At 41.6% G+C, this 72,089-nt stretch overlaps 1 protein-coding gene and 2 pseudogenes across 1 annotated transcript in view; all 3 read right to left on the bottom strand.

Annotated features, from left to right (window-relative positions):
* Positions 1–3,283, bottom strand: part of LOC127127884 (metacaspase-1) — a 6,814-nt gene extending 3,531 nt beyond the window's left edge. The window contains exons 1-2 of the mRNA XM_051057158.1: positions 2,756–3,283; positions 1,393–1,726 (exon numbers count right to left, since the gene is read on the bottom strand). Coding sequence (XP_050913115.1) covers positions 1,393–1,726; positions 2,756–3,113 — 692 coding nt within the window. The 5' untranslated portion in view covers positions 3,114–3,283. The remainder of the gene's footprint in view (positions 1–1,392; positions 1,727–2,755) is intronic.
* Positions 3,284–32,774: 29,491 nt separating this feature from the next.
* Positions 32,775–34,004, bottom strand: LOC127131395 (delta-1-pyrroline-5-carboxylate synthase-like; annotated as a pseudogene).
* A 19,771-nt stretch (positions 34,005–53,775) lies between these two features.
* LOC127127883 (delta-1-pyrroline-5-carboxylate synthase-like) lies at positions 53,776–55,058 on the bottom strand (annotated as a pseudogene).
* Between the last annotated feature and the right edge of the window lie 17,031 nt (positions 55,059–72,089).

Here is a 72,089-nt window from a genome sequence, read left to right as displayed (position 1 = left end):
GCGTTAAAAATGTATGTTAGAGAGTGTGTTGCTAGCATTCATCTTCCTAATAATTGTTGTACTTCACAAGTTACGTTAATTTGTTGGCCAACAGTATCTCGACCCTGAACTATCAGTGCGTCGTAAGTATAGGCAAAGGTGTATTGATAAATAAAAATGTTATCATGAGATAACAGTTTGGTTCTAGGTTGTCGATAGCGCGCTATAGCATAGCGGAACCAGACCTCACCGCGACGCTTTTGGGTTGCTAAGCACTATCCGCGATAGCGGGAATAGCGGCCGCTGTTTGTGTAGTCATGGCGGTGCAATAGCAGCTTGTAGACCGCTATTGTGAAGATGAGTAAATTTGTAAATTCGAATTTTTTTAGGGAAAATTGGTATTTTGACCCTTTTATTTTACCTAATATAAAAGCATACGTGTTTGCTTTAGGTCATTTCACATGTTTTTTTCCTTTTCCATCTACACTCGCGTGTTTGCGTTTAAGAAAGCTATCTTCTTCGCATAACTTCTTCGCACAACTTCGACATTCTTCACAAATCAGCAAGCCATCCATCGTTCTTCAAAAATCATCACCGTTCTTCACCTATTCATCTATTTCTTCACCTTTCTCATCCATTCATATTTGATTTCTCCTATGTTTTGCTCTGTGCCTTCTCCTCTATTTTGCTCTATTTGGCTGTGTTGCTCTATTTCTCTTTTATTAGCAAACATGACAACATCTTCTGCAAGTGTGACACACTTCCAACAACAAAGATTTTTTAAAAAACCTATTGGTGACAATATTGACATAGGTTGGTAGTGGAACTCCTATAAAGAGTTTGAATCAAGAGATGAGCAAGATGATATTAATGTGGTGGAACTTAGAAGTGAAGATGAGGCAAACGGGGGTGTGATTTAGTCATTTTGTTTACGTTTAGAATTCTGTTTAGTCATTTTGAGTACATTTATAATTTGATTTTGGTGGGAACTTATATTGATGTTGGTGTTGGAATTTATGTATGTTGTTGCAACTTTTGTTTTTAAGGCATTATGCATGTTGTTGGAACTTATTTTAAATATTTACGTATTCATGTTAAGTATTTTCCTTGATTTTTAAAGCTCGCAATAGCGGTCATCCCGCTATCCGCCATGCCGCTATAGCATTTTGGGGGTTGCCGCTATCCAGGATTAAGAACCTAGGTTTAGTTATTGATCAGTCATGGGCACAATTACAGAAAACATAACTCACTAAATTTTTCTGTAAAAGATTTTGTTTTCCTTTCGATAAACCATTAATTCATCATTAAGAATTGTTAATCAAACATCATGATGCTAACTAAAGTCAACAATAACAAAATCATAACAGATAAGCCATGTAATTAGAAACTCTAAACTATCGTTAAGAAGGTAACCTGTTCATTCTGCAAAGAAATGGCAAATCCATAACTGTGCCACTATGGCAGGCATCAATTAGTGCATGCAGCCTAACCCCGTGAGTAAGAGGCCTTACGAGCGTTGCATTGATCTCATCATCTACTATCATACCCTGTGTTTCAAAATCCAAAGGGCAAATAGTCTCATCAAAACCATCGGCTTCTTCACCATTATAGTTCCTTTGCTGCGATCCATGACCAGAATAATGAAAAACCAGGGAGTCTCCAGGTTGACATCCTTGTGTAAGCCAAAACATTGCCATCCTGATGTTGTTCTTGGATGGAAATTTGGGACCACGAGGATCTTCTTCTTCTGCATTGAGACATTCGAAAGAGAATAAACAAATTTCCACCAAATCCTCATGTTACAAAACTAAATGAGTAAATGTTCATTTTAGTCCCTTAAGAAAACGGGGAATCTAGTTTAAACCCGCATAATAAAGACCACAAATAATTTCTCAGAATTACAAATCAGGACTCATTAATCCTTCTACCATGAACTGCTTTGGGTGTTTAAATTTTTGTTGGAATTAATTGTCTTGAGTTGGTAATTTCGATGGGTGTTTGTGTACTTTTTTTAAGAAACTGCATTCAGTTCCAAAATTTTCTTACAAACTAAATTGGGTTTTACTCAAACAAAATGCTTCACTTTTGTTATACAACAAATAAATAAGAGAAAATACTCAATATGGTCTAGAAATTGTATATCCATATCAACCTTGTTCACCCATTATTAATATTTCAAAATGATCTTCGAAATTGCAATTTTTTTAATGGTGTTGATTCCTCTGTTGGTATTTACAGACGATAATGATATTACCTTAGTAATGTCGGGATGCAATTGAAACCTAAGGACACCAGAAACACGACGCCACGGACAAGTCGGTACCGGTAACAATTTGAAAAAGACGAATAAACTAAATGTAATCACAAGTGTCGGTGTCGGTTTTGGACACCGACACTAACATGGACACGCCTAAGGTGTCGGTGCTACTGAGATTGAAACTGAGTATATAATGTAAGGAAATTACATGGATCATTTCAGTATAATGATAATGTGGAGATTACTGATACAATCTTATAATTACAGCTACCAAATTGAATTGAGTATTTACTTGAATAAACAGTATCCACAATCACCTTAATGTTCAACCATGGAAACATTTAAGCATGAGTAACTTAATTCCAAACTCAATTTTAACCAATTCAATTAATTTTCCAGAATCTAGATCTTTCTCACCCAAACACACAATTAATTTAAACTAAACTAACCAGAAAAATAAGAAAATTTCTACGGTTACTTTCTCGATAAGGCATAGATGGAATTCGATCGGGAACATACCAGTGAGCATAATGATGGAAGATTCAGGAAAACTATACTTATTGATGAGAAGATAACGCATGCACTTAGCGTCATTGATGCATCCCTTAAGTTCATGGCGCGAGAATTTATACGAGATTCCGACGATCACGGCTTTCTTACGACCGTGAGGGTTTGGCAGAGGACCAGGCGGCGTTTGGCTGTAAGGGGAAGGCGGAGGAGGCGCGTGAGGAGACGAGAAGGGTTGAGAAGGGATGGCGCGTGGGTCGGCAACGAGAGTGACAGCTTGGCAGAGTGCGCAGCGGATTGATCCGGCGCCGGGTGGGACCTGGAGAGGCGTGTGGCAGTTGGAACAGTTGATAAGTACGTTGCTGTACATGGTTGTGGAGGTGGTTGTGTTGGGTGAGATGGTAAATTGGAGAAGATGGTAGGGGTAGAATTGGGATTTTGTTGACGGAGAAGAAGAGAAGGGTGTTCGAGGAGAAGCGATGGAGTTTGGTGAAGTTCAACAAAGAGAGGCACATAATATTGCTTTACGCGTTTTTATTTACTATTATTTGATACTATTAAATTGATGGTTTTTTTTGTGTGTGAATTCTTAGAAAATGTTTATTATTATGTTTGCTATTGAACAAAAAAAAGTTCATTTATAAGTAATATGTTTATATTGTTTAAAATTTAAAAATAATTTGTGAAAAGAAAAATAGTATTGGAGAATACTCAAATAACACAATTAAAATAAGAGAATTACTTAAAGTACCCTTATGAAAAATTTAAAAAGTTTTTGGAATTTAAAAATGTATTTTCAGATGCATTTTATTTCACACTCAATTCATTCATAAATGAGTTAAATTTTCATTTTTTACAAATATTAATAGGAAAATGTATCTTTATATAATTTACGAAAGTATATCTTTGGATAGAGTTTTAATCAAATACACATCAAACCCTCATTTTTTTTCTCATTTCCAAGCAAAAACACTCATACTCTCAAACTTTTTCAAGTCACTTTCAAGTTTTGCTTTAAAAAGTCTCTTCCAAGTTTCATTTCTACTTCATTCAATCCAAGTGGTTTGTCAATTTTTACTTTCAACATCCAATCAATCGAAGTGTTTAACATCAACTACACATTTGCTAGATTTTTTAATCCAAAATTTTCACATTTAATTTTTTATACATGCATTGAGAAATATGAATGTTAAGTAGTGTAATATACATTAATATATTGATAGTTATAATCATTGTTAGTATAATTGATAAATGCATTTTGAGCATTTTTTGTTTTCATACATTTCTACCATTTGTGTTTTTTCTGAGTTGCAGGTAAATGCGAAAATACACTTTAGTAATGTTTCAAATTTTGATTTTCAAATAATACGAAAGTGCATTTTCATATTTGGTTTGTTTGCATTGTTTGGTTTGACTTCGAATGTGTTTCATATGGGTTTGATTATTTCTACTTTGTCTATGTTATCTAGTTTAATTATAGGTAACATGGTTGATAACCAAGATTGATTAAGGTTCGACAGAGTGTCCTAACATGTATCTGTTAGTAGGGAAAGAGCCTGTCCCCCGCGGCCACCGGTTAATGTCAGTTTATTTGATGTGGATGTGATAACTTCTGGGGTTCAAGCATCTTCGACTTCGTCTTCATGGAGGTGGCAAGTGTCACCTGTTGCTACCTCAGAAGCCTCATTTGTCCAGGTGGATGCATTTGACGTCGATGCAGATGTTTTTGAGGAAGTTGGAGGATGTTCATATAATACATCTCTATTGACTTTGTATCCAGACCATACGTGTGGGACTGAGAGGTAAAATATATGTATTTATTATTTGAAACACATTTGCTATAATATTCTAACTTTTTGACGATGAAGTATTTTTTGCAGTACTGTAATGCTTTAAAATGCAGCAACCATGGTCGGAAGATTGTGAGGCAGCAGCAGCCTAAGGAGTAGTGGTTTCATGATACCATGCAACTATTTGGGTTTGAGATTTATGCATGGGCAGTTATACTACTATTAACCATGGTATATTTTCAACATTCATTGAGAGATGACACTCTAAGATGTCATATTTTCATCTTTCGCACAGTGAGATATACATCACAATAGATGATGTGTTAATGACTGCTACATCTTTCGGTCAAGGGAAGACTATTAGACCACTCCAGGATGACCATATCTAATACACTTAAGACGATGGTGAACTATATGGAAGCTAAGCCAGATGATGATATGAAAGAGTTGGAAGACACCAGAGGTTGTCATGCTAGATTTATATTCCTTGAAAGCCAGTATACACACCACGTGGTTGTGATAGTGCAGGGCGAGGGTGATGATAAACAGTTATGTGTAACATCCCGAATTCGATTAATTTATCTAATTGAATTTTTATTGTTTTTTATTTAATCATTTGGGTGATTCAAATGCTTTTTATGATTTGTAAGAATTGTGTGGTATTTTGTTGGGGGTTAGTAGATTTTATTTAATTAAAAATAATAAAATGAGAGAAATACTTAATTATTAGGCGGAATTAAAATTTTAGTGAAATTAGTGTGGTAAGGAGTAAAAGCCCACAAGTTGAGGGAAAGTTAACAATTATGAATAATATAATTAGGTGAGTTATATAGATAATGTGGGAGATTGGAACTTTTATCTTATACGTAGTATTTATGAAAAGTGGAAAAGTGACAAATGGCTAGGAATCCTAAGGAGAACTCTAGGAGGAAGAAGACATTATCAAAGTTGGAAGCTTTATCGCGTAATCGAGGTAAGGGGGAGGGGACTATTCATGATAAGGGTGCTTATTCTTGTTAGATGGAAGGGGATCATTACCCATATATTTTTCCCTTTCTCCCTTGTACTCCATTGATGAGGGTTTTATGAATTATGTGAGGTTTATGCAAAACCTCAATAATTGGTTGATTTATTGTTAATTTTAATTGTGTGAAATATGTTATGTGTTACTTAGATGTGAAATTGCATGATAAATTGTCATGAGAGCTTTTATGACGATGATGTTCATGTGTTGATAAAGAGCATGACAAATTGATGTGATAAATCGATGTTAATATGCCAAATTTGCATGGTAATTGATGTGTTGGTCGTTATATGAGTAGGTGTGGTTACTCATGTTCAAAATTGAAGTTGGGATAGGTCTAGGTTGAAAAAATGAGCTTATTAATGAAATTCACGTGAAAATTATGCAGAAAAGCAATTCATACTGATTTGATTCGAATCAGAGGTTTACACTGTGAGTTTTTATTTGAATCATAGTTGTATGGGTAGCTGTTGAAAGTATATTTCGTGTCGGGTTTTTGTTATCGTATCCACAGGGATTGTAAGATATCACCGCCGTTCGATGGTTGTATTAATCGTAGCTCAATGTAACAATAGGATTATGGTTTTAATCAAGTTATCTTGCATAAAAAGTAATAAATTGCGGTAAAAGTTATGGTTTGATTAAATGAGAAATATTGTCAAAGTTAGGTTTCAATGATCACTTTGCATGTATTTGCTCGGTCAACAATCTTATAAACTCCTTTAGATGATAAATGATTTCACAAAGTCCTCTCAATATGTTTCTCTCGAACACACATTGTGAGTTTTGCCATTTTGATCCATTGTTTCTCTCGAACACGATCTATCAAAATGACAACTTTTTGGTTCAACCTTATGGTGAACAAAATCATTCATTACTATCTTTAGCTAACAAACAAGTTTGGATGAAAACCTAGGTCAAGAGTCGGTAAACATCTCTCGATCATAAACCAACACAAAGAGTTTTAAATAGAAACAAAGTTTTCATCATATATTCACCATTAAAGAGTTTACATATGAGGATCCTTACATTTACACACAAAGCTAGTAATCACCTACATCTAACCTTGACAAATGGATGACTTAGCTACTCATTTTCATGGTAGCTTGGTCGGCAAGTAAGGAAAGAAGGTTGATCAACATCCAAGTCGGATAATCGAAGTTGGATGGGAATCCACCTTCTTTTTGTGGAAGATGGTTCTAAGATGAAGAGAAATGAAAACTAGGGCATAAAAGATCCCAAGAACAATGCTGCAAAAATATCTAGAAGAAAGTACAAAAGTGGAAAAAGTTGGTAAAAATAAGGTATGGTGCTCAAAAGTGGCACCTGCTACTTATAGACCACTGCTGGGCTGTCATGTTCGCTAGGCGAGCAGAATGGCTCGCCTAGCGAGGGTCTAAAATGGGCACCTAAGGCCCCTGTGCCCAGAGAAAACAGGGCCTGCTGAACTGTCATGTTCGCCTAGCGAACCTTCCTTCGCCTAGCGAAGGACACGCTTCAACCTTCGCCCCAGCGAGGTTGAGAGGTTTTGCTACTGGAATGCTCGCTGGGGACTCGCTAGAGCTTCGCCTAGCGAGTGAGTGCTAGCTGCGTTTTTCACCAAAACAGAATGAACTCGCTACCACCTTCGCCTTCAGCTCGCCTGGCGAATTAATTTGTCAATTTACTGGGGCTTTTCGCTTAGAGCTCGCCTAGCGAAGCAGTGATTCGCCACAGCCTCGCCTAGCGAGCAGGCTGATGAAATGCTTGTATTCTTTGGTTCCTTTGCCAATTTTCTTGTGTCTTCATTTTCAATTAGTTCATGTCTTTCCTGCACAATAACACACAAATCAAAGGCACCAAGCTTGTTTATCAATGTAATGCATTCCATGTAAAACAAATGTGGTTTTGACAATTTTAGCAAGGAAAAAGAGTGAAAGATGCCCACATATGATAGCTCAAATAAGCACTTTTGGGCATCTAACAACTCTCCCCAACTAGATTCTTGCTTGTCCTCAAGCAAAGTATGCCTCTTGAAGGACAAGAGGATTTGCTTTAAGAAACTGGTTTCTCCGAAGTTGGATAAACGGCTCAAACACAAGCGAAATCAGCAAATACAAGTTCCCAACGGTTCGAATAAAATAATACATAAGAACTAAAACTTAAATAGCAATGCAAAATATTTATCTATCTACAACAATACTATTCTGAATGAATCATCCTATCTCTCCTCTTCGAATAAGGAATGAAGATTTTGCGCGTTTGCAACCGCGGGACTAATCTCACTCTCTAACAAATAATGAAGAAATCAAATAGATTCATACAATGTCTAACAATTAAAAATGGTACTGTGGAAGCATAAAGATCACTAAGGGCTTTTCGGTTGAAGCTTGGTTAGGTTAACAAACAAGGGTCATTTCTAAGGCCATTGAAACGAAAGTGCCGATGCAAAAGAGACATTCACAGTATTATTCACACTACTCGACTTTGTTTCATTTGTTTCTTATTTGAAACCTTCACAACACATATTCCACAACTCAATTTTTATTTTTCACTATTTTTCTTCCAAGCAAGCATTCATTTTCATTTTTTCTATTTTTGTTCTTTTCTTTCACATCAAATATACAAAACAGATGTTTCTTTTCTATATTTTCTGTACATATATTTTTTTCTGCTTGCTCGGTTTTTCTTTTCTTTTTCAAGAGTTGTGGTACTTACCAATTCTTTTTCGTTCTCCCCAACTTATTTCTTCCACACCCTAAGTGAATGCTCTTAACTTTTTACGGCAAAAGAACAATAATCAAGATTTTCCGGGTTGTAAAAAAAAGATTTTTGAGATCTCGCTTTATTTCAAGCCGAGATTCAACTGTTTAGGCTCAAAGGGGTTAACAAATACTCTCTCTGCTCACAGGTAAGTTGTTTTTGGATGTAGTTGTGCTCGAAAGAAAACAAGTGCCTTGATCATTTCTAATTGCTTCCACAATTTCACAATAATAAAAGACAAAGAATGAATCACATGAATCAACAAAACTTATTAGAATCCAGCATTTAAGTGTACAATTGAGGTTTCCTCACAATTTGTGGTTTTAAGTTCTAGATGAAACATTCATTCAATTATGTTGCAAAAAGACAATATTCAATTTACCAAAAAGAGTAAAGTTCCTAATGCATTCTAAAATTCTAGCCGAAGGTAACCATGTACCTTAGCTTCATTCACTTGTTTATTCTTATCATTGCCATCCAAGCTCGGATGCACCTTCATTGGGTACTTCTTGAGGAGCAACCAATCTAGAAGGGTTTGCCACTCAATCAACCAAAATTTATTAAACACACAAAATTAAAACATAAATAAATAACATTAACTGAAAATATAAATTTGTTCATGGGGGACAAAACACCCCAATAGTACAACACCAAAATCAAGATACAAAATCCGAAAATACAACTAGAAATAACATAAAAACTGAAAACACACAAAAACTTAACCCACTAAGGGCTCAGGACTCCTCCTCGCTACCGGCCTCAGAACCGGTAGCCTCATCATCAACATCATCATCATCAACATCAGCGCCCACCCCCTCACCATAGACAGGCCTGTCCACAGGCCAGTTAGCGTTAAGCATAAACTGCTCACGTGCCAACACTGCTCGAGCACCGGAGGGGTCATTACCTTGCAGTTCCAACCTCTGCATACAGTTGTGCATATCAATCATAGCTCTCTGGGATGCCGCCATCCACTCAAAACTGTAGTCACACACCGCTCGGAGGTAGGGATCAAGTCCGGGAGTAGAAGCACTAGGACCATCAGAAGCCCGAGTACTTCCTGAGGCTGCACTGCCACCGGTAGTCTTTGGTCTACAATATTTAGCCACATACCGATCATCGATAGGTGCCGGGATCCTAACCTGCCCACGAGACGGAAGTCTCACCCTTGCCTGAACGCATAAACTCATGATCAAACACGGGAAAGCTAGGGGACAATTAACACGAGCCCCCGACTTAAGCCCGCTCTCGACCACGGTCTTCAGCTCATTTGCGATGATCCTCGCCACATCTATCTCGACATTGGTGAGGATGGAATGGACCAAATGTGCCACTGGGATCGGCACAGTAGAGGTGTGTGATTTAGGCTGGATGTTGGTCAATACCAAGAGCAGTAACAGTTGAGCCATGGGAGTCATGTCCTCCCGGTGATACCTCACTGGAACCCCAGATGGGTTCGGCTCAACAGATTTCCCAGGTAAAAGTAGGGCGACAGTAATGGCAGGAACATCTCGGTGAAGTCTTAGGTCGGTGTGGTATTGGTCTCTCTGGTCAGCTCCCAGCTGGAGCGGTTCCCCAAGGATTCGGTTGATAGCATCCCGGTCAAAAGGAATTGGACGCCCGGCCACTTTAGAAACCCAAGTAAAGGGCTCGTCGTCGTCGGGCAGTGCGTTAGCATAAAACTCCCGCACTGTCGCAATGTCGTAATGCTCTAAGGGACTAATCAACCTATCCCACTTCTTTGCGTCTATCAACCCGGCGAAATTTCTGTAAGTGCCCTGTGGGTTGATCAGAAAGCGCTTCTCTGGAAGTATCTTCCGCTTCTCCAGAGCGATGTATCTGGCGGCCTGCTTCGGGCCGACAAACTTGTCTTGGTCAAACTGGATAGGAACTGTCCGAGATGTAGTTGCTCCCTTCTTTTCTTACCCGCTCCAGATCTTGACTCCATCTGCAAAATATACAAAGAAACAACACACACCAACAAACAAATTAGCCATCAAAGCATAATTCAAAAGACTGCCTTGCTCGCTGCTGCTTCGCCTAGCGAAGTGGCAGCGAACGCTCTCGCCCCAGGTTCGCCTAGCGAGTGCTAGCGAACCTTACGGTTTTTGGGGTTTTCTGCATTTTCAAAGATTTTTCCCCCAATACCCATACTCTAATGGTTCCCACATCAGAACCTAATGATTTCTCATGGCAATTAATCGTTCTATGCTATTGGGGATTGCCTAATTGCATGCAAAACTAAAGTAAAACTAAATCCCCAATTTGAAAACCTAAATCTCCAAAAATTGCAAACTCCAAAATACCACATGCAACCTCAATGTTCCCATACCACACTCATCCTATTTGCCATTCACATTTGGAAATTAAGAGTTCAAACAAAAAGAAAATGTAGTAGGGCGAACCTTAGTTACACGGATTCGGAAATGTGAAGTGAGAAGAGTTTGCAATCGACCGAAAAGAAAGTGTTGGTGATAAAGATGCAAATGAGAGAGTTTGAGAAGCCTAGCACAAATTCCTCAGCAGAGCCGTTCAGAAATTTTTTTGAAGGTTTGGGGCAAAATGGCCCTGTTGAGATTTAAATAGTAAACAGTACTGCAGCGCTCGCTGCTGCCTCGCCTAGCGAGCAGCTAGCGAGCGTGCTCGCTACTGCTTCGCCTAGCGAAGTGCTAGCGAGCGTGACAGCAAGTGCATTGGCAAATGCAGCACTTGCAAGTCATCCAGCATGGGTTTAGCACAGTGTACTCAATACAACATAAAACATGAAACAGTAAATACTTACAATGTTGGGGTGCCTCCCAACTAGCGCTTGTTTAACGTCGGCTAAGCTCGACGGTGCGATGCTCACAGAGGAGCATCGAGCGGCTGAGCACAACTCTCGCGATCCATATGACCGCCGAGATACACTTTCAATCGTTGGCCATTCACGGTCCAACTATCTTTCTTGTCCATGTCTTCAATGACAATGGCCCCGTACTCCTTCACCTCTTTCACCCGAAATGGCCCGGACCATTTTGATTTTAACTTCCCGGGAAACAATTTCAACCGGGAGTTGAACAATAGGACCAATTGTCCGGGCACAAATTCTTTGTTACGGAGCTTCTTGTCGTGATACTTTTTTGCCTTTTCCTTGTACAACCAACTTGAGTGGTATGCGGCATTGCGCATCTCCTCCAACTCAAGTAGTTGCACTTTCCTTTTGTTACCGGCCAACTCATGTTCAAAATTTAAAAACTTTAGGGCCCACAAGGCCTTGTGCTCCAATTCAACCGGCAAATGGCAAGTTTTACCAAATACCAATTGAAAGGGAGTTAGGCCAATTGGAGCTTTAAAGGCCGTTCGGTAGGCCCATAATGCTTCGTCCAATTTTTGGGACCACTCTTTTTTAGAATTAGACACGGTTTTTTCTAGGATTCTCTTAATCTCTTGATTAGAGACCTCCGCTTGCCCGTTAGCCTGAGGGTGGTACGGAGTTGTCACCCTATGCGATACACCATAATGTTTTAGAATTGTTTCCAAAGGTGCATTGCAAAAGTGTGACCCTCCGTCACTTATCAACACTCGGGGGGTTCCAAAACGGGAAAATATGTTTTTCTTTAAAAATTTATCACCGTTTTGGCATCCGCCCGAGGTGAGGCAATCGCCTCAACCCACTTAGAGACATAATCGACAGCAACAAGCATGTACTCATTCCCATAAGAGGGTGGGAAAGGTCCTACGAAATCTATGCCCCAACAATCAAACACTTCCACTTCTTGGATATTTTGGAGAGGCATCTCATCTCTCTTACCTATCCCACCGCTTCTTTGGCAGCTGTCACAACTTTGCGCATGGGTATGTGCGTCTTTGAAAATAGTTGGCCAATAAAATCCCGATTGAAGAATTTTAGTGGCCGTTCTAACCCCATTATAATGTCCGCCATAAGGCGAGTTGTGACAATGCCAAAGGATGCTCTGGGCTTCATCACCAGTTACGCATCTCCTTAACAGGTTATCGCTACCCAACTTAAACAAGTATGGGTCATCCCAAACATAATACTTCGCATCCGAAAGGAACTTCCTCTTTTGGTTCGAAGTTAGGTCGGCAGGCACAAAACCACTAGCCTTGTGGTTTGCAAAGTCTGCAAACCACGGCCTAACTTGAACCTTAAACAATTTTTCATCAGGAAATTCTTCCCGAATTTCTTTTTCAGACGCGGTAACCTCCACGTTCACTAATCGGGATAAATGATCCGCTACCAAGTTTTCCGACCCCTTCTTGTCTTTGATTTCCACATCGAATTCTTGTAACAAGAGGATCCAACGGATGAGCCTTTGCTTCGAATCCGGTTTGGTTAGCAGATATTTAATCGCCGCGTGGTCGGTGTACACAACGACTTTAGACCCTATAAGATAAGACCTAAACTTTTCTAGCGCATACACTATTGCAAGTAGTTCTTTTTCCGTTGTGGCATAATTTATTTGAGCCTCGTTAAGAACCTTACTCGCATAATGTATCGCATGAAAAGTTTTGTCTTTTCTTTGGCCAAGTACCGCTCCAACAGCATAGTCACTCGCGTCACACATTAGTTCAAAATTTTCATTCCAATCGGGAGCGACTATTATTGGAGCGGTAACCAATTTTTCTTTTAAAACCTCAAAAGCTTGCAAACAATCTTCGGTGAAGAGAAATACCTGGTCCTTGGCGAGCAAATTGCTCAAAGGCTTAGCCACCTTTGAAAAGTCCTTGATGAAGCGCCGGTAGAACCCCGCGTGCCCCAAAAAGCTACGGATGCCCTTCACATTCACCGGAGGGGGTAATTTTTCAATTACTTCAACCTTAGCTCTATCCACTTCAAGCCCCCTTCTAGAGACTTTGTGGCCTAGCACGATCCCCTCGGTCACCATGAAGTGACACTTCTCCCAATTAAGCACCAAATTGGTCTTCACACATCTTTCCAACACCGTCTTCAAATTTGCCAAGCATAGACTAAACGTCCCACAAAATACCGAGAAGTCATCCATGAAGACTTCCATTGTTTTCTCTATCAGATCGGCAAAAATGGCTTGGACACATCGTTGGAAGGTCGCCGGTGCATTGCACAGCCCAAAGGGCATTTTTCTGTATGCGAACACTCCAAACGGACACGTGAAAGCCGTCTTCTCATGATCAACCGGGTCAACCGCAATTTGGTTGTACCCGGAGTAGCCGTCCAAAAAACAATAGTATTGTTGGCCCGATAGTCTTTCAAGCATTTGATCCATAAATGGGAGTGGGAAATGGTCCTTACGAGTCGCGGTATTCAACCGTCTATAATCTATACACATTCTCCACCCCGTTGCAACTTTGGTCGGGATCAATTCGTCTTTGTCATTTCGGATTACGGTCATTCCACCCTTCTTCGGAACCACGTGCACGGGACTAACCCACGGACTATCCGAGATCGGGTAAATCATTCCCGCATCCAATAGCTTCACAACTTCCTTTCGAACAACCTCTTTCATGGTAGGATTTAAGCGGCGTTGTGGTTGAGCTACCGGCTTGAAATCCTCCTCCATCAAAATCTTGTGCATACAATAGGATGGACTAATTCCTTTTAGATCGGAAAGAGTCCAACCCATAGCTTCTTGATTGGTTTTTAGCACAATGATTAGACGGGCTTCTTCTTCTTTTGTCAAAAGATTGCTTATGATGACCGGCTTTTCCTCGGTCTCATCTAGAAACACATACTTTAAAGTCGAAGGTAACACTTTTAATTCAATTGGCGCTTTTTCGTCAATGACCTCCTTCTTCAAGTTTTCTTCCTCTACTTCCCATGGTTGTAGGTCATCTAAACTATCGAGTTCCTTTAAGCATTCCTCAAGAGCCAGTTCTTCTTCAACAGTGAAAACCTCCAATGAGTCGTCAAGAGCTAACTCCATAGGAGATATCTCATGAATATGCTTTGAAACCTCCATAATAGCGTCTTCAATCACATCGATGCGAAAGCTATCATTTCTATCCTTGGAATGCTTCATCGCCTCGAATAGATCAAATGTGACTTCCTCATTTTGAACACGCACCTTCATTAAACCGTCATCAACATCTATCATCATTCTTGCGGTCTTCATGAATGGTCGGCCCAAGATGAGCGGAGCATCATCATCTTCCTCCATATCAATTACAATAAAATCCACCGGGAAAAAGAATTTGTCGACCTTCACCAAAACATCTTGGGCTACGCCATGAGGATGGGTCGTCGACTTATCCGCCAATTGCAACGTCATTCGGATGGACTTAATCTCGATGTTGCCAAGCCTCTTGATAATTGACAAAGGTATAAGATTAATGCTCGACCCCAAGTCAATAAGTCCTTTCCCGACATACACGTCACCAATTTTAACCGGCAATGTAACTCTTCCCGGATCAACCTCTTTCTTAGGAAGCGTCCTTTGAATAATGGCACTACAGCTCGCATCAAGGACGATGGTCTCCGGTTCCGTATACCTCCGTTTTTTGGTTAGTATGTCCTTCATGAATTTGGCATACTTTGGCATTTGTTCCAAGGCTTCAGCAAACGGAATGTTGATTTGCAACTGTTTAAAAATATCCATGAACCGGGCCTAATGTCGTTCATTTTCCCTTTTGGAAGGAGCATGAGGGTAAGGAAGGTTTTGGATAGGAGTAGCGCTCACTACCTCCTTTCCCTTTGCAATTCTAGCACTTTTCCATCTAGGCTTCTTCACTACCTCCCTTATTACCTCATCACTTTTATTTTCCTCAATCTCCATACCTTTTTCTTTTTCAACTTCACCATTATTTCTATTCTTTTCAACTTCTTCCTCATCACTCCACACTCCTATTTCACCATCAACATTTTCCTCCACTATTTCCTCCTCAATTTCTTTCTCTTTCTCTCTTCGTTCACTCTCAACTCTTTTTTCATTCTCACTACCTAACTCCCTCCCACTTCTCGTCATAATCGCCTTACAATGCTCCTTAGGATTTGTTTGCGTATTAGCCGAAAAAGAAGGACCGGTTTGTTGTTCAGCGAGTTGCTTGGCAAGTTGCCCAACCTGAGTCTCGAGATTTTTTATGGCCGCGTCATTACTCTTTTGATTGGCCATTGACATTTGCATGAATTGCGTCAATGTCTCTTCCAATTTAGAATTGACGACCGGCGGTTGTTGAGATTGATATGGATTTTGGGGAGGGTTTTGACGGCTAGAAGAACCACCTCCATAACCTTGGTTATGATAATAGTTGCTTCTGGGTTGGAACCCTTGGTTCCCTTGGAATTGTTGTTGTTGTTGTTGTTGTTGAGGGTGCGGTTGATAAGGTTGTTGTTGTCTTGGTTGATAGTCCCGTTGATTGGCCATGTAGTTTACTTCGTCAAGCCTGGGAGGTGGACAAAATCCGGTGTCATGTTCACCTTTACAAAGTTCACAACAAGCTATTTGTTTAGCTTTTGACGGTTCTCTTAACTCTTTGATTTGTTGCGTTAAGAGTTCCACTTGTTGTGAGATGAGCTTGTTTTGGGCAAGGATGGCATCATTCGTCCCTAACTCAAGCACTCCCGCTTCTTCAAAGAATTTCCACGACTTTGACTCTGAAGATCATTTAGAGCCATTCGATTGATAATGTTTGTGGCTTCTTCGGCACTTTTTGACATCAACGAGCCACCCGAGGTGGCATCCAACAACGTCTTGCAGTTTGGTTGAAGTCCATTTCTGAAGATATGGATTTGAGTCAATTCATCAAATCCATGCCCTTTACATTTCCTAAGCATGGACTTGAATCTCTCCCACGCTTCATTCAAAGATTCACTGGTTCCTTGAGAAAACACCGAGATGGCCGTCTTTGATTCCATGAATCGGTTATGGGAGAAAAATCTTTCAATGAATTTCTCTTCTAACACGTTCCAGTCTGTCATTACGGCTGGTGTTTGATCGAGATACCAATCCTTTGCTTTACCGAGCAAAGCGTGGGGAAATAATCGTCTGAACAACGGAAGCTCCTGAGCCTGATCCACTCCGGCAGCCAATGCTATCTCATAAAATTTTGTGAGAAAAGCAAATGGGTCTTCATGGTCCATTCCGGTGAATGGACTCCCATATAATAAATTCAGAGTTCCCGTCTTCATCTCAGCTTGCCTTCCCGTGTGGTTGGCAAACTGAGCGGTGTTCCTTGGACTATTGATACATGGAGTAGAAATAGGTGGTGGTGGTTGTGGCTCCATGTTTGGTATGAATGGTGGTGGATTTGTGGTTGAAGAACTTTCTCCTTGCTCTTGGCGTTGTCTAGCCTGTTGCCTCCTACGTCTCGTTTTGCTATTGAGCCTCCTTGCGGTTCTCTCGATCTCAGGATCAAAAAGAAGTTCGTCCACAGGGATTTGCCCTCGCATAAAACGTAAGCTGCACACTAAACCAAACAAATTACAAGCACAAGTCAAAAATTCACAAGCTAAAACTTAAACAACCATTGCGATGCTCGCAATATCAATTTACAATCCCCGGCAACGGCGCCATTTTGTTGAAAGTATATTTCGTGTCGGGTTTTTGTTATCGTATCCACAGGGATTGTAAGATATCACCGCCGTTCGATGGTTGTATTAATCGTAGCTCAATGTAACAATAGGGTTTTGGTTTTAATCAAGTTATCTTGCATAAAAAGTAATAAATTACGGTAAAAGTTATGGTTTGATTAAATGAGAAATATTGTCAAAGTTAGGTTTCAATGATCACTTTGCATGTATTTGCTCGGTCAACAATCTTATAAACTCCTTTAGATGATAAATGATTTCACAAAGTCCTCTCAATATGTTTCTCTCGAACACACATTGTGAGTTTTGCCATTTTGATCCATTGTTTCTCTCGAACACAATCTATCAAAATGACAACTTTTTGGTTCAACCTTATGGTGAACAAAATCATTCATTACTATCTCTAGCTAACAAACAAGTTTGGATGAAAACCTAGGTCAAGAGTCGGTAAACATCTCTCGATCATAAACCAACACAAAGAGTTTTAAATAGAAACAAAGTTTTCATCATATATTCACCATTAAAGAGTTTACATATGAGGATCCTTACATTTACACACAAAGCTAGTAATCACCTACATCTAACCTTGACAAATGGATGACTTAGCTACTCATTTTCATGGTAGCTTGGTCGGCAAGTAAGGAAAGAAGGTTGATCAACATCCAAGTCGGATAATCGAAGTTGGATGGGAATCCACCTTCTTTTTGTGGAAGATGGTTCTAAGATGAAGAGAAATGAAAACTAGGGCATAAAAGATCCCAAGAACAATGCTGCAAAAATATCTAGAAGAAAGTACAAAAGTGGAAAAAGTTGGTAAAAATAAGGTATGGTGCTCAAAAGTGGCACCTGCTACTTATAGACCACTGCTGGGCTGTCATGTTCGCTAGGCGGGCAGAATGGCTCGCCTAGCGAGGGTCTAAAATGGGCACCTAAGGCCCCTGCGCCCAGAGAAAACAGGGCCTGCTGAACTGTCATGTTCGCCTAGCGAACCTTCCTTCGCCTAGCGAAGGACACGCTTCAACCTTCGCCCCATTTTGTTGAAAGTATATTTCGTGTCGGGTTTTTGTTATCGTATCCACAGGGATTGTAAGATATCACCGCCGTTCGATGGTTGTATTAATCGTAGCTCAATGTAACAATAGGGTTTTGGTTTTAATCAAGTTATCTTGCATAAAAAGTAATAAATTGCGGTAAAAGTTATGGTTTGATTAAATGAGAAATATTGTCAAAGTTAGGTTTCAATGATCACTTTGCATGTATTTGCTCGGTCAACAATCTTATAAACTCCTTTAGATGATAAATGATTTCACAAAGTCCTCTCAATATGTTTCTCTCGAACACACATTGTGAGTTTTGCCATTTTGATCCATTGTTTCTCTCGAACACAATCTATCAAAATGACAACTTTTTGGTTCAACCTTATGGTGAACAAAATCATTCATTACTATCTCTAGCTAACAAACAAGTTTGGATGAAAACCTAGGTCAAGAGTCGGTAAACATCTCTCGATCATAAACCAACACAAAGAGTTTTAAATAGAAACAAAGTTTTCATCATATATTCACCATTAAAGAGTTTACATATGAGGATCCTTACATTTACACACAAAGCTAGTAATCACCTACATCTAACCTTGACAAATGGATGACTTAGCTACTCATTTTCATGGTAGCTTGGTCGGCAAGTAAGGAAAGAAGGTTGATCAACATCCAAGTCGGATAATCGAAGTTGGATGGGAATCCACCTTCTTTTTGTGGAAGATGGTTCTAAGATGAAGAGAAATGAAAACTAGGGCATAAAAGATCCCAAGAACAATGCTGCAAAAATATCTAGAAGAAAGTACAAAAGTGGAAAAAGTTGGTAAAAATAAGGTATGGTGCTCAAAAGTGGCACCTGCTACTTATAGACCACTGCTGGGCTGTCATGTTCGCTAGGCGAGCAGAATGGCTCGCCTAGCGAGGGTCTAAAATGGGCACCTAAGGCCCCTGCGCCCAGAGAAAACAGGGCCTGCTGAACTGTCATGTTCGCCTAGCGAACCTTCCTTCGCCTAGCGAAGGACACGCTTCAACCTTCGCCCCAGCGAGGTTGAGAGGTTTTGCTACTGGAATGCTCGCTGGGGACTCGCTAGAGCTTCGCCTAGCGAGTGAGTGCTAGCTGCGTTTTTCACCAAAACAGAATGAACTCGCTACCACCTTCGCCTTCAGCTCGCCTGGCGAATTAATCTGTCAATTTACTGGGGCTTTTCGCCTGGAGCTCGCCTAGCGAAGCAGTGATTCGCCACAGCCTCGCCTAGCGAGCAGGCTGATGAAATGCTTGTATTCTTTGGTTCCTTTGCCAATTTTCTTGTGTCTTCATTTTCAATTAGTTCATGTCTTTCCTGCACAATAACACACAAATCAAAGGCACCAAGCTTGTTTATCAATGTAATGCATTCCATGTAAAACAAATGTGGTTTTGACAATTTTAGCAAGGAAAAAGAGTGAAAGATGCCCACATATGATAGCTCAAATAAGCACTTTTGGGCATCTAACAGTAGCGCCTGCCTAATTTGATTTGAATCACAGTTTACACATGATTCGAATCATAAAGGAAAATTGGGTCAAATAATGTTTCCATCATAACTTGAGTTTCATGACTCCGTTTGAGATGTTGTTTGAAGAGTTGGGCAGCTGACGCACAATACTACCTTATAATAATTATTCAAAGGTTAAACACATGTACTTGAAAATATAAAGAGGTTACTTACTTGTGATAAGTTTTATGAGACAATTATTAAACCATCATGTAATCATGAATTGATGGTGGCTATATGTTGAGTTGTGATGTTGTGATGCTCTGAGTGGTTATATGAATATTATAATGATGAGTATTGTTGAGAAATTGTATGATTATAATGATGAGTGTTGTTGAGAAATTGTTTGATTATAATGATGAGTATTATTGAGAAACTATATGATTATGATGATTGTGTTGAGTTATATTGAGATTGATTTGGTTCGGTGGAACCATTTGTTGTGGCCTTACATTGGCGACTATTATGCTGAGTTTTAGGCTCAAGAGAAACCAGTGATGAGTAAATTTTGATGGAGGTAAATATGTATATTGTGTGTCTTATTTAGCATTCGTGCATCATATAAAATGGAGATAGGTAGGACTTCGGTTCAATGGCGAGTATGACTTCGATTCAGTGACGAGTAAGACTTCGGTCCAATGATGAGTAGGACTTCGGTCCAGTGACATGTAGGACTTCAGTCTAGTGACGAGTAGGACTTTGGTCCAGTGACAAGTGGATAGTTCTGTAACATACCTCTGACTTCCAAAAACTTTGGTACCGCATGTATGTTGAAGTAGAGGTGACGAGTAAATTGCATCCATTCTTGCATATGTGAATGTATATGGTTTTTTAGTGATGTTTGATTGTTTGTAATGTGTTGTGGATAAACATTATGTGTGGATATTCATGTTGGTTGTACTATCCTCAAAGTTTATGCGTCATTAACTTATATGAAAGAATTCTCACCCCTATTTTATGTGTTTTATGGTGTCTTGTACATTATGGTACAAATACGCATGAGAAACGATAGTTTGTGTGAGTTGGAAGATAGCATTGAGGTTGTTCTTCATTTATTTTACTGTTTTCTTGTTAATTAGTTTTTGAGTCGCTATATTATGTAACACTGGGGACAAGTTAATTTTGTTACATTTTATGTTTTTCGAGATGTTTGAGTTATTATCTTTGATTTTTCGATGTTGATGCAAATAAATGACTTATTTAAGTTTATTTTAATTCCTAATAAATGTTTTGATGAGGAAAATGATTGATGAGAATGTGTAGCGCCTTTTTGGATTAAAGTAATCGTGTAATTTTTTTTAATTAAAGAGTAGGGGAAATTAGGGTGTTACATAGTTGGTATTAGAGTCTGGTTGGTCCATTCACTTAGGTTGTGTAATTTTGTTTATTCCCTGGTATGTGACAAGTGTGTGAAATACTGTCGATGCTCATTTTCTTTTCTAACTGCTTTCCAACATGAGCGTGATTGAAACAGTTGGGGAAGAAGCTTCTGCTTCTCTAAGATGTTTTAGATGTGGAGGGTTGGTTCAACGTGTCGCTGATTGGAAGAGTACATGTGTTGTTGAGGTTGTATTGTTTCTTGGACCTGAAGAGAGTATGAATTTGAGACTCGTGTTCGTCGGTAAAGCTAAGATATCTTTGAGGGAGGACGATCAAGTGCTTGTGATGTTTGTTGCCTTTAGAGTAGAAGCCAATGTTATGGCTAGTGACCTGCTTGTGGCGCGTGAGCTTTCTGATGTATTTCCTGAGGACATTAGTGACTTGCCTCCGGAACATGAAGTTGAGTTCTCCATAGATTTAATACCTTGTATTAGACCTTTTTTTATGGATCCATGTAGAATGTCTCCATCAGAGTTGGGTGAGTTGAAGAAACAGTTAGAAGATCTGCTTGAGAAGAAGTTTGTTAGACCTAGTGTGTCACCATGGAGAGCACCAGTGTTGTTGGTGAAGAAGAAAGATGGTAGCATGAAGCTATGTGTTGACTATCAAAGATTGAATAAAGTCATAATTGAGAAAAAGTATCCTCTTATGAGAATTTATGACCTTATGGATCAGTTGGTAGGTGCTTGTGTTTTCACCATGATTAATCTAGGATCAGGTTATCATCAAATTCAAGTGAAGGTTGAAGATATTCTGAAGACTGCATTTAGGACCCGATATGGTCATTATGAGTACTCAATAATGTCATTTGGTGTGTCTGATGTGCCAGGTGTGTTGATGGAGTATATGAATAAGATCTTCCATTCTTATTGGGATCAATTTGTGGTTATGTTCATCGATGATATTTTGTTGTATTCCAAGTTAGACGAAGAACGCGTGGCACATCTATGAGTTGTGTTACAGGTTTTACGGGAGAAGCATTTGTATGCTAAGTTATCCAGGTGTGACTTCTGGTTGCGAGAAGTGAGTTTCCTTGGCCATGTAATTTCTAGTGGTGGTATAGCAGTTGATCTGTCTAAAGTAGATGCAATGTTGTAGTGGGAGGCTCCTAAATCTATTACAGAGATCAAAAGTTTTCTTGGTTTGACTGGTTATTGCAGGAGGTTTATGCAAGGCTTTTCGAGGTTAGTTTTACCTTTGACTCAATTGACTTGAAAAAGGACAAGCTTATGTGTTGGATTCTCAGTGTGAGGAAAGCTTTCAAGAGTTGAAGGAGAAGTTGACGATAACTCCAGTTTTGGTTCTACCAAATGCTAGTGAATCCTTTGTGGTGTTTTTGATGCTTCGAAGATGGGCTTGGGAGGTGTGCTTATACATAATGGTCAGGATGTGGCTTGTTCTTCGAGACAACTAAAATTTAATTAGAGGAAATATCCTACCCATGATTTAGAGTTAGCATTTGTGGTGTTTGTGCTTAAAGTTTGGAGACATTATTTGTATGGCTCTAGATTTGAATTTTTAGCGATCATATAAGTTTGAAATATCTGTTTGATTGGAAAGAACTAAACATGAGACAGAGAAGGTATCTTGAGTAGGAAGTCATTGCATTTGTAGGCATTTATGGTTAGAGAAACGACCTTTATTGAGCAGTTTCAAGATCTTAGTTTTGTATGTGAGATGATGCCGCATAGTGTTATGTTGGGTATGCTGAAGTTAACTAACAGTGTTATGGACCAGGTTAGAGAGGGCCAAAAATCAGAATTAAGATTGGTTACTGTAATACCCCAAAATTTACCCTTCACTTTTTCTTGGAAGCATGGGATTGTGTTTCACATTGCATTAGCATCATACTAGGTCATACTCATTGCATACTGCATTAGTGACTTGGGAAAATCAGGGTTTGATTGCTCACTCCTTACCAGAAGGAGCCCACACAAATCAAGACTGAGAAATGAACTTCATTCTCCAAATATACAAGTCTCAAGGGGTTCCATATGTCTTATTATGGTCTCTAGTTCATCAGTGGAAGATTCAAAGCTCTCAGAGTGTGCATCTGGATTTAATCAGAAATCAGGGTTTCGTGGCTATCTGCAACAGGCAAGGTTTGGTTGGAAGTGAAAGGGGATCATTCATGTCTTGATTGGAGAGGCATCTTGGCAATCAGTGTAATCAGTTCCTGATCATTTTGCCCTAAAACTAGGGTTTGGTATAAAATCGGTTTATATCTGATTCCTTGGGTGAAACTCTTTTCCATGGCCCTCTATATGTCCACAAGGGTCTACATACAAAAAATTAGCTCTTTATTTGAGCCAGAGGCGCTTCAATTGATCAAGGGAATCGGGAATCAAACAGTTTGGGAAAAGTCAACTGTGGGGCCAGAAAAGTCAACTCCTGACATTTTGAAAGTGGAATCTCAAAATTCATGTCTAAAGGAGCCTACATGTGAAATTTGATCAAGGTTGGATCATGGACTGAATTTTTTGACAGCATTTAGGCCAAACTGGCCCAACCATTTTGCAGCTATGGAACCTGAACTTTATGGCCATTTTTCACCTCTTTCCACTCATGATTTCAAGTTGTGTTCAACATGAAAGATATTAAGCTCCATGCCCTCTTTCTAGTGTTTGCATTGCCTTGCCATTTGGACATGTATTCATCAAGATACACGGTCTTAAAGTCACCCTGTTGGACTATTTTTGTGCTGCACAAGCCAAACCAAATCAGACCACAAAACCAACCAACACACTTTTTACCTTATTTGGCCATTTGCTTTTAGTAAGTTTTGCCATATTTAGAACTTGCTTTCACACCCCACTTTTTTCACTTTTTGCTCATGAATCAAAACCAAGCATTGCAAGCCCATTAAGACACTTTAACCCTACATATTTAAACATTCTAAACCCTAATCTGAAAAATAGTGGTTGTATTTTTGAGCAAGAGGCAAGGGAGGGCATTCAAGATCCATTCCTCATTTTCCATTTCTCAAGCACAAGCACCAAAAGAGCATCTCTTCTCTTTCCATTTCCTCCACACCAAAGGGGCAGTGGACCTTGCATCCATTAGGTAAACATGTTATCACTCTCTTCCATGCTCATGATATGCTTGCTCATCATATTTTCCATGTTCATTTCATGCTTACCATCCATACTTCATGATTATTTTTTCATTTATGCCTTGTTGTTTTCATGTTTATTTTCCATGTAAATAATATGTCATGTTTGTCCATGAAGCCCTCACCATGAGGCATTGCTTTAAGTTGGAATTTTGTAACATTATTTTTTTGTTGAATCTGTTCACGAAGCCACCTTGTTGTTAACTTTTATATATGTTCAAGCCATTATTTTCAATGAAACAAGATACCATGATGTTCCTCTCACTTCGTACTTGAACTTTGATTTTTACATCATCTCATTTGGAGCCCTGTAGCATGAGTTATGTTGGTTGAAAAATGGAAGAAATAGGCTGCGTTTTTGCGTTTTTGCTGCTGCATTTTGCATGGGGTTTAGTTTGCATGAGAAAGGCGACGTGTCAGCCTATGAGCCGTGCGATCGCATGCGCTGCTTTTCATCCCATCCGTCCAGATTTCGTTTTGTCTTATATGACATAAAAAATAGCTGACCAATTGATTTGTTGTTACATGATTTAATTAAATGGTACATTTATTTTATGGTCACACGTTGAATATCGCTTGGGCCTCAGCGCCAATCACCTGCTATTTCCACCCCCACATGCCTGGCCCATTGCTATTATACCACATTCACATTTATTTTCTTTCTTAATTCATTTTTATTTTCTGTTTTGCTTTTTAATTAATAAAAATATTTTATTTGTTCACAAAAATACCAAAAAATATTTTTCACATTCTTTAATGTTTTATTTAATTTATTTAATTTTTATTTTCATATTTTATTTAATTTTAATATTTTATTTCAATTATTTATTTCAAATGGTTCATTTTAATACACATTTTTTCATTTATTTTATTTTCATGACTTAGAATTATTTTTAACTTCTGATTTTTGGGATGAGGATTGACCAATGTCTCATGGTCAACTTGACCTTTTATTGGAATTTTATTTCCCATTTTCAATTTATTTTGGATTTATTTTTGACCTAGTTTGCTTGGTTGACTTTTCATTTGACTTATGTTTTATTTCAATTAATTTATAACTAATTCACATTATTTTTAAAATCTTTTTGAGGGGTGATGATGTCCTGACCCCACCTTACTTAGTTTATTTTTTTCATAATTTTCTTAATTAATTTACTATTTATTTGACATTTTTTAAGTTGACTTTTTCTATGATTGATGTTTGACTTAGGGATTGCTTAGGGAAATTGAAGAGATCTTTTGATCCTCCCTTGTTCATCTCATATGACATGTATTAGAGGCCTCTCATCTTGATTTTATTTGATCCTTGCATCATTTCCCAATAAAATTATTTAGTGATCCTTTGTGTGCATAGTTGCATCTGTCTGATTCATCTGATATTTTTTATACTTGTTTCTTTCATCCATGCTTCCATTGTTTGATTGCTTAACATGTTTATACTTCTCATGTATTGTATAATGCTTATTCATTTCATTCTTTGATTATTTGACTTGATCATATACTTGTTTATATATCTTATTGTTTGATTAACTGTTGCCTACTTGTATGGTGTATGAGGCATATATTATTATTGTCTGATTACCATGAACAACCCCCATTCATAACAAATGTATCCCTCTCCCATGAAGTGTATAATGTTTATTATTTCATTCTTTATTCATCTGTTAATACAAGAACTAAAACAAACATCTGATAACCATTTCAAAACAAGATCAAAACCTCGATCCAACGTCGAGTAATCATTTTCAAAACTTAACAGAACCAGCACGTATTCATCCATTCTTTTGTAAGTCGATTGCTTCATGCATCGCCATTTCTCTTGTAAGTCGATTGCTTCTGGCATCGCCATCTACCTGTAAGTCGATTGCTTCATGCATCGCCATTTACCCTTTACCCTTATCCTCTCCTTGCTCCATTCGTCGATTCTTGTTCCGTTTAGGTAGCACCCATTAGGTAGAACCCTTTGTATGATAACATAGGTAGGATTCCCATTTCTTTTGTATGATAACATAGGTAGAATTCCCTTATTCTTTTGTATGATAACATAGGTAGAATTCCCTTTTCTTTGCATGCTAACATTAGGTAGATGTTCCCATTTGTAAATCCTAACACTTAGGTTCACATTGCATGACAACTCTAGGGCAAAGCTTCCCCATTTTTTAGACCTTCCGTGCGTCTCCGATCTTGTGGCATGTCAATCCGTCCTATTGCAAAGAGGTAACTGCCTAAGACTCGATTCAGCGAGCTGCGACACCTGCTGCTAGGACGTGAACACATTGCCCACTCTCCTTTGACACAATTGGTGTCCTCCTCTGTAAGTCCATGTTCAGATGGCAATCCCCTAGTTAGTCGAACTACGGCATCTCTGATTCTCATGTTCAGATGAGATACGTAGGCACAAGATGCGATGTCTTGCCGAGTTCCTTTTTTGACTAACAACTAACCCTTGTTTGCTTTCGCCCTCGTTGCGATTCTTTTCTCTCGCCCTCGTTGCGATCAAGACCTTCCCTTTCTCTTGCCCTAGTTGCAATCGAGACCCTTGTTCCCGTAGTTAGCTGAACTACATTTTGCTCTGACTCTCATTCCAGATGAGATACATAGGCATAAGACGCGACGTCTTAGCGAGCACACATCTTTTTCACCCATAGGTAGCCGAGCTACGAAGACTCTGATTCTCATATTCATATGAGATACGTATGCAGTGGATGCGACATCCGTGCGAATCATTTTCTTTTAACCTTTCTTTTAGTAAATAGTACCTTAGATAAACACACACCCTTTAGACAAGAACAACAAGAGTGGATCCCGTAGAGTACTACGGATGCGTAGGGGTGCTAATACCTTCCCTTCGCATAATCGACTCCCGAACCCAAGATTTGGTTACGAGACCTTGTCTTTTCCTTTCCTTTCTCCAGGTTTACTTCGAGCGTTTCCTTTCCCTCCTTTGGGATAAATAACGCACGGTGGTGACTCTTCTGTCATTTCTTTTTTCGCCGGTTGTTTTTTTTCGCAGGTTGCGACAGCTGGCGACTCTGTTGGGGAACCGGTTTTCCTAAGCGAGTCCCTCCTAGCTTTTGTAGATTTCTTGTTTGTTGGATATTTATGCTTTTGTACAGTCATTTACTTTCCGCATTTATCTGCTTTACCTTATTGTATTTATGTACATATCATTGCTGTATTTGTTGGCTTTGTGGGGGTTGTTTGCTTGTTGGGATGGGTTGTTCTATGAGAGATAAGCCCACTACCCAGGCTTGAGCGTACACATAGGTGTTAGAGTGGATAGTCATGAGGCTTGCGTGGCATGTTGCTACGTTAAGTCGTTCATGAAGACCCACACCCAGACGAGGTTTCTTTGGATATATTTTGTCCTATGGGTGTTCCATAATGACAGATGTTCCTTTAGAAATCGTCGACTCTGGTGACCATTTCCCGAGAACTCAATCGAGGCCTCTCCTTCGAGACGTGATTATGTTAGCTCTGGTGGGCGCATTCTCGCTGCTCAATCCGAGGACCCCGAGACTGGGAACTTGCTTTAGGATGTCCTGTTGAGGGGAGTCAGTGGAGGTCTTTTATCCCATAATAATGCCAAACCTTCAGTGGTAAATGTATTATTCTCGACTGAAGGGATGAAGCTGACAAACTTCTGTTCTTAGAACCTACCAGTCAGGGGCGGGCTAAATTCAGGAAACCCTAACCTTCAACCAACCCGGTTTTCTGGAGCAGAATTTTGATCTTGTGTTATATTCCTTAGTGGGTTTCTCTTCAGACAGTGCAACCTGACATGTGTTCAAGCGGATACAACAGTCTTGATTTCCGTGTCAATGTATTGCATCACATCATTTTGCATTCACATCATTTAACACATGTTTATCTATTTCTAGGGTTTTATATCTGCTTCTTGATTCTAGTCGGGGTTTTCTAGTACTCTTAAAGTGGATATTTTAACTGATGCGAAATTGGATTCAAGGGGTAGAATACCCTTTGGAAATTGATAAACATGTTATTGCATTTGCATATCCATAGCATGTCTTGCATAACAGGTGCCGCCGCAGTGTTCTCAGTTGTTTGGTGTTCCACTAGCAGGATAGCTGACTCAGGAATTCACCGGTACGGTACTAGAAGAAACCAACAGAGAGCTATGGAGGGCCTACAAGCAGAACTCGCCGAGATGAGAATCCGCATGAACCAATTCATGGATGTGGTTCAAGGGGTGGCTCAAGGGCAACAAGAGCTCAGACAGATGATGTAGAGGAATTCCGCCACTAATCAACCAGATACGGCAACTGATCCTCCAGTTGGAGAAGTTAACGGACCTAGCGGACCGAGGCCTGTCCCGATCCCACGTGCTAACCCTGATCAACGACCAATTCATGATGATCAGGAGGATCAGTTCACCTTGATGCAGGAGGACCTTGGCATGGGCCATGGCATGGACCCCATGTTCAGGAGATTGGAGGAGAGGATAAAGGCTGTAGAAGGACAGAACCCTCTGGGGGTAGACGTTGCTGACTTGGGTTGTGTCGCAACCCGAAAAATACAGAGGTGCAAAAAAACAACCGGCGAGAAAGAAATGACAGAAGAGTCGCCACCGTGCGTTATTTATCCCAAAGGAGGGAAAGGAAACGCTCGAAGTAAACCTAGAGAAAGGAAAGGAAAAGACAAGGTCTCGCAACCAAATCTTGGGTTCGGGAGTCGATTATGCGAAGGGAAGGTATTAGCACCCCTACGCATCCGTAGTACTCTACGGGATCCACTCTTGTTTGTTTCTTGTCTAAAGGGTGTGTGTTTATCTAATGTACTATTTACTAAAAGGGTCAAGAGAAAAATGACTCGCACAGATATCGCATCCACTGCATACGTATCTCATCTGAATATGAGAATCAGAGTCTTCGTAGCTCGGCTACCTATGGGTTAAGGATAAGTGTGCTCGCTAAGACATCGTGTCTTATGCCTACGTATCTCATCGGGAATGAGAATCAGAGCAAAACGTAGTTCAAACTAAACTACGGGAACAAAAGTCTCGATTGCAACTAGGGTAAGAGAAAGGGAAGGTCTCGATCGCAACGAGGGCGAGAGAAAGGATCGCAACGAGGGCGAAAGCAAACAAGGATTAGTTGTTAGTTGTTAGTCAAACTCGGCAAGACATCGCATCTTGTGCCTACGTATCTCATCTGAACATGAGAATCAGAGTTGCCGTAGTTCGGCTCACGCACGCCGAAACAAAACACACGCACAAAAAGGTAAACATGGAACCCAAACGCCAATCGCTGGACTTACATCAGCTTCCGAACCAAACAAACCCACACTGGAAACCAGATGCCACTTGCTAGACTTATACCGGACTCCAAGCACACAACAATAGGATACGGAATGCCAATCGCTGGGCTTACATCCATATCCTAACACACGCAAGAAGAAACAAGCAACAAGTTACTAAGGAGTCGGGAACTCGAGCCTAGCAACTGTCAAGCAAACACAAAAAAAAAAAGGAAAAGGGTGCCCGGAGAGATCTCACACGATCTCCTGCCTACGTACCTCATCTGGTATGAGAATCAGGGCGACGTAGTTCCCCTAACTACGGGAACAAAGGTCTCGATTGCAACTAGGGCAAGAGAAAGGGAAGGTCTCGATCGCAACGAGGGCGAGAGAAAGGATCGCAACAAGGGCGAAAGCAAACAAGGATTAGTTGTTAGTCGTTAGTCAAACTCGGCAAGACCTCGCATCTTGTGCCTACGTATCTCATCTGAACATGAGAATCAGAGTTGCCGTAGTTCGGCTACATAGGGCTTGCCATCTGAATATGGACTTACAAAAGGAGGACACCAGTTGTGTCAAAGGAGAGTGGGCGATGTGTTCACATCCTAGCAACAGGTGTCGCAGCTCGCTGAATCGAGTCTTAGGCAGTTACCTCTTTGCAATAGAATGGATTGACATGCCACAAGATCGGGGATGCTCAGAAAGGTCTAGAAGTGGGGAAGCTCTGCCCTAGAGTTGTCATGCAATATGTACTTAAGTGTTAGGATTTACAAATCTACACTCGGAAAAGCGTCGTCTATCTCTACTCAACAATCGTGGATGAAACATTGTTTTATATCTCAAAAAGGTTTTGATTGGTCGCACGGCGGCGAGAAAAAAGTTTGATTGGTTGGATGTGCTTTGAGTGATGGCGAGAACTAGGATTGGCGAGATATACATCTCGAATCCTAGCCTCAGGAGTGCATGGTATACACCATGTTCCATTTCCACCTTTATTTGCAAAAGTGTTTAATAGAGAATTAAGTGTTTTGAATTTGATTGAGAAAGGGTTTGGAGAAACCGCATTGACAATTTTAGGCGATGGCGAGAGTTAAGATTGGCGAGGCATACGTCTCGAATCTTAACCTCAGGAGTGCATGGTATACACCATGTTCCATTTCCACCTTTATTGAAAAAGTGTTAAGTAAGAATTAGGTATTTTGAGTTTTTGTTGTGAAAATGACTTGACCTAGATCAAGTATTGATGGATGTTTTGAGAAAGATTTGAATGAGTGTTTGAGAAAACAAAGTGGGTAAATTGGATGATGGCGAAAGCTAGGATTGGCGAGATATACATCTCGAATCCTAGTCTCAGGAGTGCGTGGTATACACCACGTTCCACTTCCATCTTTATTGAAAAAGTCTTGACTATGAATTAAGTTTTTTTGATTTTTGATTATGAAAACGGCTTGACGTTGAATCAAGCATTTGATGAAAGTTCGGAAGAACTGGAATGGAATAGGAGGGAGAAATGAATTGATTTGCTTATTGAGAAAATACTTGACGTTGGATCGAGTCTTATTTTTTTGATATTTTGAAATTGTGGATTTTATTCTTGTGTTAGTAGCTAACTAAACAGTCAAGCAATAAAGAAATAAAAAGCAGTAAAATTATTACACATCGGGGGAGTGGGGTACATTTTGTCAAATGGGGATTCAAAGTATTGGAATAATGAAATCGGGTCCAAACAATAAATAATGCAATGTATGAGTGTAAGTGCAAAGGAACCGGCTCATTGTAAGAAAGCCCAAGAGTAAGCTATGTGAGGTTGATGGCGATGCTTAAAAAGCAATCGACTTACAAGGGTGTGAAAATGGGCTCGATATTAAATCGAGAAAAATATGATTTTTTATAGTTTTAAAATGGTTTTGAATTAAATTAAAATACAACAACTTTACATTATTAACAAAATGAACATATGAGTGTAATAAAGGCATAAACATAAGAATAAATGAAAATGCTAAAAGAAAAATAAAATAGCTAAAAGAAATAAAATGCCAAAAAAATGCCACTAATGAGTATTGAACCCACCCCACTCAAGAATATACACACTGCCCTTCTCCACCAGACCACTTATGATCATCTGCTACTGTGATACTAGGTTAAATATATAAACCGAGATAAAAAATAAATAAAAAAAAGATTAGGGACAATAACAGAAAAAACTAACATATAAAACCTTTTTATGTTTTTTTTTATTTCTATTAAAACAAATTAAATTAAATGAATTAAAAAAAGATTAAAAAAGAAAAAAAAAATAACGAAATGGAGACGACGAAACAGGAACTCGTCTTCCTCTCTCTCTCTCCCCAACCTCATGAACTCATTCAAGCTCAGAAAAATCTCTCCCTCTCAACGTAGCCGCTTCCGTCTCTCTCAACACTGCGTCTCTCATGACTCAACAGTCGCGTCTCTCTCAATTTCACTCACACCCAAAACCTCTTAATCGCATCTCAACAAAGTTTCTATCAACAAACATATGAAAATGATAAAAGGAAAAAGGAAGAATTCTCACAAAGTGTCACGACGACGGTGAAAGGCGTGAAGAAGTTGGCCTCCCAATCCAGGTATTCGATTTTGGGACTTTAGGGTTTCGGTTGAGATTTTCGCCTCCCTTTTTCTGTTGTTTTCAATTTCGCCCCCAGGTCTTTGTTGTGTTTTTTTCCTCTTACTGATTCTCTTTTCTATTTATCTCCCAGCTTAGGGTTTTGACTCGGTGCCCTTCTTCCAAAAGAGTAACTCTGTAACCTCCTTTATGATGTGCTCAGTTTGGATGGGCTTCTTTGGTGCTAGGTTCAAAAGTGGTAATCTGAACCTTCGCTTTCTTCTTGAATTTTGTCTTAACTCCGTTTTGGGTAATCTTCTGAAGTTTACTGCTTTTGCTAATTACCTGTATTATTTACTGCAGTGAATTGAACTGTTGATGTGTATGTCCAAAATGGTTTTTGATTATGGAAGTTGCAGCTGGTGTGCAATCACAGGTGAAGCAGGAGTATGTCATAAAAACAAGTCGTTGGCTCCACGATGCAGATGTCCAATGGCTGCTATTAATGATGATGACATGATGAGCTTGATGATTCCATTACAGTTCAGGACAAAGGCATGGAGTCTCACAGCCTGGAATGCTCCTTATGCTCCATTGTTTCACTGAGCTGTTGGCATGAAGGTTGATGTGGTATGCTATCCCAAACTCCTATGTGACCAGAGTTCCTGCAGCAGGTTAGTAGACTCACAACCATCTGCCCTCTTGATTGTGTTTCATGGATTGTGTTTTGGAATTCAGCTTGGTGACATGTCTTTGATCATAGGCCAGTTGCAACGGGTGGAGGATACCGATTTGGAGTGATAGATAAACTAATTATGTCAACCCCAACTTGAGCTGCCTGGTCAATTGCTGCAACAACGTCTGCAGCGAATCCTCTAAAGCTCTTGTATAATGCCTTGTACACCGCAATGTGCGAACGAGGAGCCATCCCACTAGCATTCCCAAAGTGATGCCCAGCAACAATCACCGGAATCCCATGGTTTCCTGCTGCAACCGATGCAGTATGCGTGCCACGGCCATCGCCGTCAAAGGGAGAAGCGTATTCTTGAGTCATGTTAAATATTCCTCTTGTTATAGCAGATGCTGTAAAATGACGGGCCCCAACAAGTTTTCTATTGCAAGAGCCAGATGCAACAACTCATATGTTTTGCCTCGCGGATTCACAGTAGCTGGATGGATAGCAGGTTTTCCGATTGACGTAGCTCCGGGATTTGGAGACCAACGCTTTACCGTCATCATAGAAGAAATTGGAGCGGAACCGCATTTCCACTTGTTTAAAGGATTCTTCAAGTTAGTTACGGTTGCCATGTATCCATTCAAACCAGCAGCGAGTATATGGTAGTAGATGTGTCCAAGAACATATGCATAGTCATTGTCAAACTTTGATGGAAGGTTAGGGTAACTTGGTATGAAATCTGCCTCCCCTCCCTTGATGTGGACTTTCACTACTACCGGACCTCGTGCATGAATTTGGCTTGTACTTATTCCAACCTCTGCACCTAATCCAAATTGTGCTCCGTCGCTGGATTTTGTACTAGCATTGTGAAACACAGCAGCACTGTCGACTTGACGAAGAAACACGTCAGCTACTTCATGATCTTCCGTGATAATGGAATCAGTATGCACTTCCGTAAAGATTTATATGACCGATAGCTGCATAAACATCATCAACGATTTCAACAGTGCAAGCCAACAAACAATACTCGTGATGTAGTGAACGAGCAAGTGGAATAGCTAATAGAGAACTTGCTTTGGGTCCTCCATATATAGTAACGCCTTATGTCCGCAAGTCGACAATAATATTATTTATCCAGCCTTTCTCTACCAAATCCTTATGAACAAGAAGTGTTTCCATGGCATCGCATCCTGCTGGATAAACTGTTTTTGCATCGAGTGCAATCTGCTTAGCCATCTCCAAATTTGCAGATTTATCAACATAGACGTGACAAATCCCGTCAGCATGACCTAGAACAGGGATTTTCGTGGAACTTTTGATATCAGAAACAAGTTTGTTGCTGCCTCTTGGAATCACCAGACCAATCACATCATCCAACTTAAGTAGCTCGGGTATTTCTGCTCTTGATGTCACAAGTCCAATAAGTTTTGAACCAACAGTATCTGGTATAGCTTCAGTAATTACTTTGTGTAAAATTGCACTTGACCGCTTAGCCTCTTTTTGCATGGATGCTGCAACTTGCTCGCCGTGTCCTTGAGGAAAGTAAACAGCAAGACTTCCAACAGGAGGTATAGAAACCAATGGCTCGACACAAGCATGCCATAACTCTGAATTTATGGTCTTCCTCTCTCTAACTAGCGAGAACGGTTAGCATGAAGAAAACAATTTCAATCAGCTGCCCCGTCACTTTTACATCATCTGCTCAAATTTAGAGTTACGGGAAGATAAATCACACAAGGAATGCAATAGTCGAACACCACATAATAAATATCTGAATAAGCTCTCATCTCTGTTGGATGATATTAGCACCGAAGCAAGGTGCCCTGGAAGAAATCCCGCAAGCTTTTCCAAGTCAAGCTTCAGCAACAATCCTGTACATCATTGCTTGATGCCTCTTCCTCTGCAGCCTTCATTCTTGAAAAGTAATCCGAATATGATCTTGCAGACGAGGGTTTTGTAGTGTAATATCTCCTTGTTCTGTCTTAGGTGGAACTTCGCTGATATTCATTAATGGAACAACAGTTGCTGATGCAGGAGGACAGGCAAAATCTGTATGGAGTGGAGCGCACAAAGGAAGCAGTCCATGAGCTGCCTTGTGATATGCCTTCTTGATATCAGCTGCTGTATCAGCTGGTTTAATACCTAAAATGAGATAAAAGTCCAAGGGGGTCCTCATTTTGGCTTGATCTTCCACAGCAAGCAGACGTTGTTGAGCTTGCCTTGATTCTTTGCCACCAGTTGATCCATTTGGAGATTCAGAATGTTTGGCCTTTTCATTGGATTGAGATCCAAGAACAGAAATAAGTCTCCGGATGTCACAAGCTGCTTGTTCATAATCTCTAACCATCTCATGCAAGGTGGCTCTTCTAGAAATTGCCTTTGCATAATTTCCATCAAGGGCCATAGCCATGCTGCAGTCCGTAATGGCATCAGCAATTTGGCCTGAAGCTTGATGTGCAGCAGCACGGTTGCCAAAACATATTGCTGCAAAAGGGCGTGATTTGATATTACTAGATAAAGCAGCAGTGTAGTTCTCCACCGCTTCTGTATACTTTCCCATTTTGAAGTTCTCATTTTCTGCTTTCCTGTGATCTAGAAGTTCTTGTATTGTAGCAGCTAATGACAGCAACTCTTCAATGTTATCAATCCCACACTTGTCATTGGCAGATGCTGTTTGCTGTAATTTTTCAATAACATTAAGTGATGCATCAAGCTTCCCCAAACGAAAGTAACACTTAGATATAAATGACCATCTCCACATTTTTACACTTGAGTAACTATTATGCATGGAATTGTTCACACTGTTTTCCAAGACAAAATTCTTTTCTGCAAGATTCAGACTCTGGTCACAAAGCTGAATTGCTGCATCATACTTTTGCAGCAGATAGAGAGCATCGGCCTTTATTTGGATCACTGCAGTCATGATATGGTGTTGTACAGGACCAAGGTTTTGATGTTGTATACCTGCTATTTTGGCCATGATTTGCATGAATCTATAGGATGATGACAGGGTTATGGCTGCTGCAGGACCACGATTGCAGGATGCTTGCCAAGGTGAATTCAGTGCCAAATACACATGAGTTGTCTTGTCCAAATAACCACTGTAAGTGCAACATATGATCATGTGATTGTGGTGTCTTGTTTGTGGTGAATGCAAGGCCTGGTGGTAGGGTGAGGGTTGGTCTTCTTGTGTTGCAGTACTCATGACTTGTGTTTTGTAGGTTTGTGATAGTGGTCAAGGCATTTGCAAGGGTACTTGTGAGCGAAGCAGCAAGGTGAAAGCACAATCAACATGTCTACTGGATGATTAATCAAGGCAAAGTAACATGGGATTATGTCCAAGTTTGGGAAATTAGGGCTTCAGAATTTTAGGGTTGACTTTGGTCAAAGTTGACCAAAAAGTCAACTGTTGACCAAAGTCAACAAATGGTCCAAACTCATTTTCTTGGCACTTTCTTTGTAAATGGACAATGTATTGATAATCATGGTGAAATTTAGGGTATTAGGATTTAGGGTTGACTTTGGTCAAAGTCGACCAAAAAGTCAACTGTTGACCAAAGTCAACAATTGGTCAAAGTGTCAATTTTTGTGTATTTTTTGTATGGAATCAAATGTAATGAAATAAAATTGAAATGGATTAACAAAAATGGTTTGAAGTTGGTTTCACAATTGGTTTAATCATAACTTGAATGTTTGACTCTTGAAAAGAAAATAACTTGACTGATAATGTGTATGAACAAAACCATGAAATAAGACCATAAGGTTAGGGTTTTGACATAGTATCCATGAACCAATAACATGACTGGCAAGTGGCTAGAAACACAAGAAACTTGGTTGTTCAGATGACCCAGACCATAGAGGTATCCACAATCACAACACCATGACTTTGGATCAAAACCACAATCCTCATACAAAACCCAAGTAAAGCTAGGCCAAGCATGCCAAACAAACATCAAAGATTTAGGACCAAAATTTGGGGTATGACAGCTGCCCCTATTTAAGCGCCTTCAACTAGAGAATATGAAGCAGGATATTCTTCATATGATCATAGTGGGAGATGGTTAAATACTAAGAAAACCCGGATTTTGGTCCTGAATCCCTATGAAATAATTAACCATGCCTGTCAGAATCGGCAACGAATCAATCCCAAAAGAAGAATCCGTCTGGTATGGTGAAAATCGGCCTGAGCACCGAAATAGAGAGTTGACCTGGAAACCAAAATAAATGGTAACATAGGAAAACCCATGGCCTGAACGCCGCACATTAGTCTGAACACTAAGCATCAAAAAATGAGAGTATCAATATTGGTTTGATCACCGGAAATCTGGTCTGAACACCACTTTGATCTGGATATCGGAAAAAACTGGCCTGAATGCCACTTCGGTCTGGATACCGGGAACTGGCCTGAATGCCACAAGTTGCATCGACCCGAATGTCGGAAACTTCTTCGATTTGAATATCGGAAACTGGCCTGAATGCCATAAGTTGCATCGACCTGAATGTCGGAAACTTCTTCGATCTGAATATCGGAAAAACTGGCCTGAATGCCACTTCGGTCTGGATACCGAAAAAACTGGCCTGAATGCCACTTCGGTCTGGATACCGGGAACTGGCCTGAATGCCACAAGTTGCATCGACCTGAATGTCGGAAACTTCTTCGATTTGAATATCGGAAACTGGCCTGAATGCCACTTCGGTCTGGATACCGGAAACTGGCCTGAATGCCACTTCGGTCTGGATACCGGAAAAACTGGCCTGAATGCCACTTCGGTTTGAATACCGGAAAATTGGCCTGAATGCCACTTCGGTCTGAATACCGGAAAAACTGGCCTGAATGCCACTTCGGTCTGAATACCGGAAAATTGGCCTGAATGCCACTTCGGTCTGAATACCGGAAAATTGGCCTGAATGCCACTTCGGTCTGAATACCAGAAAAAACTGGCCTGAATGCCACTTCGGTCTGGATACCGAAAAAAACTGGCCTGAATGCCACTTCGGTCTGGATACCGGAAAAAACTGGCCTGAATGCCACTTTGGTCTGGATACCGGAAAACTTCATGCCTGTCAGCATCGGCAGAAATAGGAAAAATGATAATTGAGGCGGCACGTGGGCCAACGATCCATGCTGGGGATCATAAGTCATGGACAACCTTCAGTCTGAGCACTGGAAACAAACTTCTGGCTTGTCACTTGGGATACCGAGAATGTTTTATGCTTACATGCGTATGTTTGAATTTTTCAATGGTGTAATGCTCCATGAGAATGGAAATGCTACGCGATTTGGGAGGATGCAATGCAATATGATTCTACATGCGGGGATGCGAAATGCTGGGGAAAATGCCAAGCCGAAGCAAGGAATCCCGTTGGGGAAATGACCGGCCGCGCGGTGTTCTGACGATAACGAAATACCGAGACTCTGACTGGGGAGAGAATGGCACTGCCAACCTGTTGTTGGGGGAAGTGATAGTGGTTCTGGCAACCATAATCTACGAGAGATGACTCAGCAGGGGGAAGCAAACACCGATACGGTACCGAGGTTATGTTTCAAGTTAAGAGATCATCGATCTGGCATCGGGATCATCGATCTGGCATCGAATTCTGAGGAGCAACTACTTCTGCTGGGAGGATACAGTCTGGCACTGTCAACTCCGCTTGGGATATACAGTCTAGCACTGTTAACTCCGCTGGGGATATACAGTCTGGCACTGTTAACTCCGCTGGGGATATACAGTCTGGCACTGTTAACTCTACTAGGGAGCGTATAGTCTGAAACAAACGCTTGGGGAGTACAGTAGTGAGAACCTGCTGGGAATTGAAGAATCCAACACTCTGATCAGCTCTGCAGGGATAAGACACCGGATTCGTCTGTCGGCGACTTCACTGGGGAAGATATTCACGATCATCTGCAGGGGATTTTAAGGAAATGCCCTGAGGGTATCTGTTCTGAATAGATGATCCAAAACACTTAAAATTCACAGCAACTTTAAATGTTTATTAAGCATATACCTGTAAAGCCCTTATATGTCATGATGCAATGTTTATCAAAAATTCGGACGTCATTTTTGCAAACAAAACAGTAAAATGAAAATGAAAACAGAGATATACTGAATAACATGATTTTATTGATTGAATAGCCTCTGAATAGGCATGTACATCAGGAAGCAATCCCTGGAAAGAGGTAATCGCACGAAAGATAAAAACGGAAATTAATCTAATGGCAATGTGAAATGGATTTCTATTGGGTTCCAATTCTGCTATGACCCGCTCGTCTTCAAGATCTTCCAGATGATCAGCCTTCTGAAAAGGTGATTAGATTGTTTCCTACCCCTTTTGAAAGTTTCCAGTCATCGACACAAGATGAAATTCAGAACTAACTCAGAACGCAGTCATTCGCTTAATCCCTAACTTTTGCCTGGATCGCCCTTTTCGGGTTTTCAATCCACCGGGATACCCATTTTTGCCTAAGTTGCCTTTTCAGGTTTTCAACTTACCGGGTGTACGATCTTTTCATTTTTAAATCCCTAATTTTGCCCGAACTTTTTCATTTTCTTGGTTCGTCGGGATGCCCATTTTTGCCTGGACTGTTCTTTTTACCGTCCAGCGGGTCTATTTTATGCGAAGTATTTTTTAACTGCGTCTGAGTTTACCGGGGAAGTGAAGTCTTTACCATCCATCGTTGCAAGCATTAAGGCCCCTCCATCAAAAACCTTGGTGACAATATAAGGTCCCTCATATTTAGGGGTCCACTTGCCCCTGTGATCTGTCTGAGGAGGAAGGATCCTTTTCAACACTAAATCTCCAACTTGGAAACATCGAGGACGCACTTTCTGGTCAAAGGCTTTCTTCATCCGACTCTGATACAACTGCCCATGACAAATGGCTGCCATTCGCTTCTCTTCGATAAGACTCAACTCATTGAACCTTGTCCAAATCCATTCAGCTTCATCTAACTTGACATCCAACAGGACTCTTAGAGAAGGAATCTCCACTTCAACAGGTAGGACTGCTTCCATACCATACACAAGGGAGTAAGGGGTTGCCCCGGTCGATGTACGTACTGAAGTGCGGTACCCATGCAAGGCAAAGGGTAGCATCTCATGCCAATCTCTGTACGTAACGACCATCTTCTGCACAATCTTCTTTATGTTCTTATTTGCCGCCTCAACAGCACCGTTCATCTTAGGACGATAAGGGGAAGAATTGTGATGTTGAATGTTGAAGTTCTGGCACAACTCCTTCATCATTTTGTTGTTGAGATTAGAACCATTATCAATAATGATTCTTTCGGGAATCCCATAGCGACAAATGATTTCTTTCTTAATGAAACGGGCAACCACATGTCTGGTGACATTCGCGAACGACGCTGCTTCTTCCCATTTGGTGAAATAGTCGATGGCAACAAGGATGAAGCGATGCCCATTGGAAGCAGTCGGCTCAATCTTTCCAATCATGTCAATGCCCCACATAGCAAACGGCCACGGTGAAGACATCACATTCAGAGGATTCGGCGGTACATGCACCTTATCAGCATAAATCTGGCATTTATGGCATTTCCGAGCATACTTGAAACAATCTGATTCCATGGTCATCCAGTAATAACCCGCTCTCAATAATTTCTTAGCCATTGCATGTCCACCGGCGTGAGTACCGAAGGAGCCTTCATGAACTTCTTGCATTAACATGTCCGCCTCGTGTCTGTCCACGCATCTGAGCAAAACCATGTCGAAGTTCCTCTTATACAACACATCGTCTTTGTTCAAGAAGAAACTGCCTGCCAATCTTCTCAAAGTCTTTCTATCATTGTTGGATGCCCCTGCAGGGTACTCTTGATTCTTCAGAAAGCATTTGATGTCGTGATACCAGGGCTTGTCATCGACTACCAGTTCGGCAGCAAACACATACGCGGCCCTGTCAAGGCGCATCACATCAATCCTAGGAGCATGGTTCCACCGAACCACCTTGATCATGGAGGATAGAGTAGCAAGGGCAGCTGCCATCTGGTTCTCATCACGAGGTATATGATACAGCTTTACTGTTGTGAAGAAAGTCAACAGTCTTCTCGTGTAATCTCTGTAGGGGACCAGAGTGGGCTGGAGAGTGTTCCAATCACCATTTACTTGATTGATCACTAGAGCTGAATCTCCGAAGATGTCCAGAGTCTTGATTCTCAAATCAATGGCTTGCTCAATACCCAAGATACAGGCCTCGTACTCAGCTTCATTATTGGTGCACTCGAAAGTCAGGCGAGCGATGAAAGGCATGTGGGCACCTTTCGGAGTAGTAATAACAGCGCCAATTCCGCTTCCTCTGGCATTGACAGCCCCATCAAACAACAAAGTCCACTTTTCGTCTGGATCAGGTCCCTCCCCAACAACCGGCTCTTCACAGTCTTTCATCTTGAGGAACATGATGTCTTCATCTGGAAAATCAAACTTCATCGGCTCGTAGTCTTCAATCGGTTGTTGAGCAAGATAGTCTGACAGAATACTCCCCTTGACGGCTTTCTGGGATGTATACTGGATATCATACTCTGTCAGTACCATTTGCCAACGAGCAACCCTTCCGGTGAGAGCTGGCTTCTCGAATATATACTTGACTGGATCCATCTTGGAGATCAGTAAGGTTGTGTGAGTCAGCATGTATTGTCTCAATCGCTTAGCAGCCCATGCAAGTGCACAACATGTCTTTTCAAGCATTGAGTATCTCGACTCGCAGTCTGTGAATTTTTTACTCAGGTAGTAGATGGCATGCTCTTTTCTACCTGTCTCGTCGTGTTGACCGAGAACACAACCCATGGAATTGTCGAGTACTGTCAAGTACATAATCAGCGGCCTCCCTGGGACTGGAGGCATGAGGATAGGGGGATTCTGCAAATACTCTTTTATCTTTTCAAAAGCCCTTTGACAATCGTCGTTCCACCTGATAGCCTGATCGTTCCTCAACAATTTGAAAATTGGCTCACACGTGGCTGTTAGGTGAGAGATGAACCTTGCAATGTAGTTCAACCTTCCTATGAAACCACGGACTTGCTTCTCCGTTCTTGGCTCAGGCATTTCCTGTATTGCTTTCACTTTATCAGGATCCACCTCAATCCCTTTTCCGCTAACAATAAAACCCAACAATTTTCCCGATCTCACCCCGAAAGTGCACTTGTTCGGATTAAGCCTCAGCTTGAATTTCCTTAACCGCTCAAACAGTTTCTGCAGATTCACCAAATGTTCTTCTTCTGTCTGAGATTTGGCAATCATATCGTCCACATAAACCTCGATTTCATGATGAATCATATCATGGAACAGAGTCACCATAGCTCGTTGATATGTTGCCCCAGCGTTTTTCAGACCAAACGGCATCACCTTGTAGTAGAAGGTGCCCCATGGGGTTATGAAAGTTGTCTTCTCCATGTCTTCTGGTGCCATCTTGATTTGGTTATAGCCAGAAAAGCCATCCATGAAGGAGAATACCGAGAACTGAGCTGTGTTATCCACCAAAACGTCGATGTGAGGTAATGGGAAATCATCTTTAGGGCTAGCTCTGTTCAAATCCCGGTAGTCGACACACATCCGTACCTTTCCATCCTTCTTAGGCACTGGAACGATGTTTGCGACCCATGGCGGATAATTGGTAACCGCTAGGAACCCTGCATCCAACTGTTTCTGCACTTCTTCCTTTATCTTGACAGCCGTCTCTGGTCTTGTTCTTCTGAGCTTCTGCTTGACTGGAGGACAACCTTCTTTGAGAGGCAAGCGGTGTACCACGATGTCTGTGTCAAGCCCTGGCATATCCTGATAAGACCAAGCGAAGACGTCAACATACTCTTGCAACAGTTCAATCAACCCCTTCTTCACATCATCTTCCAAAGCAGCCCCTATCTTGATTTCTTTCTTGACGTCCTCGGTGCCAAGATTAATCACTTCAGTAGACTCTTGATGCGGTTGAATGACCCTTTCCTCCTGTTTTAACAGCCTGGCAAGTTCTTCAGGGAGTTCACAGTCTTCATCACCCTCTCCTTCAGCTTGGATTTTCGAAGTCGAAGCGAGCCATAGCAGAATTGTTATCAATAGGATCCGGTGATGTGCATCTGCATGAGTGATGGTATGTGCTTATGAGTGTGAACAGTGAGCGAAAACTAAACAAAACATTGCCAAATATTTTTATTTTTTTGAAATTTTGAAAACTGCAAAAATGGAAAGACAGTGAACAAAACATTTGAATGCAAAAGACGTCCTTCATTTATGATAAACAATGCAGGTATTCACATAGATGAGCCCTACAATGAGTCATTACGCCCTGGGCAGAACGCAAGACTTGGACATGCATGAATAAACAAAGAAAAATTACTCCTCTAGAAGAGTGACTTGGACAATTTCCTCGGAAGACCAATTGTTGATGATTTCACCCGGGATCCTCGGACGCACCCAGTTGTCGATGTCGCAATCACTATCCCCATCTTCATCGTTGATCGCTGAGATCTGGCCATATTGGATGACGCTAGCACTAGAGAAAGTAATCGGCCCCTGACGAGTCTGAGGTGCTGAAGTTGTAGAAGTCAGCGCTGGTTGATACCCAATCCCGAACTTGTCGTCCTTCATTGGTAACTCCAACAGACGTCCCCAACCGGGAGCAACACCTGAATCCACCAAAGCCTGCGCCTGCTTGAAAGATGAGATAGGGGCTCCTGCTTTAACCCCTTCCACCGGAGCTGCGTCCTTGATCTGAACTGACTCAAAGGCCTGACAGAGAGTCTCTTGAATTTCACCTTCCACCTCTACATACTTGAATGTAGACAGGTTACTGACCAGGATGTCCTCCTCACCACAGACAGTGATAATTCTTCCATTGACTGGGAACTTGATCTTCTGATGCAGTGTTGAGGAGACTGCCCCAGCATTGTGGATCCAAGGACGACCCAGCAGGCAACTATACGAGGGACTGATATCCATCGCATAAAAGACAGTGTTGAAGGTTTGTGATCCAATCTGAATTGGCAATTCCACCTCTCCAAACACCGACCTCTTAGAACCATCGAAGGCTCTCACCATGAGATCGGAAGGTTTCAAGATCAAACCTTCTACTTCTAACCTTGACAGGGCTCTCTTGGGTAGCACATTGAGAGAGGAACCTGTATCCACCAGAACGTGAGATAACACGGTGTCTTTGCATTCCATTGAGATATGCAAAGCCTTGTTATGATTGCGTCCAGCTGGTGTTAAGTCAGAATCAGTAAAGCCCAACCCGTTGCTTGCATGAACATTTGCAATGATCCCTTCTAGCTGGTTTACTGAGATCTCTTGAGGCACATATGCAGCATTAAGGACCTTCAGAAGTGCCTCCCTGTGTGCCTCTGAACACAACAGGAGTGAGAGAATGGATATCTTAGACGGCGTCTGAATCAACTGATCGACTACTTTGTAGTCGCTTTTCTTTATAATTCTTAAGAGCTCGTCCACATCCTTCGAGAAAGTAGGCTCTGAGCCAGTCTGGGGTGCAGAAGTGCCCTCATTTATAACTTGTTTGCCTTTGGCCTTAGCCGCGACATCAACACTCTCACTTTGGGTAACGGGTGGTGAGAACAATCTACCACTCCTGGTGAATCGCCCGATTCCACCAACATTGTCCACTGCGGGACCTTCAGCTTCGAGTTCAAACTTTTGACCCTCTTCTACCTTCAAAGGTCGTTCCACCCCATGATCGTGTGTGTATACACTCCCCCCATAATGCCACGGAATGGCCCTTTCACTTGTGAAAGGTAAAGGACCAGGGGTTGTGATTGTCATGGCGGCCGGTCGCACTGGTGGCACTGGTTGTGCTTCTGGCACACTGATCTGATTAGTCGGGTAAAAGATGGTGATAGTAGCGACATCATAGTCATACTCGGGAATCTCGTTCATTGAAACAAAAACATCCGGAACACCGGAATCAAGTTCAGTTACATCAAGATCAGACACATTGTTTGGTATACCAGCAACAACATTTGAAAAATTGAATACATTAATGGGAAATACACAATCAGCAGGAACAACATCTGTGAATTCTTCAACAGCGTCTTCAAACACCTCTTCAACTACCCCTTCAGCAAACTCTTTGGCAGACAAGTCTTCAACTTGGAGGGTACCATTGTCAAGCAAGACCTGGATACCCTGCTGCAGCTTCAAGCAATCCTTACCCTGTATAGCGCAATCCAAACAACCTTTCCCACAACCGGGGAAAACATCGGCCTTCAACAAGCATTCCTTAATTTCCCACAACGGGGTCTTCAACTTCAACACATCCTTAACAGACTTGGCTTCTCCCTCCAGCATATTAACGTTTGCACCACCATGCTGTGGCATGGGATTGTTGACGACATTAGGAACCGGTGCAAGGCTGATAACCTTTGAATCAATGAGGTCCTGAACTACGTGCTTAAAAGCTTTGCAGTTCTCGATATTGTGGCCAGGTGCCCCAGAGTGGAAACTACACCTAGCATTGGCATCGTAACCCGCCGGAAGTCTACCAACCGGAGGAGCCAGAGTGCGTAGCTGCACGAGTTGTAGCTGTTGAAGACTAGCAAGCAGTTGAGCGCACGACATTGGAAGAGTGTCGAAACGCCGGTCCATCATCCTTTGCCTCTGTTGATAGGTGGGTCTGTTACCTGGTTGTTGTTGTTGTTGATACTGAGTTGGCTGACGCTGTGGTTGTTGCTGATACTGAGTTTGCTGACGTTGTGGTTGTTGTTGTTGTAGTGGTGCTGTAGCTGGAATGGTCACAGCCGCAACATACGGTTGTTGATGATAGTTTTGAAAATTATTCCTCCTGTTTTGATATGAAGACATAGAATTCACACCCCCTTCCCTCTGCTTCTGTCCTCCCATAAACGGTTTCTTTACACCTGATGAAGATCCACCTCCATTATGGCTCTTGTAGGTCTTCAGGTAATTCTCTACCCTCTCTCCGGTAGATACTACATCAGCAAAGTTGGAGGCATTGCACCCCACCAGACGCTCCAGGTAAGGTCCAGGCAACGTATTCATGAACATGTTGGCCATTTCCTTTTCCAACATGGGGGGTTGAACACGGGAAGCTGTCTCCCTCCAGCGTTGAGCGTACTCCCTGAAGCACTCATTGCTTTTTAGAGACAGATTCTGGAGTTGAGTTCTGTCCGGGGCCATGTCCGTATTATATTGATATTGTTTCACAAAAGCTTCCGCCAAATCCCTCCAGCAACGGATGTGGACTCTATCCAACCTCATGTACCATTCCAGGGATGCCCCAGCTAGGCTGTCCTGGAAGAAATACATAAGTAGCTTCTCGTCGTCAGAATATGCAACCATCTTTCGGAAATAGGCTTGCACATGGGTCTTCGGGCAAGAACTACCATTGTACTTGTCAAAGATTGGGACTTTGAACTTCGGCGGGACCCTCACGCCTGGGACCAATCCCAAGTCAGACACATCTACCCCCAGGGGGTTTTGTCCTTCTACCGCCTTCAGTCTCTCCTCTAATCTCCTGAACATGGGATCCATGCCATGGCCCATGCCAAAATCTTCTGGCAGCAAGAACTGATCATCTTGATCATCGTGGATGGGTTGTTGATCAAGGTTGTTATGTGGGATCGGGACAGGCCCCAGTCCATTAACCTCTGCATTTGGAGGATCAGTCACGACCTCTGGTTGAGTAGTTGCGGGATTCCTTTGTATCATTTGTCTAATCTCTTGTTGTCCCTGCGCTACTCCCTGAACCACGTCCATGAACTGGTTCATGCGGACCCTCATCTCAGCAAGTTCTGCTTGTAGACCCTCCATAGCTTTCTGCTGGTTTCTGCGGGTTCCGTACCGGTGAATTCCTGAATCAGCTATCCTGCTGATGGAACACCAAATAATATGAGAACACCGCAGCGGTACCTGTTATGCAAGATATGAAAATGAATATGTAAATGCAATGACACGTTTATCAAATCCAAAAGGTATTCTTCCCCCTTGATTCCAGTCTCACATCAGGTGAATAGTGCAAGAAGACCGAGTCATGGATAAACTTCCGAGATCAATATGCAATAAAGGGAAACCACCTTACAAACAAGCTCAAGGAAAAGGGCCTTAGCCGAAAGTACATCAAAAGAGGATCTCCACAACAAGCCTGTGGATCATCACCATACAACAACAAAGCAATAAGTAAAGGGAGGAGCAATAATCAGGACTCAGCCTCCTGTGTACAAACCGTAAGGACTGCTCCTCACTTCAGCCAGCAATGCTATCGTGTCAGGATGATCTGGGAATTCTATCAAATGTCGGATAAGCAGATTCCTTTGGTGAATAACTCCATCCAACTCGTTGATGTGTTCTCTGTAGTAATTCCCATCATCTTCTCCGAATACCTCTTCAAGTCTGGATTTCTTCAAACCTGCCAACACCTTAAGTTCTTCAATCTGTCCTCGAGCCTCATTGAGTTGATCGGTGACGTAACCATTGGTAGAACGGGCACACAGAAGCTCATTGTTCTTCTCCTTCAGCAAAGTCTTCAATTTCTCCATCTGTCCAGTCAGTTCGGTCACCATCTCCTCCTCCTTTTCCTTCCGAGAAGTTGAAAATGCATCCCATCGCTCTTGCCACCCAGCTAATTTACCATGAGCATCCATTAATTGTTGCTTGACCCGCTTCAACTCAGAACTGGATGATCCCAAGGCCTTGTCTGTCTTCCTGAAGAAGTCCACCTCCACAGCTAATTTCCCTTCTGCTTCCCCTTGCAATCTGACGGCTTCCCCCTTCTGATATTCTGTCTCATGGAATTGATGCATATAGTCTTGCGACTTCGCACTTAACTCCGAGTTTTCAATTTGAAGCTCCTCCATGGCTTTCTTCAATTTGTCATACTCCTCTCGGCTCACCATTGTTGACTGTGCAGGAGTAGATGGATACAGAGGTTCTTCAATAGGAAACGGCAGACCAAACTCTTCGACTCTTCCTTGAAGCCACTCTCCATACTGAGGGTAAGTCCTACAATCTCCTTTTCCAAGCACAGTTCTTCCTCTCTTGATCACCTTGAGCCAGACCTCAGCTGCCTTACGGGATACAGTCAAATCAAGCGAAGAATGGAAAAACAGAGATTCTTCCACATCCTTTTCCAGAGGCGGAGTTCTTAAAGCATATCCAAACTGTCTGACTGCTAGAGAAGGATTATAGTTGATTCCTCCTCTTCTTCCTACCAACGGTACATTCGGGAAGTTCCCACAACTGTGAATAATATCCGCCCGAAGCAAGCTCCGGTCAGACCACCAAGAAATATCTTCAGCTCTCAACCCCATCAATCTCTTCGACCAACTCAACGAGTCCTCTACATCAACGAATGCTCCTGATTTGGGTAGGTGAGAACTGAACCACTTATAAAACAAAGGCGCACAACAATTCACCAATCCTCCTTTTCTATTCTCATTCCTGTGATGCACCGAATGAAAGAAATCTCCCAACAAGGTCGGCACTGGATTACCCAACACAAAAAGGCGTGTTGCGTCTACGTCCACAAATTTGGCAACATTAGGGAACAGGACAATCCCATACACACAAAGAGCCAACACAACATTGAAACCCCTCTGGTCACCATCTTCAAGTTTCTTCTTTGCTTCTCCCAGTAAGAAACTTAAATGAAAACCACTGACTCCTCCCTTCTGACACATATTAGCCTTCAAGACTGATTTCCCCAAATATGTGGCCGAAGCAACCATGCTGAGATCGGGCAGAAGCTCAGAACTGTAGAATAACAACTGTGACTTGATAGGAACTCTGAGAAAACTGGCAATCTCCTCCAAAGTAGGGACCAAAATATAATCCGGGAATGTGAAACACCTCAATGGAGGGTCATAGAACTGCAGCAGTGTGAATAGAGCATCATGTTAATCCTTGGAAAGAACCGTGACGAAGCTTAGAATCAAACCGTAATCCTTCCGGAATCCTTCTAGAGAATCGGGATCCATTAACTTCATCAACTGTTGAATAGGCTCCAAACAAACCACTGGAAACTTGTAAGCGACGTGTCTCTTTCTGCCAATATCCATCTTAAGAGAAACCAGAAAAACCCCCGACCGGAATCAAGAAGAAGATGTAAACCCCCTAGAAATGGATAAACATGTGTTAAATGATATGAATGCAGAATGATGTGATGATGTGAATGTAATGCAGTGACGTGGGAATCAGGACTGCTGTATCTGCTTGAGCAACTGTAGGGTTGCACTGTCTGAAGAGAAACCCACTGAGGAATATAATACAAGACCAAAACTCTGCTCCAGAAAACCGGGTTGGTTGAAGGTCAAGGTTTCCTGAATTTAGCCCGCCCCTCACTGGTAGGTTCTAAGAACAGAAGTTTGTCAGCTTTAGCCCTTCAGTCGAGAATAATACGTTTACCACTGAAGGTTTGGCATTATTACGGGATAAAAGACCTCTACTGACTCCCCTCAATAGGACATCCTAAAGCAAGTTCCCAGTCTCGGGGTCCTCGGATTGAGCAGCGAGAATGCGCCCACCAGAGCTAACATAAACGCGTCTCGGAGGAGAGGCCTCGACTGAGTTCTCGGGAAATGGTAACCAGAGTCGACGATTTCTAAAGGAATATCTGTCGTTATGGAACACCCATGGGACAAAATATATCCAACAGAAACCTCGTCTGGAATGTGGGTCTCATAAACGACTTAACGTAGCAACATACCACGTAAGCCTCATGACTATCCACTCTAACACCTATGTGTACACTCAAGCTTGGGTAGTGGGCTTATCTCTCATAGAACAGTCCCAACCCAACAAACAAACAACCCACAGAACCCACAGATACAACAAACATATGTACATGAATGCAATAAGATAGAGCAGGTAAATGCGGAAAGTAAACGACTGTACAAAAGCATAAACACCTAACAAACAAGAAATCTACAAAATCTAGGAGGGACTCGCTTAGGGAAACCAGGTCCCCAGCAGAGTCGCCAGCTGTCGCAGCCCGAAAAATACAGAGGTGCGAAAAAACAACCGGCGAGAAAGAAATGACAGAAGAGTCGCCACCGTGCGTTATTTATCCCAAAGGAGGGAAAGGAAACGCTCGAAGTAAACCTAGAGAAAGGAAAGGAAAAGACAAGGTCTCGCAACCAAATCTTGGGTTCGGGAGTCGATTATGCGAAGGGAAGGTATTAGCACCCCTACGCATCCGTAGTACTCTACGGGATCCACTCTTGTTTGTTTCTTGTCTAAAGGGTGTGTGTTTATCTAATGTACTATTTACTAAAAGGGTCAAGAGAAAAATGACTCGCACAGATATCGCATCCACTGCATACGTATCTCATCTGAATATGAGAATCAAAGTCTTCGTAGCTCGGCTACCTATGGGTTAAGGATAAGTGTGCTCTCTAAGACATCGCGTCTTATGCCTACGTATCTCATCGGGAATGAGAATCAGAGCAAAACGTAGTTCAAACTAAACTACGGGAACAAAAGTCTCGATTGCAACTAGGGCAAGAGAAAGGGAAGGTCTCGATCGCAACGAGGGCGAGAGAAAGGATCGCAACGAGGGCGAAAGCAAACAAGGATTAGTTGTTAGTCAAACTCGGCAAGACATCGCATCTTGTGCCTACGTATCTCATCTGAACATGAGAATCAGAGTTGCCGTAGTTCGGCTCACGCACGCCGAAACAAAACACACGCACAAAAAGGTAAACATGGAACCCGAACGCCAATCGCTGGACTTACATCAGCTTCCGAACCAAACAAACCCACACTGGAAATCAGATGCCACTTGCTGGACTTATACCGGACTCCAAGCACACAACAATAGGATACGGAATGCCAATCGCTGGGCTTACATCCATATCCTAACACACGCAAGAAGAAACAAGCAACAAGTTACTAAGGAGTCGGGAACTCGAGCCTAGCAACTGTCAAGCAAACACACACAAAAAAGGAAAAGGGTGCCCGGAGAGATCTCGCACGATCTCCTGCCTACGTACCTCATCTGGTATGAGAATCAGGGCGACGTAGTTCCCCTAACTACGGGAACAAAGGTCTCGATTGCAACTAGGGCAAGAGAAAGGGAAGGTCTCGATCGCAACGAGGGCGAGAGAAAGGATCGCAACAAGGGCGAAAGCAAACAAGGATTAGTTGTTAGTCGTTAGTCAAACTCGGCAAGACCTCGCATCTTGTGCCTACGTATCTCATCTGAACATGAGAATCAGAGTTGCCGTAGTTCGGCTACATAGGGCTTGCCATCTGAATATGGACTTACAAAAGGAGGACACCAGTTGTGTCAAAGGAGAGTGGGCGATGTGTTCACATCCTAGCAGCAGGTGTCGCAGCTTGCTGAATCGAGTCTTAGGCAGTTACCTCTTTGCAATAGAATGGATTGACATGCCACAAGATCGGGGATGCTCAGAAAGGTCTAGAAGTGGGGAAGCTCTGCCCTAGAGTTGTCATGCAATATGTACTTAAGTGTTAGGATTTACAAATCTACACTCGGAAAAGCGTCGTCTATCTCTACTCAACAATCGTGGATGAAACATTGTTTTGTATCTCAAAAAGGTTTTTGATTGGTCGCACGGCGGCGAGAAAAAGAGTTTGATTGGTTGGATGTGCTTTGAGTGATGGCGAGAACTAGGATTGGCGAGATATACATCTCGAATCCTAGCCTCAGGAGTGCATGGTATACACCATGTTCCATTTCCACCTTTATTTGCAAAAGTGTTTAATAGAGAATTAAGTGTTTTGAATTTGATTGAGAAAGGGTTTGGAGAAACCGCATTGACAATTTTAGGCGATGGCGAGAGTTAAGATTGGCGAGGCATACGTCTCGAATCTTAACCTCAGGAGTGCATGGTATACACCATGTTCCATTTCCACCTTTATTGAAAAAGTGTTAAGTAAGAATTAGGTATTTTGAGTTTTTGTTGTGAAAATGACTTGACCTAGATCAAGTATTGATGGATGTTTTGAGAAAGATTTGAATGAGTGTTTGAGAAAACAAAGTGGGTAAATTGGATGATGGCGAAAGCTAGGATTGGCGAGATATACATCTCGAATCCTAGTCTCAGGAGTGTGTGGTATACACCACGTTCCACTTCCATCTTTATTGAAAAAGTCTTGACTATGAATTAAGTTTTTTTGATTTTTGATTATGAAAACGGCTTGACGTTGAATCAAGCATTTGATGAAAGTTCGGAAGAACTGGAATGGAATAGGAGGGAGAAATGAATTGATTTGCTTATTGAGAAAATACTCGACGTTGGATCGAGTCTTATTTTTTTGATATTTTGAAATTGTGGATTTTATTCTTGTGTTAGTAGCTAACTAAACAGTCAAGCAATAAAGAAATAAAAAGCAGTAAAATTATTACACATCGGGGGAGTGGGGTACATTTTGTCAAATGAGGATTCAAAGTATTGGAATAATGAAATTGGGTCCAAACAATAAATAATGCAATGTATGAGTGTAAGTGCAAAGGAACCGGCTCATTGTAAGAAAGCCCAAGAGTAAGCTATGTGAGGTTGATGGCGATGCTTAAAAAGCAATCGACTTACAAGGGTGTGAAAATGGGCTCGATATTAAATCGAGAAAAATATGATTTTTTATAGTTTTAAAATGGTTTTGAATTAAATTAAAATACAACAACTTTACATTATTAACAAAATGAACATATGAGTGTAATAAAGGCATAAACATAAGAATACATGAAAATGCTAAAAGAAAAATAAAATAGCTAAAAGAAATAAAATGCCAAAAAAATGCCACTAATGAGTATTGAACCCACCCCACTCAAGAATATACACAATGCCCTTCTCCACCAGACCACTTATGATCATCTGCTACTGTGATACTAGGTTAAATATATAAACCGAGATAAAAAATAAATAAATAAAAGATTAGGGACAATAACAGAAAAAACTAACATATAAAACCTTTTTATGTTTTTTTTTTATTTCTATTAAAACAAATTAAATTAAATGAATTAAAAAAAGATTAAAAAAGAAAAAAAATAACGAAATGGAGACGACGAAACAGGAACTCGTCTTCCTCTCTCTCTCCCCAACCTCATGAACTCATTCAAGCTCAGAAAAATCTCTCCCTCTCAACGTAGCCGCTTCCGTCTCTCTCAACACTGCGTCTCTCATGACTCAACAGTCGCGTCTCTCTCAATTTCACTCACACCAAAAACCTCTTAATCGCATCTCAACAAAGTCTCTATCAACAAACACATGAAAATGATAAAAGGAAAAAGGAAGAATTCTCACAAAGTGTCACGGCGACGGTGAAAGGCGTGAAGAAGTTGGCCTCCCAATCCAGGTATTCGATTTTGGGACTTTAGGGTTTCGGTTGAGATTTTCGCCTCCCTTTTTCTGTTGTTTTCAATTCCGCCCCCAGGTCTTTGTTGTGTTTTTTTCCTCTTACTGATTCTCTTTTCTATTTATCTCCCAGCTTAGGGTTTTGACTCGGTGCCCTTCTTCCAAAAGAGTAAATCTGTAACCTCCTTTCTGATGTGCTCAGTTTGGATGGGCTTCTTTGGTGCTAGGTTCGAAAGTGGTAATCTGAACCTTCGCTTTCTTCTTGAATTTTATCTTAACTCCGTTTTGGGTAATCTTCTGAATTTTACTGCTTTTGCTAATTACCTGTATTATTTACTGCAGTGAATTGAACTGTTGATGTGTATGTCCAAAATGGTTTTTGATTATGGAAGTTGCAGCTGGTGTGCAATCACAGGTGAAGCAGGAGTATGTCATAAAAACAAGTCGTTGGCTCCACGATGCAGATGTCCAATGGTTGCTATTAATGATGATGACATGATGAGCTTGATGATTCCATTACAGTTCAGGACAAAGGCATGGAGTCTCACAGCCTGGAATGCTCCTTATGCTCCATTGTTTCACTGAGCTGTTGGCATGAAGGTTGATGTGGTATGCTATCCCAAACTCCTATGTGACCAGAGTTCCTGCAGCAAGTTAGTAGACTCACAACCATCTGCCCTCTTTATTGTGTTTCATGGATTGTGTTTTGGAATTCAGCTTGGTGACATGTCTTTGATCATAGGCCAGTTGCAACGGGTGGAGGATACCGATTTGGAGTGATAGATAAACTAATTATGTCAACCCCAACTTGAGCTGCCTGGTCAATTGCTGCAACAATGTCTGCAGCGAATCCTCTAAAGCTCTTGTATAATGCCTTGTACACCGCAATGTGCGAACGAGGAGCCATCCCACTAGCATTCCCAAAGTGATGCCCATCAACAATCACCGGAATCCCATGGTTTCCTGCTGCAACCGATGCAGTATGCGTGCCACGGCCATCGCCGTCAAAGGGAGAAGCGTAGTCTTGAGTCATGTTAAATATTCCTCTTGTTATAGCAGATGCTGTAAAATGACGGGCCCCAACAAGTTTTCTATTGCAAGAGCCAGATGCAACAACTCATATGCTTTGCCTCGCAGATTCACAGTAGCTGGATGGATAGCAGGTTTTCCGATTGACGTAGCTCCGGGATTTGGAGACCAACGCTTTACCGTCATCATAGAAGAAATTGGAGCGGAACCGCATTTCCACTTGTTTACAGGATTCTTCAAGTTAGTTACGGTTGCCATGTATCCATTCAAACCAGCAGCGAGTATATGGTAGCAGATGTGTCCAAGAACATATGCATAGTCACTGTCAAACTTTGATGGAAGATTAGGGTAACTTGGTATGAAATCTGCACCCCCTCCCTTGATGTGGACTTTCACTAGCAAAATGTACAAAACAAAGAGTTATGTCTTTGTGGGTGTAGCTAACTGCTTTATCACCATCTACAACTTGTCCACTCCCTTTGAGAATCCATCTGGTTGTTAACAATCCATCAACTCCTACCGGACCTCGTGCGTGAATCCGACTTGTACTTATTCCAACCTCTGTGTCTAATCCAAATTGTGCTCCGTCGCTGGATTTTGTACTAGCATTGTGAAACACAGCAGCACTGTCGACTTGACGAAGAAACACGTCAGCTACTTCATGATCTTCCGTGATAATGGAATCAGTATGCACTTCCGTAAAGATTTATATGACCGATAGCTGCATAAACATCATCAACGATTTCAACAGTGCAAGCCAACAAACAATACTCGTGATGTAGTGAACGAGCAAGTGGAATAGCTAATAGAGAACTTGCTTTGGGTCCTCCATATATAGTAACGCCTTCTGTCCGCAAGTCGACAATAATATTATTTATCCAGCCTTTCTCTACCAAATCCTTATGAACAAGAAGTGTTTCCATGGCATCGCATCCTGCTGGATAAACTGTTTTTGCATCGAGTGCAATCTGCTTAGCCATCTCCAAATTTGCAGATTTATCAACATAGACGTGACAAATCCCGTCAGCATGACCTAGAACAGGGATTTTCGTGGAACTTTTGATATCAGAAACAAGTTTGTTGCTGCCTCTTGGAATCACCAGACCAATCACATCATCCAACTTAAGTAGCTCGGGTATTTCTGCTCTTGATGTCACAAGTCCAATAAGTTTTGAACCAACAGTATCTGGTATAGCTTCAGTAATTACTTTGTGTAAAATTGCACTTGACCGCTTAGCCTCTTTTTGCATGGATGCTGCAACTTGCTCGCCGTGTCCTTGAGGAAAGTAAACAGCAAGACTTCCAACAGGAGGTATAGAAACCAATGGCTCGACACAAGCATGCCATAACTCTGAATTTATGGTCTTCCTCTCTCTAACTAGCGAGAACGGTTAGCATGAAGAAAATAATTTCAATCAGCTGCCCCGTCACTTTTACATCATCTGCTCAAATTTAGAGTTACGGGAAGATAAATCACACAAGGAATGCAATAGTCGAACACCACATAATAAATATCTGAATAAGCTCTCATCTCTGTTGGATGATATTAGCACCGAAGCAAGGTGCCCTGGAAGAAATCCCGCAAGCTTTTCCAAGTCAAGCTTCAGCAACAATCCTGTACATCATTGCTTGATGCCTCTTCCTCTGCAGCCTTCATTCTTGAAAAGTAATCCGAATATGATCTTGCAGACGAGGGTTTTGTAGTGTAATATCTCCTTGTTCTGTCTTAGGTGGAACTTCGCTGATATTCATTGATGGAACAACAGTTGCTGATGCAGGAGAACAGGCAAAATCTGTATGGAGTGGAGCGCACAAAGGAAGCAGTCCATGAGCTGCCTTGTGATATGCCTTCTTGATATCAGCTGCTGTATCAGCTGGTTTAATACCTAAAATAAGATAAAAGTCCAAGGGGGTCCTCATTTTGGCTTGATCTTCCACAGCAAGCAGACGTTGTTGAGCTTGCCTTGATTCTTTGCCACCAGTTGATCCATTTGGAGATTCAGAATGTTTGGCCTTTTCATTGGATTGAGATCCAAGAACAGAAATAAGTCTCCGGATGTCACAAGCTGCTTGTTCACAATTTCTAACCATCTCATGCAAGATGGCTCTTCTAGAAATTGCCTTTGCATAATTTCCATCAAGGGCCATAGCCATGCTGCAGTCCGCAATGGCATCAGCAATTTGGCCTGAAGCTTGATGTGCAGCAGCACGGTTGCCAAAACATATTGCTGCAAAAGGGCGTGATTTGATATTACTAGATAAAGCAGCAGTGTAGTTCTCCACCGCTTCTGTATACTTTCCCATTTTGAAGTTCTCATTTCCTGCTTTCCTGTGATCTAGAAGTTCTTGTATTGTAGCAGCTAATGACAGCAACTCTTCAATGTTATCAATCCCACACTTGTCATTGGCAGATGCTGTTTGCTGTAATTTTTCAATAACATTAAGTGATGCATCAAGCTTCCCCAAACGAAAGTAACACTTAGATATAAATGACCATCTCCACATTTTTACACTTGAGTAACTATTATGCATGGAATTGTTCACACTGTTTGCCAAGACAAAATTCTTTTCTGCAAGATTCAGACTCTGGTCACAAAGCTGAATTGCTGCATCATACTTTTGCAGCAGATAGAGAGCATCGACCTTTATTTGGATCACTGCAGTCATGATATGGTGTTGTACAGGACCAAGGTTTTGATGTTGTATACCTGCTATTTTGGCCATGATTTGCATGAATCTATAGGATGATGACAGGGTTATGGCTGCTGCAGGACCACGATTGCAGGATGCTTGCCAAGGTGAATTCAGTGCCAAATACACATGAGTTGTCTTGTCCAAATAACCACTGTAAGTGCAACATATGATCATGTGATTGTGGTGTCTTGTTTGTGGTGAATGCAAGGCCTGGTGGTAGGGTGAGGGTTGGTCTTCTTGTGTTGCAGTACTCATGACTTGTGTTTTGTAGGTTTGTGATAGTGGTCAAGGCATTTGCAAGGGTACTTGTGAGCGAAGCAGCAAGGTGAAAGCACAATCAACATGTCTACTGGATGATTAATCAAGGCAAAGTAACATGGGATTATGTCCAAGTTTGGGAAATTAGGGCTTCAGAATTTTAGGGTTGACTTTGGTCAAAGTTGACCAAAAAGTCAATTGTTGACCAAAGTAAACAAATGGTCCAAACTCATTTTCTTGGCACTTTCTTTGTAAATGGACAATGTATTGATAATCATGGTGAAATTTAGGGTATTAGGATTTAGGGTTGACTTTGGTCAAAGTCGACCAAAAAGTCAACTGTTGACCAAAGTCAACAATTGGTCAAAGTGTCAATTTTTGTGTATTTTTTGTATGGAATCAAATGTAATGAAATAAAATTGAAATGGATTAACAAAAATGGTTTGAAGTTGGTTTCACAATTGGTTTAATCATAACTTGAATGTTTGACTCTTGAAAAGAAAATAACTTGACTGATAATGTGTATGAACAAAACCATGAAATAAGACCATAAGGTTAGGGTTTTGACATAGTATCCATGAACCAATAACATGACTGGCAAGTGGCTAGAAACACAAGAAACTTGGTTGTTCAGATGACCCAGACCATAGAGGTATCCACAATCACAACACCGTGACTTTGGATCAAAACCACAATCCTCATACAAAACCAAAGTAAAGCTAGGCCAAGCATGCCAAACAAACATCAAAGATTTAGGACCAAAATTTGGGGTATGACAGGTTGGTCCCAGGTGTGAGGGTGCCACAGAAATTCAAGGTTCCGATATTTGACAAGTACAATGGCAACTCTTGCCCAAAGACTCATGTGCAAGCCTACTTCCGTAAGATGGTTGCATACTCTAATGAGGAGAAGTTGCTTATGTACTTCTTCCAGGACAACCTAGCTGGGGCATCCCTGGAATGGTACATGAGGTTGGACAGAGCCCACATCCGTTGCTGGAGAGATTTGGCTGAGGCCTTCGTAAAGCAGTACCAATACAACACAGACATGGCGCTCGACAGAACCCAACTTCAGAATCTGTCTCTCAAAAGTAATGAATGCTTCAGGGAATATGCTCAGCGCTGGAGAGAGACAGCTTCCCGTGTTCAGCTTCCGATGTTGGAGAAGGAAATGGCCAACATGTTCATGAACACTCTGCCCGGATCCTACTTGGAGCGTCTGGTAGGTTGCAACGCTTCCAACTTTGCTGATGTAGTCTCTACCGGTGAGAGGGTGGAGAACTACTTGAAGACGTGCAAGATTCAAAATGGAGTTGGATCATCATCAGGGGTGAAGAAGCCGTTCATTTAGGGACAGAAGCAAAGAGAAGGGGATGTTAGTGTTGTGTCTTCCTATCAGAACAGGGGTGTTAGAAGGAACAGTTTTCAGAACTACCATCAGCAGCCTTATGTTGCGGCTGTGACCATTCCGGCTGCAGTACTACTACAACAACAACAACCACAGCGTCAACAGAATCAATACCAACAACAGCAACAAGGTAATAGACCCGCCTACCAACAGAGGAAAAAGATGATGGACAGGCGTTTCGACACTCTTCCAATGTCGTACGCTCAGTTGCTTCCTAGTCTTCAACAATTACAACTTGTGCAGCTACGCACTTTGGGTCCTCCTGTTGGAAGGCTTCTAGTAGGTTACGATGCCAACGCTAGGTGTAATTTCCACTCTGGGGCACCTGGCCACAATATTGAGAATTGCAAAGCTTTTAAGCACGTAGTTCAGGACCTCATAGATTCGAAGGCCATTAACTTTGCGCCGGCTCCTAACGTCGTCAACAATCCCATGCCGCAGCATGGTAGTGCAAATGTTAATATGCTGGAAGGAGAAGCCAAGTCCATCAAGGATGTGTTGAAGTTGAAGACTCCGCTGTTGGAGATTAAAGAACACTTGCTGAAGGCCGATGTTTTCCCCGGTTGTGGGAAGGGTTGTTTGGATTGTGCTACAAAGAGAGGAGGTTGTTTGAAGCTGCATCAGGGTATCCAGGCTTTGCTTGACAATGGTATCCTCCAGGCTGAAGATTTGTCCGTCCAAGAGGCTGTTGAAGGGGTTGATGAAGAGGTGTTTGAAGATGCTGCTGATGAATTCACAAATGTTGATCCGGTTGATTGTGTAATTCCTAATGATGTATTTAATTTTTCCAATGTTGTTGCTGATATCCCAAACAATGTGGTTGATTCTGATGTAGTTGAACTTGATTCCGATGTTTCAGATGTTTTTGTTTCAAGAATGAGATTTCTGAGTATGACTGTGATGTTGCTACTATCACCATTTTCTACCCAACTGCTCAGATCAGTGTGCCAGAAGCGCAATCGATGCCACCAATGCGACCATCCACTATGACCATCACAACCCCCGGTCCTTTACCTTTCACCAGCGAAAGGGCCATTCCTTGGCACTATGGGGGGAGTGTGTACACGAACGATCATGGAGTGGAGCAGCCACTGAAGATAGAAGAGGTACAGAATCAGAAGTCCAAATCTGAAGTGGAAGTAAAAGATCCCGTAGTGGACAATGTTGGTGGAATCGAGCGATTCACCAGGAGTGGTAGACTGTTCTCACCACCCGCTACTCAAGTTGATAATGCTGACGCCACGGAGAAGACCAAAGGAAAGCAAGTTGTGAATGAGGGTACCTCTGCACCCCAGGCTGGCTCAGAGCCCACTTTTGCGAAGGATGTGGATGAGCTTTTGAGGATCATAAAGAAAAGCGACTACAAGGTAGTTGATCAGTTGATTCAGACGCTGTCTATGATATCTATTCTCTCACTCCTGCTGTGTTCAGAGGCATACAGGGAGGCACTGCTGAAAGTCCTAAATGCTGCATATGTGCCTCAGGAGATCTTAGTAAACCAACTAGAAGGGATCGTTGCAAATGTTCATGCAAGCAATGGGTTGGGGTTTACTGGTTCTGACTTAACACCAGCCGGACACAATCATAACAAGGCTTTGCACATCTCGATGGAATGCAGAGACACCGTGTTATCACATGTTCTGGTGGATACAGGCTCCTCTCTCAATATGCTACCCAAGAGAGCCCTGTCAAGGTTAGAAGTAGAAGGTTTGGTCTTGAAGCCTTCTGATCTCATTGTGAGAGCCTTCGATGGTTCTAAGAGGTCGGTGTTTGGAGAGGTAGAATTGCCAATTGAGATTGGATCACAAACCTTCAACATCGTCTTCTATGTGATGGATATCAGTCCCTCGTATAGTTGCCTGCTGGGTCGTCCTTGGATCCACAATGCTGGGGCAGTCTCCTCAACTTTACATCAGAAGATCAAATTCCCAGCCAATGGAAGAATTATCACCGTCTGTGGTGAGGAGGACATTCTGGTCAGTAACCTGTCTACATTCAAGTATGTAGAGGTAGAAGGTGAATTTCATGAGACCCTGTGTCAGGCCTTTGAGGCGGTTCAGATCAAGGATGCAGCTCCAGTAGAAGAGGTTAAAGCAGGTGCCTCTATCTCGTCATTCAAGCAGGCACAAACTTTGGTGGATTCAGGTGTTACCCCCGGTTGGGGACGTCTGTTGGAGTTACCAATGAAAGAAGACAAGTTCGGGATTGGGTATCAACCAGCTCTGACTTCTACAACTTTAACGCCTCAGACTCGTCAGGGGCCGATTACTTTCTCCAGTGCTGGCATCATTCAGTATGGCCAGATATCTGCAATCAACGAAGAAGACGGAGATAGTGATTGCGACATCGACAACTGGGTGCGTCCGAGGATCCCGGGTGAAGTCATCAACAATTGGTCTTCTGAGGAGATTGTCCAAGTCACTCTTCTTGAAGAGTAATTTGTCTTGTTTATTCATGCATGTCCAAGTCTTATGTTCCGCCCAGGGCGTAATGACTCATTGTAGGTCTCATCTATGTGACTACTTGCATTTTTTATCATAAATAAAGGACGTCTTTTTGCATTCAAAAATTTTGTTCACTGTCTTTCTATTTTTTGTAGTTTTCAAAATTAAAAAAAAAATCAAAAAATATTTGGCAATATTTTGTTTAGTTTTCACTCACTGTTCACACTCATAAGCACATACCATCACTCATGCAGATGCACATCACCGGATCCTATTGATAACGATTCTGCTATGGCTCGCTTCGACTTTGAAAATCCAATCTTTCAAGCTGAAGAAGAGGGTGATGAAGACTGTGAACTCCCTGAAGAACTTGCCAGGCTGTTAAAGCAAGAGGAAAGGGTCATTCAACCACATCCAGAGTCTACTGAAGTGATTAATCTCGGCACCGAGGACGTCAAGAGAGAAATCAAGATAGGGGCTGCTTTGGAAGATGATGTGAAGAAGGGGTTGATTGAACTGCTGCAAGAGTATGTCGACATCTTCGCTTGGTCTTATCAGGATATGCCAGGGCTCGACACAGACATTGTGGTACACCGTTTGCCTCTCAAAGAGGGTTGTCCTCCGGTCAAGCAGAAGCTTAGACGAACAAGACCAGAGATGGCTGTCAAGATAAAGGAAGAAGTGCAAAAACAGTTGGATGCAGGATTTCTAGCGGTTACCAACTATCCGCCGTGGGTTGCAAATATCGTTCCAGTACCTAAGAAGGATGGAAAGGTATGGATGTGTGTCGACTACCGGGATCTGAACAGAGCTAGTCCTAAAGATGATTTCCCATTACCTCACATCGACGTTTTGGTGGATAACACGGCTCAGTTCTCGGTATTCTCCTTCATGGATGGCTTTTCTGGCTATAACCAAATCAAGATGGCACCAGAAGACATGGAGAAGACAACTTTCGTTACCCCATGGGGCACCTTCTGCTACAAGGTGATGTCGTTTGGTCTGAAAAACGTTGGGGCAACATATCAACGAGCTCTGGTGACTCTTTTCCATGATATGATTCATCATGAAATCGAGGTTTATGTGGATGATATGATTGCCAAATCTCAGACAGAAGAAGAACATTTGGTGAATCTGCAGAAACTGTTTGAGCATTTGAGGAAGTTCAAGTTGAGGCTGAATCCGAACAAGTGTACTTTCAGGGTGAGATCTGGAAAGCTGCTGGGTTTTATTGTCAGTGGAAAAGGGATTGAGGTGGATCCTGACAAAGTAAAAGCGATACAAGAAATGCCTGAGCCAAGAACAGAGAAACAAGTCAGTGGTTTCTTAGGGAGGTTGAACTATATTGCAAGGTTCATCTCTCACCTAACAGCCACGTGCGAACCAATTTTCAAATTATTGAGAAAGGATCAGGCTATCAGGTGGAATGACGATTGTCAAAGGGCTTTCGAGAAAATAAAAGAATATTTGCAGAATCCTCCTATCCTCATGCCTCCAGTCCCAGGGAGACCGCTGATTATGTACTTGACAGTACTTGATAATTCCATGGGTTGTGTTCTCGGTCAACACGACGAGACAGGTAGGAAAGAGCATGCCATCTACTACCTGAGTAAGAAATTCATAGACTGCGGGTCGAGATACTCAATGCTTGAGAAGACATGTTGTGCACTTGCATGGGCTGCTAAGCGATTGAGACAATAGATGCTGACTTACACAACCTTACTGATCTCCGAGATGGATCCAGTCAAGTATATATTCGAGAAGCCAACTCTCACCAGAAGGGTTGCTCGTTGGCAAATGGTACTGACAAAGTATGATATCCAGTATACATCCCAGAAAGCCATTAAGGGGAGTATTCTGTCAGACTATCTTGCTCAACAATTGATTGAAGACTATGAGCCAATGAAGTTTGATTTTCCAGATGAAGACATCATGTTCCTCAAGATGAAAGACTGTGAAGAGCCAGTTGTTGAGGAGGGACCTGATCCAGATGAAAAGTGGACTTTAATGTTCGATGGGGCTGTCAATGCTAAAGGAAGTGGAATTGGTGCTGTCATTACTACTCCGAAAGGTGCCCACATGCCTTTCACCGCTCGTCTGACTTTCGAGTGCACCAATAATGAAGCTGAGTATGAAGCCTATATCTTGGGTATTGAGCAAGTCATTGATTTGAGAATCAAGACTCTAGACATCTTTGGAGATTCAGCTCTAGTGATCAATCAAGTGAACGGTGATTGGAATACTCTCCAGCCTACTCTGATCCCCTACAGAGATTACACGAGAAGACTGTTGACTTTCTTCACAACAGTAAAGCTATATCATATACCTCGTGATGAGAACCAGATGGCAGATTCTCTTGCTACTCTATCCTCCATGATCAAGGTGATTCGGTGGAACAATACTCCCAGGATCGATATTATGCGCCTTGATAGGGCCGCGTATGTGTTTGTTGCTGAACTGGTAGTCGATGACAAGCCCTGGTATTACGACATCAAATGCTTTCTGAAGAATTAAGAGTACCCTGCAGGGGCATCAAACAATGACAGAAAGACTTTGAGAAGACTTGCAGGCTGTTTCTTCTTGAACAAAGACGATGTGCTGTATAAAAGGAACTTCGACATGGTCTTGCTCAGATGCGTGGACAGACACAAAGCAGACATGTTAATGCAGGAAGTCCATGAAGGCTCCTTCGGCACTCATGTCGGCGGACATGCAATGGCTAAGAAATTGTTGAGAGCGGGTTATTACTGGATGACCATGGAATCTGATTGTTTCAAATATGCTCGAAAATGTCATAAATGCTAAATTTATGCTGATAAGGTGCATGTGCCGCCGAATCCTCTGAATGTGATGTCTTCGCCGTGGCCGTTTGCTATGCGGGGCATTGATATGATTGGAAAGATTGAGCCGACTGCTTCCAATGGGCATCGCTTCATCCTTGTTGCCATCGACTATTTCACCAAGTGGGTCGAAGCAACGTCATTTGCGAAGGTCACCAGACATGTGGTTGCCCGATTCATTAAGAAAGAAATCATTTGTCGTTATGGGGTTCTCGGAAGAATCATTACTGATAATGGTTCCAATCTCAATAACAAAATGATGAAGGAGTTGTGCCAGAACTTCAACATTCAACATCACAATTCTTCCCCTTATCGTTCTAATATGAACGGTGCTGTTGAGGCAGCAAATAAGAACATAAAGAAGATTGTGCAGAAGATGGTCGTTACGTACAGAGATTGGCATGAGATGCTACCCTTCGCCTTGCATGGGTACCGTACTTCAGTACGTACATCGACCGGGGCAACCCCTTTCTCCCTTGTGTATGGTATGGAGGCAGTCCTACCTGCTGAAGTGGAGATTCCTTCTCTAAGAGTCCTGTTGGATGTCAAGTTAGACGAAGTTGAATGGATTTGAATAAGGTTCAACGAGTTGAGTCTTATCGAAGAGAAGCGAATGGCAGCCATTTGTCATGGGAAGTTGTATCAGAGTCGAATGAAGAGAGCCTTTGATCGGAAAGTGTGTCCTCGATGCTTCCAAGTCGGAGATTTAGTGTTGAAAAGGATCATTCCTCCTCAGACAGATCACAGGGGCAAGTGGACTCCTAACTATGATGGACCGTATATTGTCACCAAGATTTTTGATGGTGGGGCCTTAATGCTTACAACTATGGATGGTGACGACTTCATTTCCCCTGTGAACTCAGACGCAGTTAAAAAATACTTCGCATAAAATAGACCCGCTGGACAATAAAAAGAATAGTCCAGGCAAAAAATGGGCATCCCGGCGAACCAAAAAAAATGAAAAGAGGTTCGGGCAGAAGTTAGGGATTAAAAATGAAAAGATTGTACACCCGGTAAGTTGAAAACCTGAAAAGGCAACTTAGGCAAAAATGGGTATCCCGGTGGATTGAAAACCCTAAAGGGCGATCCAGGAAAAAGTTAGGGATTAAGCGAATGACTGCGTTATGAGTAGTTCTGAATCCCATCTCGTGTCGATAACTGGAAACTTTCGAAGAATAGGAAACAATCCAATCACCTTTTTCAGAAAGCTGATCATCTGGAGGATCTTGAAGACGAGCGAGTCATAGCAGAATTGGAACCCGATAGAAATCCTTTTCACATTGCCATTAGATTAATTGTTGTTTTTACCTTTTGTGCGATTTCCTCTTTCCAGGGATTGCTTCCTGATGTAAATGCCTATTCAGAGGCCATTCAATCAATGAAATCATGTTATTCAGTATACCTCTGTTTTCATTTTCATTTTACTATTTTGTTTGCAAAAATGACGTTCGAATTTTTTTGATAAACATTGCATCATGAAACATAAGAGATTTACAGGTACATGCTTAATAAACATTTGAAATTGCTGTAAATTTTAAGTACTTCGGATCGTCTATTCAGAACAGATACACTCAGGGCATTTCCTTAAGGTTCCCAGCAGACGATCGCGATTGCTTTTCTTCAACAATTAGTATTTGGTATCTTATCCCTGCAAAGCTGATCCGAGCGTTGGATTCTTCAATCCCCAGCAGGTTCTCACTACTGTGCTCCCCCAAGCATGTATTTCATACTATTAACTCCCCAATAGAGTTGACAGTACCAAACTGTATATCCCCAACGGAGTTGACAGTGCCAGACTGTATCTTCCCAGCAGAAGCAGCTGCTCCTCAGAGTTCGATGCCAGATCGATGATCTCGATGCTAGGTCCATGATCTCTTTTCTTGAAGCAGAATCTCGGTACCGTATCGGTGTTTGCTTCCCCGGCTGAGTCGTCTCTCTCGCAGATTTTGGTTACCAGAACCGCCGTAACTTTCCTCAGCAGTAGGCTTTTAGTGCCATTCTCTCCCCAGTCAGAGTCTCGGTATCTTGTTATCGTCAGAACACCGTGTGGCCGGTCGTTTCCCCACAGAGTTCATTGTGTTGTGCATCTCCAACAGCAGTGCCAGGGTCCAGAAGATTGTGGTCATTCCCCAGCAGATTTCCTTGCCTCGGCTTGGCATTCTCCCCAGCATTTCGCATCCCTGCATGTAGAGTCATATTGCATTGCATCCTCCCAAATCACGTAGCATTTTATGGAGCACTACGCCATTGAAAAATTTAAACATACGCATGTAAAGCATAAGGCATTCTCGGTATCCCAAGTGATAAACCAGAAGCTTGTTTCCAGTGCTCAGACTGGAGGTTGTTCATGACTTATTATCCCCAGCATAGGTCGTTGGCCCACTGTCGCATCCTGCGAAAAATCAACCGGCGAGCCTAAAAATAAAAACACACAGAGCCGCCACTAAACGTTATTTATCCCAAGATAGGGAAAGGAAACGCTCAGAGAAACCTGGAAAGACATGGTCTCGCGACCAGAGAGAAAAGGTTCGGGAGTCGGTTACGCAAGGGGAAGGTATTAGCACCCCTCACGTCCGTCGTACTCGACGGGATCCACGTTCTAAGAATAAAGAATAGGTTGCTAAACATCACACACACACACGGGGAACGCAGGTTGGGTTAGGAGGAACGAGCTCGATAAGGTATCGCACCTTAGGCCTACATATCTTGTCTGGAACAAGAATCAGAGCCACTGTAGTTCGGCTTACGCACGCCAAACAACACAAAACAATCAAACAAGCAAGGGTGGCAAACATGGAGCCCGACAACCACTGGATGGAATTACGTCGGCATCCGAACCCAAAACACGCACAAAACGGCAAACGTGGAGCCCGACTGCCAATCACTGGGCTTACGTCGGCATCCGAGCCAAAACACAATCAGATAACAAGCAAACACACGCAAAAAGAAAAAGGTTGCCCGGAGTGGTCTCGCACGACCACCTGCCTACATACCTCGTCTGGCACGAGGATCAGGGCGATGTAGTTCCCCTGAAAGGGACTGAATTGCTAACCAGAAACCGGGGAAAGATACACAACTAGGGAGCTGAGACTCGAGCCTAATGTTGTCATGCATCGTTAACCCTAAGTTCGGTTTTCTATCCTACTTGCATAAGCAAACTAACCTAACCAGGAAAGAAGCTAGCACACAAGCATACAATCATATATCATCAAATGAGAACAGGTATCTCAAACAAGCATGTCAATCAGATATCCACATAACACGCAGTATAGCCAAACAAGGGGGCTCAATCAATCAGGTTTGACTGCCTAAGCAATCGTCTGTACAGGCTGTGTTTGCTCTTAACCTTGCCATTACGAGGCTAAGGTGAAGCAGATGATGGGATGAAGTGAGGATCAGACCTCACAGCTCTTATCCCTAACCAGGGAGAGCTGACAAATGAGCATGGGTCCAGAATAGGGGAACCCTTCTATACTCGATGACTCTGACTCAATGTGCACTGCACAGGATCTTGGGCTTTTGATCTCAATGCTACAACCATGTAATGGGAGCAAGGAGAAGACTCACTGAATAGTGGGGGACAGACTGCTTGTCCCTACCTTCCACCAATTGCCTTCTTTGAAGGACTTTTCCTGCTTGGGCTTAAAAATAAACATACACAAGCATTGCCTCTTAAGGAGGACTTCAGACATTTATTTGCCCGGCCCGGTAACAGCCGGGTCTCCAGACTACATGAAGTTTAGAGAATTATACCTCTATGCAAGTTGCTTAAGCAAAGCCAAGCAAAGCAATAGTTCACAAGGAACTGAGCAACTAAAGTACTTGGAAACAATCAAACTCAGTCAGTACTCAATCAGACAAACTGTAAACAATAAACAGTTAACCAGCTTAAACAAACTATGCACAACACAAGGCAAGCTCAAGGCTTAAGCCCAAGCTTCAACACCTACAAAACAATGCTATGTTAGTGTACAAACATCAACAACATCAATTAAAATTGATTTGAATCCTTCTCCATGTGCATTGCTTTTTAATCCTGAAAAATCAATCAAATATTAGCAACTAGACCACTAGGCCAAGCCTAGGGTCCAAAAGCAAGAAAAAATCTAAAACAGCAAGGTATTCATCAACCAACATCAAATTAACATCAAACAAGAGCAAACATCATTGGTCTCATGTTTATATCATCCATCATGTTCAATTCATGCACAAACAACACAAAATGAGGTCAAAAGAAACATCAAACATGCAAACAGAATTATTGCATTCAAATCTATACCAAAACACATCCAAAAATTCTCAAATTAATTACACCTAAACAGGGGGCAATCAAGGTCTACCATGTCAAATTTGAGCTCAATTGGGCAAATAGAACCATGTCAATGAAAATCAACAAAAACAGACACAATTACATGCTTCAATTCACAACATCAATGCATACATCCACATCAAAAATTCATATCTCATTGAAAACAAAAAAGAAATGGATGAGACCAAAACAGGGAGGTCCTAACATGTGTCTAGTTCATGCATATCAAATTTCATGGCCATACAATACAACATGAGCATTTCTCAATCATTCTACCAACCTAGGTCACATGGACTTGCAAATTCAATCACCAGAAATGAAAAATCATGATCAATTAGAAAAGGCAGTGAAAAATTCTACAAAAATTCACCAAGCATCCTAACATGTCAACAATTCACCATGCAAAATTTCATTCAATTCTAACATGTATAGGTCAATCAATTAAATTCCACAAGTTGACATCAAGAGGTGTGACACAAATTGTCACACCTATGTTCCAAAAATCATAACTACATGACCAGGTACCAAAAATGCATGAAATTTACATGGAAACAAACCTCATCCAGTCAAGAATCATCACAAAAATTGGCAAGAATTTATTTTATGATATGAGCATTTCATGTATCAATTGGCAAAATGTAGCAAAAATGCACACATGTGGAAAAACCCTAGGCCAAATAATATTATTACCAAGCACAACTTTGACCAATAGGTCAAAAAAATTCTACACGAGTCAACAAAGTCAAGGAAAAATTCCTCACAATTTTCTGAATTTTCTCCTATTTTTTATGAATTTTTTAAGGTCTTAATGTATTTTTTAGCATTAAACAAATTAATTAAAAATTGCACAGTGGCATTTTGGTAATTAATGGCGCGGGGGAGGGAAACATGAAATTTGAAAATTCAAATGGAAAATTGGATCGAACTCAGTTTCGCGCAAAGCTTCTTCTTCTTCCTCGCAGACATTTCCAGAAAATCCCAAAATCGAAGAACAACAAAAGTCAATGGAAATGGACATGCATATATCCGTTGGACTCGTCTCAATGCAAGGAACACGAATATCATATTATTAAGACCTAAAAGTTCCTAAATCGAACAGATCGAAGCATTTAGGGTTTGAGTTCATAATTTCGAATCACGATATCTCACGCTACAGGTCACTATTCCTAAAACCACAAGCATCATCAGAACCTACATTTCATGCTCTTTCTAACGCATATAATTATTAAGCAAATGGTGATGATCGATTTTTGCTCAAACCTGGAAATGGCAGCGTCGATAGAGCTGTTCTTCGCGCTTTTTTTCTTCAAACAGATGAGCACGAGACTTCAAGAAGTTGAATGACGAGCTTGAGACCGGTTGCCATGGCTTCTAATGTCCACAATTCGGATTTGCCATTGATGGTGAGCTTTGGAACAGTCGCGATGCAGTCCTTCTCCACCTTCGAATTCCAAAAACAGATGTACAAGATGATGATGTGAATTCAATGCAACAAGAATTGTGAAGATTGGTTGAGGAATGATGAAGATTGATGCATATGAAGTTCTTGTGTTCTTGATGAAAACTTGAGAGAATGCAAAGTTCTAGATCCAACTTTGGAGAATGTGAGAATCTGTTATGATTAGGAAGTGATTATGAATATATATGGATGCTTAATCTTCCACTAATCCACTTAATTAACAATTTGGAATGTTAATGGAAATTGTCATTTTGTAAACAAGGGCAAATTTGTAATTACACCATGCCAGCTAGTACCAGCTGTTTTGACAGCTCATGCAATCCCCAAATGACATATGTGATGTGTAGAAACTTGTTTCATGTCCATTGGTTGCTTAAATCTCATTTTCACCTTGTATTTGCAAAATGTCCATTTTTAGCACTTTCACTTTCCAAGCCAAAATCCAATTTACATGCCTTAGCCATGAAATGAATATTCAAACACACTTAAAATGCCATTCCTGAGGTGTTGGAAAAAGTCCCATTCAAAAATTCCAATTATTTTGAGAGTTGGACAATTTTGCCCCTAGTCCAATTCAGCTGTCCAGTTGAAAAGTGACTTTTTGCCTTGGCCATTTTTGAACAAATCCAATGATGCACCCTCAAAGTACATGTCAAATGGAGTTTGTGCATATAAAGAACTTGCAATTTGGACAAAGTATGTGGTAATTATGGCCTCCTGATTACGGGTCATTTTTGAAATTCACTGAGCCATAACTTTCCAACCATACATTGGATTTTCAAGTTCTTGGACTTTTTGGAAAGGTGAGAACAAGATCTACAACTTTCATGTTGAACAAATTTGCATTTGAAGCTTCCTTGGACACGTGGCTTTGAGGTCCAAAACTTTCCATTTTTGGAAACTTCCATTACAAATCACTTTCTATTTTTGGCAGTTTTTGTCCTGACTTGATTTCCTTCATTCTTGAGCTTTGAGATGTCAAATATTACTTGTTCCAACATGTATGAAGTGTATCCAACTCATTTCCACCTCCAAATCCATCAGATCATGTACAGTTGACCACAGTTGACTTTTCAACTGACAGATGAATCAGGCAATGCATAGATCAATCCGAGCTCCAATCTTCAACTGAAATGGCTCAAGGGTGAAACCCTAGCCTCAATTATCTCCATAAAACCATATAATGAACCCCATATCCATCATGAACCCCATCTCCTGACTAAGCCCTGCTTGGCCCAATGCAGTTGATTAGGGTTGACCAGTGGTCAAAACCCTAATCTCAAGGAATCTTCTTCAATCTTCTGATGACATCCAACCATGATGATGATGATGCATCATTGCACTCAAGATAAAGACCAACATCCATTGAGAATCATGAAACCCTAATCTCACAGCCCAATCCTCAGATGGCCATGATCAATCAGTAAACCCTAGGCTTGCACTTTGACTTCCTCATCTTCTGATCAAGACTTGGGAGTATGGCTTGCACAATGTAACCACATGATATGCAATATGCAATGCCTAATGACCTACAAATGTATGCAATATGTTAATGCTAGTCCCAAGAGAGGAGGGCAAATTTTGAGGTGTTACAGCTGCCCCTGTTCAATCCACTGTGAACCTGTCGATACGAAATAGCCTCGGCTTTCGGATGATCAGGATGAAGAGTGATTGAATACCAAGAACAGACGAACAATTTGCACTCTGATGGGAAAATAATTAACAACGCCTGTCAGCATCGGCGTAGAAACAAACTCTGAAATCGTCAACCTGGATACCAAAATAAATGGTAACGCAGGGATAACCATGGCCTGATCACCACACATCCACTCGGGATTATCATTCTTTTTATGCTTTTCTTGAACCCCGAAATTTTCTCTATCTTTTTTCATTTTCTTGAACCCCGAAAATTTTCTCTGCGCAAACGATCCTCGGATCTCTGCATTTGAACCCCAGAAAATGCCTCAGCACTCCTTTTTGCCAAAATAATGAACCCCAATCTCCAGTTTGAACCCCAGTCGCCTGACGATAACTCGCGATCGCCAATATGAACCCCGTTCTCCAGAAAATGCCACAACATCTCCCTTTCTCCGTTTGAACCCCAGAACATGCCTCAACATTTCTTTTCTCCGTTTGAACCCCAGGAAAATGCCTCAGCATATCCTTTTCTCCCATCTCTCGTGATAATTCCGCTGGCAACGTCGGAAATAACACCAAACCACTCTGAGGGCGACACGTCAGAGGGTAAACCTTCATAAAGAAGGTAGCATGTGTATCTCTTCCTCAGAAGACACCTATAACGACCTCCATTGGCCTCAGCCAGAGCCTAAGATGACACATGAACAGAAGATAATCCTGAGGACCTCATCCCGGATATAATCTTCAACTCCAATCTCCATTTGAACCCCAGAAAATACCTCAGTATCTCCTTTTCTCCATTTGAACCCCGAAATCGCGCTGATCGCGTAACGTCTTCTGATATTATCTCCATCTCTGTCCGACGGAAACATTTCCTCCAATATCGCACTACTGGGGAACACTGTTGATCTGACGTCATGATGCTAAACTCCTCAGAGTAACATCCAACTCCTGTCTCGCACGACAGAAATCTCCTCCAGTATCGCACTACTGGGGAACACCTTTGATCAAATCATGAGGCTAAACTCCTCGGAGTACCACCTTCACTTTTTGGCAAAACACCTCTCGAACGGTAACCACAACTTGAGACTAGCTGATGTTTGCAATGATGCATGATTGATTTTTCTGCGCAATGCTCCATAATTATGGAAATGCTACGCGATTATTTATTTTTCTATGCAATATGCCATGTTATTTTTTCATGATGAATGCATAAAAATAAAAAAACATCCCCCTCAAGGGAATCCTCTGGGGAATACGAGACACCCTGCTGAGGAACTCGTCACCGCTCGGATTTCCACCATGCTGGGGAATCACTGTTGCTGGGGAATCACTGTTGCTGGGCATAAGG

The sequence above is a fragment of the Lathyrus oleraceus genome, chromosome 3 (genome assembly GCF_024323335.1).
Source record: "Lathyrus oleraceus cultivar Zhongwan6 chromosome 3, CAAS_Psat_ZW6_1.0, whole genome shotgun sequence".
Lineage (NCBI taxonomy): Eukaryota > Viridiplantae > Streptophyta > Magnoliopsida > Fabales > Fabaceae > Lathyrus > Lathyrus oleraceus.
The sequence above is the reverse complement of the archived record's forward strand: the minus strand, read 5'-3'. Positions and strand labels throughout refer to the sequence as shown.